Source organism: Neomonachus schauinslandi, chromosome 3 (assembly GCF_002201575.2).
Source record: "Neomonachus schauinslandi chromosome 3, ASM220157v2, whole genome shotgun sequence".
In the NCBI taxonomy this organism is placed as follows: domain Eukaryota; kingdom Metazoa; phylum Chordata; class Mammalia; order Carnivora; family Phocidae; genus Neomonachus; species Neomonachus schauinslandi.
Genome location: NC_058405.1, coordinates 132,407,424 through 132,462,176, shown reverse-complemented (window position 1 = coordinate 132,462,176; position 54,753 = coordinate 132,407,424). Strand labels below are relative to the sequence as shown.

At 43.3% G+C, this 54,753-nt stretch overlaps 2 protein-coding genes across 3 annotated transcripts in view; both read right to left on the bottom strand.

Moving 5' to 3' along the window:
• The window catches only part of GAD1 (glutamate decarboxylase 1), a 40,946-nt gene extending 24,295 nt beyond the window's left edge, over positions 1-16,651 (bottom strand). Inside the window, exons 1-5 of one of the 2 annotated variants that reach the window (XM_021702751.1) lie at positions 16,611-16,651; positions 15,044-15,188; positions 11,633-11,695; positions 5,925-6,083; positions 4,095-4,337 (exon numbers count right to left, since the gene is read on the bottom strand). In XM_021702751.1, the coding sequence (XP_021558426.1) occupies positions 4,095-4,337; positions 5,925-6,083; positions 11,633-11,695; positions 15,044-15,125 (547 nt within the window). In that variant the 5' untranslated portion in view covers positions 15,126-15,188; positions 16,611-16,651. Of the gene's footprint in view, positions 1-4,094; positions 4,338-5,924; positions 6,084-11,632; positions 11,696-15,043; positions 15,189-16,610 lie in introns of those variants that run through there. The other variant, XM_021702752.1, reaches the window with a different exon arrangement.
• Positions 16,652-32,621: 15,970 nt separating this feature from the next.
• Positions 32,622-51,338, bottom strand: ERICH2 (glutamate rich 2). Its single transcript, XM_044913325.1, has 5 exons — positions 51,311-51,338; positions 48,947-49,134; positions 39,785-39,842; positions 33,445-33,516; positions 32,622-32,789 (listed from the first exon to the last, which is right to left on the bottom strand). The coding sequence occupies exons 1-5, from the start codon at positions 51,336-51,338 to the stop codon at positions 32,668-32,670; spliced, it is 468 nt and encodes a 155-aa protein (XP_044769260.1). The 3' UTR covers positions 32,622-32,667.
• Positions 51,339-54,753: the final 3,415 nt, after the last annotated feature.

Sequence of the window (54,753 nt, the reverse complement as noted above, 5' to 3'; positions counted from 1 at the left end):
ATATATATATATATATATATATATATATATATATATATATATATATAATAAACGGAATCACACTATTGGACCATGTATCAAAGCCACTCAATATGGCAGAGACAAAAGATGAACAAAGATAGACAGACTGACACAAATGCCCTCAAATAAACATGAAACAGTATTCCTTTGTTCTTCGGATATATAAAGGAAACGAAGTTGTCTAAAACCTTACTTTTATCTTACGACTACAACATTATGTCCCCAAAATCTTATACCAGAATTTCTATCAAGTAACAAAATGACCTCTTTTAAATTTCAATTTCAAATCTCTTTATTCAATGAAATAACAGATGATAGATGTGGTACCAAGTCAGGTAGTGGGAGAAAGAGTTATTTTTTCAAAGTTAACTTTTTCAATAAATAAACTTCAAGGGAAAAAAATGGAGGGGGAAATCTATTAAGAGATATACTAAACAATTACAATGTGGAGGACTTGCTTGGATCCTGACTCAAATGAATTATAACATTCATGAGACCACTGGGAATTTGAACACTGACTGAATGCTTGATATTAAGGAACTGTGAATTTTGGATTTTTTTGATCTAACAATGATATTGTGGTTCTTTATTTATTTTAAAGATTTATTTTTTACTTTAGAGAGAGAGAGAGAGCACGCACATGCGCCAATGTGGGGGGAGGGGCAGAGGGAGAGAGAGAATCTCAAGCAGACTCCCCAATGAGTGTGGAGCCTGCCGCAGACTCGATCTCATGACCCTGAGATCATGATCTGAGCTGAAATCAAGAGTCAGCCGCTTAACTGACTGAGCTACCCAGGCACCCCGAGTGGTTATTTATTTTTTAAAGAGTTCTTTAGGGGGCATTGGGGTGGCTCAGTTGGTTAAGTGGCCGACTCTTGATTTCAGCTCAGATCATGATCTCAGTGAGCAGGGAGTCTGCTTGAGATTCTCTCTCCCTCTGCCTCTGCCCCTGCCCCCCTCTTAAAAGAAAGCAGTTATTGAGAATGAAGAATATTTATGGGGATGTCTGGGTGGCTCAGCTGGTTAAGCGTCTGCCTTCGGCTCAGGTCATGATCCCGGAGTCCTGGGATCGAACCCCGCATTGGGCTCCCTGCTCAGCGGGGAGCCTGCTTCTCCCTCTGCCTGTTGCTCCCCCTGCTTGTGCTTGTGCTCTCTCTCTCTGTCAAATAAATAAATAAAATCTTTAAAATAAATAAATAAATAATAAATAAAAAATAAATAAATAAAAAAGGGAAGGTGGCTTCCTCCTGCCCCCCCCCAAAAGAATATTTATGGATGAAATAGTATATCTGAGATTCGCTTCCATATAATAGAGAAGGGGGAGGGGACAAAGTGAAACAAAGTTGTCAGGAATTGATAAGAGTTGAAGCTGAGTGTTGGTTACATAGGGTTCATTACACTATTCTACTTCTGTATAAGTTTAAACTTTTCCATAATACATAGTTAAAAAAAGAAGAACTACGGGAGTTGGTATAGCTACTGTGGTTGAGGGCTAACAGTGTCTGTATCAGGTCATGAAAAATCTACACGTACTTGTTCCTTTTTTTTTCAGAAATATTTTGTTACTTTGTAAAGAAATTTCCAAATACCATCATCTCTTCACAAACTGCAGCCAGCTCAGTCAGAGATAAGAGACAATGTTTTCACTATTAAAGCCCAATTCATTATTTTGGCTGAATATTAATACCCTTAAAAAAAAAAAAAAAACAACTACCTTCCACTGTGTGTGGCTACCTGTGGGGTTTACCCTATGGCTCTGATCTACATCTGATTACAGCTCAGCAACCAGGAGCTGTGTTTTCATATGGCAGCAACAGTTTACTTTCCCAGGGTCAACACCCTGAGATGCAGCTGAAGGTTTCACATGGCCCGAGAGATCATGAACTCTATAAATGTAAATACCTGCTCCCAGATGCTACGCTAACGAACAGGGATGAATGGCTGCAGGCTAACTAAGTGGAGTCATACACTGCACTCGTAAGAGTCCATGCTCCTATGACCATGTGATGCTTCCGTTTTGTAGGCAGTATAAGCTGCTAGTTATGAGGAACCCATGTATTTTTCTTTGAAGGACAACACTATTCTGAGCTTTAATGATAGAAGTACATGGTTTCATCTCTCTGAGAAAGTGCATACAGAGAGGCCTGACAAAATAACAAACAGTGGCCTAAACCAAGTCCTGCTAAGACATACATGGAGAATCCAGACTCTTTTTTTATCTAGCTATATAACACTACTTGATCTCCATCAGGAATAGGTTAGCCATCAGACCAAGGTGAGCAGTAACTAAATTGATGAGTGTGCTTTTCTTTAAAAATCAAACACAGACTTTATGGCATAATTAGGCTTTGTCCATCCTGCAGTTATTCAAGGAAGCTACACTTATTTCAGTGGCATTGGCAGACCTCAAAAGCTGTTTGGGATTCCTTATTTAAAAATGCCTCTCTCAGGGCACCTGGGTGGCTCAGTTGGTTAGGCGACTGCCTTCGGCTCAGGTCATGATCCTGGAGTCCCGGGATCGAGTCCCACATCAGGCTCCCTGCTCGGCGGGGAGTCTGCTTCTCCCTCTGACCCTCCCCCCCTCATGCTCTCTCTCTAATTCTCTCTCTCTCTCTCAAATAAATAAATAAAATCTTTAAAAAATAAAAATAAAAAAAAATAAAAATGCCTCTCTGACCGGCCTCATTATTCCATTATAACACTTTGTTTTTGACACCCAATAGTCTTACTCAGCTCTATCACCACCAAGCTCCCTAGTCTTGGCCTTAAATCTCTCTTCAGGTGACTAGGAAGAGTGAGAGGGATAATAAAGGAGAGGGAGAGAGAAAGAAGAAAAAAGAACAAGGGGCTATCAGGGGATCCCCTGTGGTGACAACTATGCCAGGGATTGCCAGTTCCTGCAGAACTGCGTGCCCAAGAGCTCAGGAAAGCCAGACTGCTGTGGGGAAAGAAGCAGTGAGAAGAAACAATTGCTTTACTCCCAGGCTTAGAAACAGCCAGATAGAAACCCAAAAAATCCTTGAACCTGAGGCACCTGGGAAGTAACCACTTTGGCCAGGACCACTGATTAGAGAGGGTTCCTGCAACATGAAAAGGAGGCAAGAGGGCTTCCTCAAGGGCCCCCTGTTAGAGATAGGATTTAGTGACTCAGAGCATCTAAACTCCAGAAGTTGAAGCAGGATGCAAATGGTGTGTATGTATGTGAACTTTTTGCCTTGCCAACAGAAGGTGTTGTGGGTTGAATTGTGTCCGTCAAAAAGATATGATCAAGTCCTAACTCCTGATTACTGTGAGTGTGACCTTATTTGGAAAGAGGACCTTTGCAGATGTAATCAAGTTAGGATGAGGCCATAACTGATTGGAGTAGGCCTAATCCAAAGACTGGTGTCCTTATAAGAAGAGAAAACTTTGGACACATTCACAGGGAGAAGGCCAAGGGAAGGCGAAGGCAGGGATTAGAGTGATGCATCTACAAGCCAAGGAAAGCCCTCGACCACCAGCAGCTGGAAGAGGCGAAGACAGATCTCCCCAAGAGTCTTCAGAGACAGCATGGCCCTGCACACCGAAATTTCAAACTTCCAGCCTCCAGAACTGTGAGAGAATACATTTCTGTTGTTTTGAGTCACCCAGCCTGTGGTAATTTGTTATGGCAGCCCTAGAAAACTAATACAGAAAGGGAGGGAAATGGGCCCAATTCTCCCCAGTTTTAGGGAGAGGCAAGGGTAGGATTTATCAGAATGAAATAGGCATGAAACGGAGGAGAGAAAAGAAGTAGGAAGCAGGTCATTCTGCTCTTTTTAGCTTGTGAATAAATCCAAAGAATGAAAACTCTTTATACAGAACTTAACACGGCACCGTGTGTTTGTATTTTTAAATTTGTGTTTACAATAAATGATGAGCTTTTGCCCGGGTTGGGCCTTCCACCCCCGGCACTGCCCAAGGTTGTTCTGTGGTCACTGAACACACTGCTGCCTTCCCTCACCACCTTCCACACGGGTTTGCCATCGTCAACTGGCAGGGGTGTGAGGGAGGGCAAGGTTCCTGCCGCATGTCCATCTGGCTCTCACCCTTACCTGTACGGACCCCATACTTCAGGGTGTCTCTGCAGTCAACCAAGATCTGCTCCAGGGACTCGGGGTGGTCTGACAGCTCCAAGTTGAAGCCCTCCATGCCTTCCAGCAGCTGGTGTGGGTGATGGAAGTCCAGCACCTTGGTGGAGCGATCAAACGTCTTGCGGACATAGTTGAGCAGTATGTCTACCACTTCCAGTAGGAACTGCACAGTTTGCTCCTCCCCATTCTTTGCTGGAAGCAGATCTGAGGGGGGAAAGCCAACAAAGGATTATCGCCTGGCCCATGTCTAGGTTTCCTCAGCCCAGAAATCCCAAATACCAGCCATGATATCTTTACAGACCTAATTTACTCCAGGTTATGTATACACATGGAGAATCTGATGTACTGTCTCCCCAGAAAAATGCACATATGCCTACACACAGAGGTTCTGCATACTTTCTGAAGGTTGGCAGACTTTCTGATAGTTAGGCTGCTCATAAACGGAGAGCTCTTAGAAGCCATGAGCAGCTGGTCACTGTTGTTGTCCACTTGTAGGCTGACTGGGCACCTGTCAGGAACGTGATGGAGGAGGCCTCTGCCCTGCTTCCCTGCGACCAGGTGTGTGTGTCTCTCTACATCTGGTTCAGACACTGGCCTTCTGGTTGGCCATTATGATACACTTGATCGTTGATGGCAGAGGGTGAGGGTTCTGTGGGTAGAGGCTGAGGTCCCCCCTGCAGAGTGGAGCGGTCCTCTGTAGTGTCCTTAGAAAACAAGAGCTCGAAGGTGGGGCTCAGAAAGGTGGGAAAGGAAACTCCCACATCTCTCCCTCTCGACCTCATCCTTTGGGCTTGGGCTTTGGGATGTCTGGGGGGTGATTTTGGGTTCCAGCCTCTGGTAGGCAGAGTCAGGCTGGGTTAACCTGGCAGGAAAATTATGGGGGGCCCCAACTGAAGTGGTGAGCCATAGCTCAAGAGCAGATTGGCTTTACATAATGCTCTGTGTAGATTCCCAAGATTATCTCTGAGGTTTAGTGAAGTCTTATCGACTGTTTGGGTCTGGCCTCTATGGCCTGTGGGGAGCTAATGGAAGGGGGCACAGGGGGGGTTTACCTTCAAGCTGTTCAGGAGAGATGGGGAAAGCTCCTCCTGAGACAGAGTTGTGGGGACAGAAGTAATAATGAAAGATCTCCAAAAGGAAAATGAGTTTCAGGACAGTACTTGGTCATTACGCCCAACCACACAGCTTCCCACAGAGTGATTTTTTTTTTTATAAAGATTTTATTTATTTATTTGAGAGAGAGAATGAGAGAGAGCATGAGAGGGAAGAGGGTCAGAGGGAGAAGCAGACTCCCTGCCGAGCAGGGAGCCCGATGCGGGACTCGATCCAGGGACTCCAGGATCATGACCTGAGCCGAAGGCAGTCGCTTAACCAACTGAGCCACCCAGGCGCCCCCACAGAGTGATTTTGTCGTTGTTGCCGACCTTGGAGGATGAATGCTATTATGGGAATCACTGGATTTTCTTATATGTAAGATTCCTTTGGATTCTGAGAGTCTATGAAACTGTATTTGTCCCTGCAAGTGTCTTTGGAGTTGACTGTTTTTACTGACTGCCCTCATCCAGCTTCCAAAATGATGAAGTCCTAGGCCATAGGGAAGAAGGGAGTATATTATATTTAAATACTGGAAAAATCGTTTCATGACAGTTCAGAAGGAGTAATGATCAATTTGGTCAAAGAAGTAAAATTTTAGGAAAAGGTTAAGAAACCTAAACAAGAAACCTACTGGATAGTACTGGACAGGGCTGGGGAGGGTTGGGGGGTGTGGGGAAGGTGGGGGGTGGGGACTACCTCGAGCAAACAGGTTGGAGAAGTCGGTCTCTGTGCGCCGGAAACGGCCATCCCTGTCACTGTTTTCACAGGAAAGCAGGTTCTTGGAGGACTGTCTCTCCTTGAAGGCGCTCACAAGCCGGCTCTTCTCTTCCAGGCTGTTGGTCCTCTGCAAGAAGCCTGTAGCACAAGACGCTGGGTCAGAGGGAATGCACGAAATTCCCAGCCTCGGAGGGTCAGCTGCCAGGCCAGTTCCACTGTCCATGCGGGGTTCCTGCTTCTCCTGAGAAGAAGCTGAGTAACTGCATCTTACGTATAAGGGCTGTGGCACTGCTCGCCTTCCGGCGGGGAAGGGGCAGTGCCAAGTGTCATCACTGGTACAGACCCGGTCATGCAAGAGAGGAAAACAGTAAGCAAAGCCCATTCTCCTCTCTGAACATGACTCTGAACTCAGAATTAAGTCAATTGGACAGCTTCCACTCCAGTGACCAGCCCCAGGATGGGGCTTTAAGGGGAAGGACACTAGCGGGGAGGATGCTGCCGGCACCGGGTTTATGGGCTGTGCAGCCTGAGGAAGGAGGGGGTGAGGACCAGCACTGGGGGTTAGGGAAGGTGCTTTCCTTGGGCACCAGGTAACGCTCACAGGACTGAAGGTAGGTGCAATTTTTCTGACCCAAACCTGAAGTGCAGCTGCCTCCATACCACCCCCTCTCCTTGAACAAAGGTATTGGGGAAAGAGACAAGGAAGCATAAAACCTTATGTGTGGTGACATTTCTTCCTGTAAATACTGACTGAGCATCTGTTGTGGAAAAGCACTTTGCTAAACATCTAGAACAGGGGACAGATAAAGATAAATGAGACAGATCTCCTACCCTCCAGGAACTGACAGTTTGGCAGATGGGAACCCATGTTGTAATGAAGCCAGAAAGCCACCCCAGAACCCCACAGAGCTGAACTCGTGAGCCCGGGGTGGGATACAAAGCACCTCACATCTGCCCCTCGGAAGGAGTAGAAATCTCTCGTACCTGCGGTGAGCAGCACAAACACCACCAGTGGCAAACAGAGAAGCAGGCTGAGGCAGAAGGCCTGGGGACTCTGCCAGCTAGGAGCACACTCCTTCCCTTCGTACCCACACCCATTCCTTCTGGGGCTCAGGACCTGCTGACCCACTCCTCTCAGCATCTCCTCCCATTATGTCTCGATCTTAGCCCAAAATGCAACACACTGAAAAGAAGAAGAAAGTTCTAAGCTTCTCAGTGACCCCAAAGCTGTCTTTGTAGATACCAAGATCCTTGGGGAGTCATGCACATCACAAGACAGGCTTGGAGGAAAGTCCCAGGAGGTTCAAAGAGAGGCAAGTTAATCTGGGGGAATTCGGCTTTACTTCCCCAGGACTGCAATTCAGTGGCAAGGGGTAGAGGAAGGAGGGATGCAGGGGAAAGGCTGCAGGGATTGGAATCCTCCCACACACAGGAGCAGGGTCTATTTTTGGAGGGAAGAATAGGAAGGTAGAGGCCCCAGGCCTTTCATTGTTCCCAGCACCTTGTAAACTTATCACTAAAGCCCCAAAGGACATCAGGAGGGGGTAAGACACCATAATAGAGCTCCACACTTGGGTGTAAAGGTGGGGGTTTGTATCCTTTCCCTCACCCTTCCTCCTACTTTCTTCATTTCCCATACAAACCCCAGAGTCCAAAACCAGGAGCCAGCACTCATTTGCCAGAGGCACCTGGTTCCTGAATTCCAAGACTGCTCCCCTAGTCCTGGAAAAGTGAGCTATGGAATTTGCCAGCCTGAAAAGACCAAATCCATGTGGCCTAATGGAGGTAAGGTCCTGCCGCTGCCCAGAGGAAAGGCATTCCTAAGGGGTTTCGAGGTAGAGACTTAAGGCTTTCCCAAGGAGTGAGTCAGAGCCAACCAGAGGTCAGAGACCTAAAGAGTAGGAGTTCAGAGGGCAGGACCTATGACTTCGATTTAGGCTTTGGATATTATCTTCAAATCTGACACAGGCAGTTCCAGAGGTGTCCTGATAGGATGGAGAGATGACAATTATGACACAACTTTAAATCTGCATCTCATCCCTGGACCACACTGCGTGGAGTGCACTAGGAATCAGTATTTCCTATAAATCCTATGTTTATCTTTTGAATAGCATACTTACATTGCATTATAAATTGTGTTTAAACCCATTAATTTGCTAATATAAACACTTAATGCACATTGTTATCAGAATAACAATATCTTGGAAGGTATCTGTTTTTTAAAATATTGGAAGCCTCAAAAAAGATAAATGACCGAGGTCTCTCAAGGTCCTGAGAGGCTCTGGAAAGAAATGTATGCTTCTCCAAGGATGACCAGGTGGTGGATGACATTGAAGTCAGTGCTTTGACTACTTCCCTGGCTAGCAAGGGGTCCTGGAAGCAGGGGTCCCTGAGACTGAAGCAGATTGGATTCTCTCTTGCTCCGCATACCACCTGTGAGGACCTAGTTTAAGCAGTGAGTGACTGGTAACCCAGCTCAACATTCCCAAGAGGCAAAAAAGAAAAGCAGAGGCAAACCAAAGCTGCACTTGACTTTGGTCAGCTTGTCGCTAGCTTTAAGGGGAGAACAGGAGGCAAACCCTGTGATGACTCCTCCTTTGGGCGGAGGGGAGATCCTGAGGCTGGTTCCTCACTCCTGCCCCCAAACTCAAAGGCCTAGGGGGCCCATTGAGAGGGGAGGAGTGTAGGGAACTAGAGAGCACTTGGTTTGAGCAAGTCTATGAGCTGTGCATGGTAGAAGGGCACAGGGCCAAGGGGGTAAGGAGGGCTAAAGCCCATTCCACCCCCCGCAACCCCTGCTCTTGCTCGGCAAGCTGTGGAGTGGAATTGCATCTACCTGGAGGAAGGAACTTTTTCCCTGATTTTTATGGGCTCAAAATACCTTGCCAGATCTCCCCCGCCCCAACTTCTTATTTCAACAGAAGCCAGAAATACATAATATCTGAAGTCTTTCTCTGTTTGAAAGTTGTATGGCAACTGACACAAAATCAAACACACACACACACACACACACACACACACACACACACACACTGCATGGGCTAAATAAAAGAGCTCATAGGCTGTAGCTGGCAGCCAGTTTGGGACCTCTGCATATATAAGTGATGGAGGGCCAAGGACACACTGGGAAGTTACTAGAACCCAGAGCCCCTGCATCTCCTTCTATTTAAGTCATGCCACCATGCTTGTAGCTACCCCATTCTACCTCTTGGCAAACCCTGGGTTTCTTCTACCTGATTATTTTCCCAGGGGATTCTGCCTCTGAAGCAAAGGGTACCACTGGTGAGACCCAGAGCCTTTTTGCAGCTTTCTTCCCTGGCTTCCAGAGAAGGGAGGTAGGAGAAGGGGTGGGAGTTGCATCTTGGCAAGGCACTGAGGATGTTTATGGGGGTCACCTAGGGCAATGGATTTGGAGGTGAGAAGAGGAAAATTGATTCTACTGCTGTCTTAATGTGAAAGGTCAGACCAACCTGGAGAGTGTGGAGAAGGCATCCTCCAGGCTCACGAATGTCTGGGATGAAGGGAGTTGGGGTGTCCCTGAGTGGAGGGTGGGAGGCTGTGGATTCAGGTCCAAACCAAAGACTGCACTTCGGAAAGCCAGAGTTGGTCCAAGGTATGGGAAATAAATCCGCCTGGTGTTTTGTTTCCTTTCAGAATCAAGCCTAATGTGAAGCCTCCTAACCTGTGGCCCCCAAAGCTTGCTTTTTAGCAGAAGGCAAGTTCCCGCTCAACAGACTACCAGCCCTTTCCTCCTGTCAAACGGGTTGCAACTTTCCTGAAATTAGTGTTGGGGTGTGTGTGTGTGTTTAAAACAGGGAAGAAACTCTCCGCGGATGGTAGCCCCCAAATGCTCAAGAGCTCTCCCTCATAGTAAGTTGATGCAAACTCGGGGACCCCTATTCGCGGACCCAACGAAGCTCAACTCTTTCTTGCCCGTTTACCCTTTAGGGGCACTCAGGGCGTGTCTCCGGAAGGGGGCCACAGGGGACACGGCCTGCGGCGCGACGCCTGGCTCAGGGAGTGCAGGAGGGACGAAGGTTGCCGGCCAGGCAGGCCCAAGACCGCGGGGAAGGCAGCCCTCACCCCAAGTCTCCCCCACCCTGCCGGCGACCGCGGCGGGCGCATTGGGCTTGCTCAGTTCTGCTTGCCCGCCTGCATGACAATGACGGCTGCAGAAGCTGAGTGCCGTGGCCGCCGAAGGGACCGGGCGCGAAACGGGCCATTAAGCCGGGAATGGCGGCTGGGGGAGGGGGCTATTTATAGAACAAAGCTCTGCTGCCTCCAGCCTCCCCCGCCCGCCGACGCCGCCCGGGCCTAGCCCCGCGGCCCTCGCGGGCCGGAGAGAGGGCCAAACCTGGGGCCGCCCCGCGGCAGGGCTGGGCTTTCCCTGGGAGATGGCCGCGTCTAGGAGTTGAGCAACGCTTCCTCACCGTGGATCGAGGGGACAGAGCCCCAGAAGCGTTGGGAGGGCGTCTCGCGGCAAAGCGGGGAAGGGAGGGTGGTTCCCCGGAGCCGCTAAGTAGTCCCTGTCCTCTCCGGGCCCCGCCGCCGCCTTCCTCGGGCCCCCGGACGCAGAGAAGCTGGAAGAGCAGGCCCAAGGAACACTCAGTGGCCGGCTCCCGCTGGGGCGCTCGGGGCTGGGGCGGGCGTGCTCCGCGCCCGCTCCACCGCTATCTCCCGCGCGCAGCCGCTGACGGATGGCTCTTTAATAAGCCCCTCGTTAATCTTCCCCCGCCCCTCCACCCCCTGCCCGGGAACGTCCGTATTTTCTGGCCCGATAAGGCTAGAGATTTTAGACGGTGAAATGTAGCAAGGAAAGCAAGTCCTCATTGTTCAGCCGGAGCCATTCAGCTGTGTCCCTTCGAACAAGTCTCCTTTTTCCCTTAAAAAAAAAAAATGACGTCCCTTGGGCGTTTTCATTTCAGACCCTCACGTCTCCGGAGAACGGTTCTTTCTCCTCTCCAGCTCCCAGATCTATTTGTCTTCCTCTCTGGCAAATCGTGCCCGACACCCCCTTTCTCCTCTTGAGGCCCCACGCCCCCGCCTGCCCCCTTTTCCTTCCTTCTCCTTCAAGGGCAAGCTCCGCAAACCCTCTGGCCCGAGCCGTCCGCACCTCCCCCAGGCAGGCCACCGAGGGCTGCAGGCAAAGAATGAAAGAACGAAATCTGAATCCGTTGTGACATCTCGGGGCACATTCTCAAGCTGGGGAGGCCACGTTCAACGTACGCTGGCGGGGACTGGCGGGGGAGGGGGGACGACGTGCCAGCCTCCGCCTCGGGCGGAAACCATGCCTTAGGCCTGCTCTCCGGGAAAACCAGACCAGTTCACCTCTTCAACCAGACCTTCCTTCCCCACGCAGGTAGAGCGCACGCTTAGGATCTGCCCTGACGCCGGCAAGAAGAGCGGGGCTGCCGCGCGGGGGCGCTGTGTCCTAGACCCGGGAAGCCCCGCTGTCTCTTGGGAGTCCCGGACTCCAGCCGAAAACGTACCCCCCAGCCGGGTCAAGGGAAGGCGGAGGAGGTTTAAGACTTGTAGAGGGGCTTCTCGCCAGGCGTCGGGGCTGTAGGTACTTTAGAAAACCAAACCCAAGAGCCGGGATCTCCTTCCTCTTGCGCCCCACTCTCCCAAACCCTCAAAGCCCGAGAGCTGCGCCGCCCTGCGGGGCCCCAGCGGGCCCTTCCACTCACCGCAGATCTTGAGCCCCAGTTTTCTGGTGCATCCATGGGCCACGCCGCACCAGGTGTCATACGCTAGAAAGCAAAAGAGGTGCGATCAGTGAGGTTCGGAGCATGTGGGGGACCGGGTCGAGGGCAAAGGTATTCTGGGGAGGAGAAGGCAGGTCTTTCGCCAGTGCTCCTCAATAAAAACTCCTTCCTGAAAGGAGCAAGAGGCCAGATACGTGGGCCGAAGGGCAGACTCGTGCCCTTCGAGTGCCCATGACACTCCCTTCCTGCTCCCACTTTCAGGTATAGAATGGTGTCTCTGAGAGGCCGAGCACCCATGAGGCCCGCCAGGCCTCCAAGCAACGCCGGCAGGGGAGGGGGAGGCGGGATCCGAGTGGACCACGTACAAAAGACCGGGCTAAGCCGCACGTGTTACCCAGCACCCACCCGCCAGGCCCTGTCCCTTGGTCTCCGCCCTGCAGACTCGAAGGGCGATCACAGCAGCCCGGAAAGGGAACACAGAGGCATCTGGGACCAAAACGTCTCATAATTTCTTGGCGGGTCTCCAGCCGAGTGGCAGCTTAAAATAAACTGGCATGAAATGGGGTCGCGGAAGAGTTCAGGAATTAATTGGGTGAAAAATAGTATTTGACTAGATGATCGGGCTCGCATGGCTGCCCTTCAGTCGGACCCAGAGTCGGGAAACAATAGTGTGCCTCCGGTCCTCATCGCGGATCCCCTCTTCCCAACCTGCCCCTCATTAACCCTTCCCTCAGACGTCTCAGGTCTGGAGCAGGCGAAGGCAAAGGGAATCAGGCGCCTTTCCTCCGGGTCCGAATGGCCGACCTAGGAGCCGTTGTGTTTTCCTTCTTTACCAGGCTGTTCTCAAACTCCTCAGGGTCTCTCCTGCCCTCGGGGTTCAGCTAGCAGGAAGGAGCACGGGGGTGCCTGTGGAGCCCGCGCGCGCTGGTGCGGTGGGCCCAGCGTGAAATTCCCTTCGTATCTCTCAAAGCAAGGCGCTTCCAATCACTCCCATCCCCCACCCCACCCTGGTCCGAGCTTTCAGCTCCGCGCGAATGTCGGCGGCGATAAGGAGAGTGACATCCATTAAACCCGAGGCACAACAGAGCCCCAGCGGGGAGAAGAAATAGACCGACGTCAGTGAGACAGCGTGTCACAGATGGAGTTCCTGCCACAGACAGGAAATCGGTGCGAAAGCAAAACCCTTATAATAAATAATACCTGGCGGGTAAAGAGCTATTTCCACTCAAAAAGTGCTTTCGCTTTAAACACCATCTCAGCTAATCCTCAGAACAACTCTATGAAACAAGAAGAGTGTTTATCTAAGATTCATTTTACAAATAAAAAATAGGGATTCAGAGAGGTTAAGCGATTTTTCCAAGGTTACTCAGCTGGGGCACTGGTGTTCAGACCCAATGCACTGCCTGTCAGAGCTGGGGGTTACAGTAATAAAGGGACAGAGGGATGGGGGAGAGGAAGTGAGAGATCCCCTTTGGTGTAGCGAAGAGGCTGAGTAAGGTTGTGCGGATTGAGCAAGGCCACCTCCCAGGAGGCCTTGAAGAGAGAGAGAAGCGGAGCCCGCTGGGCGGGCGAGGGTGTGTCTGCAAGGGAGGACGAGAGCGGGCAGAGAGCCCGGCGTGCGCCTGCAGCCTAGGGTGCCCAACCCGCAGCTGGGCTGCCGGGCGGAGGGGGGCGGGGGGGGCAGGCGACGACGTTCTCAGGACAGGTGCTGCACGCTCTTCCCAGGCAGGGTCCTCGACTATCTTCCCTCTGCCTCGGTGCCTTCCGGGCGCGCCAGGCCATGTGCGAACTCAGGTCAGCGCCTCCACTGGTTCTCGGCCCTGAGGTTGGGCGTATGCGCTCCACCGCGGGCTGCCGCCGGGAGGTAAGGTTAACCCGGGTGAGGTGGGATGGGGCAGGACTCTGAGGTGGGTGAACACTGCGGTTGCCCTGCCCTGTCAGGCAGCAAAAAAGGGGCGGGAAATGTGGAGAGGTCTGGAAAAAAAATCCATCAAGGCCAGAGCAACAGACAAAGGCGGGCAGGCCTCGCGTTCCTCCCGGCCTGATCCGGCCAGCGGCCGCCAGTGCCCGGCTCACGTGCCACCAGGGCTGGCGGCTCTCCCGAGCCCCTCTTTGTTGTGTGGGTAATTGTAGCTCGCCTGGGGGGCGGGGAGAGGGAGCTGCAAAGGGAACTGAAACGCAACCTCAGGACTTAAGACAAGGCCTCCGCGCCCGGGAGCCAGCGGCTGCGCCAAGGGATTGGAGAGGGGACTCCCCGGATAACATTCCCCCATCTTCGTTGATGGGAACGATCGACATTTTCTCAAGTCTATAGAAAGCGCCATAAAAGCATAGCAATAAGCCCTCCTAACCACACTGCCATTTCTAAACCCCTCTTCTATAGAAAATCTGGGGCTGTTACTACTGGAGCTGATAGATTGGGGGAGGGGGACTCATTTCAACCCAAACTGCAAAAAAAGAAAAACAACTCTTCCATCGCCAGACTTCTACAGAAAGGTAGGAAATAAATCTGAATTAAAGACAAATTCTGGAAATGGGCTGAAGAGCACGCTGAGCTAGAGGTGGGGAAGCATAGAACTCACGTCCCCCCTTTTATCTGGTTCCCCTTTTCTTCTCTTTTGCCGACCTGTCAATTGCTGACAGATCTCCTGCCCTGGAGAAAAGAGAAGGGTGCTCTCTCCTCCCGCCCTGGCAAAGCTTCTTGCCGCTTCCTGGCTCCCCACCTCTCTCCACTCAGGTTGCTGCCCGCTGCTGTTTTTTTGTTTTTTTTGGTCTGAGATGTAATTAATTGTCTAAAATGTCGAAGCTCAGTCTCAAACCGTTTTATGCACCTTTCTCGCCCCTGGCTTCTCCCTCACTCGTCAATAGCTCGACGAAAATTTGGAGCAATTAGGGACCCCGAGTTTTCTAAAAGCTGCAATTAACGTCGAAATTTCTGCTGATTATAGACTTTGAGCACAGCGCAGGGGGAAAGGAGGAGGGGGTCAGGTCTCAGCTCAGCGAGAGGTGGAGACAGAAAACTCTCTATTCCCGCCGAGACTAGAGTCTCCTCACACCGCCCTCTGCCCCGACCCCCCGTCGTCCCACCAAGCCAAAGAAACCACACACAACAAAAACAACACTCTCGCCGCCCGTCCTTCCCTCGAAGAGAAGCCCCCAACGATCGCCGCTACTCGAACCTTGCGTGGTTCCCACTTTCCAGCGCCCCAGAATCGTCTAGCATTTCTGGCAGTCAAACGACCTCTGGCCGAGACCCAGGTCAGGGCCCCATTTCTTTCCAGCCTCCATCGTCTCCACGCTCCCCCATCCCTTTCCACCAGCGCAGCCTCCTCACGTCCCAGCGCCCCCATCTTCCCCGCAGTCCATTCGATAGGAAACTGGGGCTGAACCTACTTGTGGGGCGCAGGTTGGTAGTATTGGGGTCCGCTCCCGCATTCGAGGAGGTTGCGGACGAAGAAGGGGTCGAAGACGCCATCAGCTTGGTCGTCCCGGGGCCTCTGCTGTCCGGGGTCCTCGGCCAGTCGGGCGCAGGAACAGGCTGCAAAGAGATGCGAGAGCAGTGCGGGGAGGGCTTCCGGGGTCCTGCGCGGGAGGCGACTGAGCGGTCGGGGGCGCGGACGCTCCCCCCGAGAAGTCAGGGCTTGGGACAGAGAGGCGGGAGGAAGGGCACCTAACAGGCTGAGTCGGGGTGCGCCGAGGGGAGGAGGAGACGTGCGCGCGAGCTCTGGGACTCCGGCGCGGGCAACGTAGCCCAGGGCTGCTCTCCAGTCTGGCGGCGGAGCGGGGTGACCTGAAGTGCAGCGCAGAGACTAGGGGAGCCCAAGGCCAGTTCAGGACGCAGGGGTGGGGGGGGATAGGGCTAGGAGGGCAAGGGAGCCTCAGTGCGCGATTTTCCAGCCGAGCCACGACAAGCCCCATTGGGCTCTCAGCAGCCGGAGGGCGGGCAGGCGGGGGGGAGTGCGCACTGGGCGGGCACGTCTGGTTCGGTGTCTGGTTCCCGTTGTTGTGTCTGGTTAATTCCCTGGAAAGAAGGAGGCTAACTGCTCCGAGGACCGGGGACTTTGGTGAGACACGGTGAGAGGAAAAAAAGGGTCCATATCTTTACGTTCTCTCTCGGACTTGGCGGGGAAGAACTACAGTCACCTTGCACTCTAGACAGCCAGAAAGCAGCGGGTCGGAACCTTGTCTCCCTCTTGTCCCACCCCGTTTTGAGCCATCTGGAAGCCTAGGACGAGTTTCTGTGTTCCTTCTCCACCCAACTCTCTGAGGTCCCCAGATTTTTCGCTGAACAAAGCCGAAGAGGTTGAGTGTGGCAAGAAAGGGGAACATTACTGGGGAAACGAACTTGCCCTCTGCGCTCGGAAGGCGGCAGACTAGGATCGGTGCGCGACGCCCCTGTACTGCGCTCGGCGCTGGCGCGATGGCTACCGAAGGCCCCGGGACTGAGGTGCCGGCCAATCTGGGTAGATCTAAGACCCCGCAGAGTAGCACCTGCTCGCCACCGCCTTCACACGCACCCTGGGATCCCACACCTAGCCCTGCGCGCGCATTCATACTGTAACGCCCGCCACGGTAGACCGCAGCTTCTGGGGAAGTAACAGGTTACCGCTCGGAGTCGTGCCTTTGGCAGCTGCTGCTCAGGAGCCCTTTGGTGAGACGGGCGCTCACAGCCGGGAAGCGATGGGGAAAATCCTCTCTCCACTTCAGCGCGGGTGTCAGCCTCTGGGCATCCCTAGGCGTGAATTTCGCTGGTGGGGGTAGGATGAGTGCGAAGGTCGGGGTCGCTGCGCCGCGCACCAAGGGAGAGCCCGGAGTAGGGCAGGCGGGACGTGCTCTGCTAGGGAGGGTAGATGGCTGTCGCAGGGAGTGGGGGTTGGCCAAGAAACTGCGGGTCAAGAGGACCCAGCTGAACAGCTGAAGCCGGGCACTGGGAAGTCCGGGCGGCCGCGCGCTTACCCACCTGGGCTAGGCGACAGCAAGCAGGGCGCTCCTGCCGCTCCTCTGCGCAGCGCGCAGCGATCCGCTCGGCCCCCGCCCTGCCACAGGCGTAATCTTCCCGGCGTCACCTCCAGCTGCCGCCGGGCTCCCGCCAGCACCGTCCCGCACGCGAGCTCCGGAAGGAGAAGAGAGCGGTCGGGAGAGGCAGCTGGTAGGCTTCGGGGGAGGCGGGGGCGGGGTGGGGAGGCGGGGACGGCTCGGCGGGGGAATCACGAGGCCGCTGCTCGCGGGGGCAGCTCGTCGGCAGAGCGGTGGGGCTCCTTTGCAGGTGCCTGATCGCCTCTGGAGCTCTAAAGGGCGATTATAAATCCAGATCACGGTTTGGGGCTCGGAAAAAAAAAGGCCCTATGAGTAATCCAGAACGTACTCAACATGCTCTATTTTTGAAAGAGGGTGTCGGGTAAGACGAGGGAAAAGATAATTCCTATAAAGAGTTCTGCCTCGTTGAGTGCTTCTTCATCCCTCTCCCCCTTTTCCTTCCCCTCCCATATTTTCGGGAAGACTAGAACAGTGGCTTTGCCTCAATTTCTTTCCTCGCGGTTCCCCCAGATCTACGACCCCGCGACTCTTACCTGAGTAAAAGCGAGCTCTGGCGTTGTGTCCTCGCTGGCTCTCTACTGAGCCAGGACTGTTGTAAAAGCAAAGGAGGCAGAGATTGGAGGGGAACACTCAGACCCCGTCTCCTTTCACTTCAGTTTCTTCATCCAGCTCAGAGCCTCCCCAAAGTACTTTACCTGAGTACTGCTACCCACGGCCACCCGCAGAGAAAAGGTCCCGTTTCCCACCCACTGTGCACTTCCTGCTAGTTTTGGTCCTCTTGGTAATGGGGAAAGAAGCCCTTCTGATTGATCACATCTGAAGGTTAATAACACGCACGAGCGCGGCTTCACACAAACGGAAACCCGAGCACAGAGGTGGCCCCAGGGGGCGGGGTGGGGGTGGGCAGCGGACCATCCCTCCCTGCTCTGCCCACTCTCCTCACCACCCCCCCTACGATTTTGCGCTTTTTAAGGATTCTCCTTTTGCATTATTTAAGCGTATTTAATGAATTGCCGCGTTCGGAAAAGCACCTCACAATAAGAAGGCGTTCGCCGAAAATTTTCCGCCAGGGGGCGCCAGGCGCCCAGAGACCGCGAGGCCCTGTGCGGGCGGGGTCTTTCCTCCCCGCGGGAGCTAACTAACCCCTGGAAGGGCTGTCTGGGCTCTATTACTCTCCCGCCTCTTCAAGCCATCCCTCAGCCAGCCTCGTCGCTAATGTATGTTCTCTTCCTTCGTCTACCTCAGTGTCTTTTCCTTTAGGGCAAAAAAAAAAAAAAAGTTGATCTTTGTGTGTGGCTGGGTGATACCGTGTAACCAGTGATTCCTTTACTCGTTTCACAGTGATTTTTTTCCCCTGTTACTGTGCAGCAGGCAGGGGTTATTTATGGACACGTCTGCGGCCTTGCTGGTCCAACCGAAGCCCGTACCTTCTCTCTGAACGACAGAAAATCTTACTAATAACCGAAAATTCCCTAATAAGATCGAAGATTCCGCCCTGAGAAGATACAGTCCCATTAGTAAGAGGGATAGCGCTCTGAGGTTTGAAATAACCGCGTTGCCCTTGATACTGAAGAAAATACTGTTGTCCTCTCTCTACCTCACAATAAAAGCTCGGGCACTTTTTAAGGACCCAAAAGCATCCTGAACGGCGGCGGGAGGGCAGTCACCGCAGCTCTGGGCGCAGGAGCTCCAGGCTGGGCAAGGTGGGCGTGCCCACTCAGCGAAGGAAAGGTCCCTTCAAAACCTTGCACCGCTATGCTTGATATGTGCGGTTGACTCCGAAATGAGGCTCGGAATTCCACCCACGCCCCCTCCTCAGACCTCCCTAAATGAGATGGTTGCACCAATCAGAGAGCCCAGTGCCCGTGCTAAATCATGGAAGACGCAAGGAGCAAGGAGACTGGCGGGAGGAGGCAACAAATCCCGATGCCCCTCAGGGGCCGTTGTCCCAGAAAGATGCCTGCTCGCCCTGGCTCCTCAACCCTCTCCCAAGACCCGAGATTCCCCTGAAAGGAAGATTCATTTACTTTCACCTGTGGCTTGAGACTGAGAAATTTCCAGCCGCTCCCTCTTCTGACCCCAGTGTCCAAAACGTTCACCCCTAACGTTTTAGCCAAGAAAATGATCCCGTTGGCAAAAAAAATCTACAAAAAGCAGGTATCACAAATTAAAGTTGAGTCCGTCCAACTGCGAGGACATCCCTCCCTTTCTCCTTTATGGAGGGGGAGGGAATGAAGTCTCGTCCTTAATTTAAAAATGTTTAACTAAATATTAAAAAATTAGGTAATTAAACGAATATTTATTAATCACTTATTATGCGACAGGCGCTGTTCTCAGGGAGTTTTACACTGTTCCAGCAACTTACATTATCTCTGCACTCATGGAGTTGACATTCCAGTTAGGCAGGGAAAGTAACAGACTTGGGGACTTATGGTTTGGTTTAATTTCCAATTATCTCCCATTCCAACCTAGACTCTTGGACTCAGCGAGATGTTAAGGAGCCAAGGGCCTGGAATTACAGCCAGTGAGTTGGGAGACAGGGCGCGGCTGTTTCAGGACCACGGACAGCGCCCGCCGTTCTGTCCCTTAGGCCTCCCTTTAGTCGGCTTCAGTCACCAGCTCTCGGCCAACCGGCCCCACAGACCCTGCCCGCCTCCCCTCCCGGCTGTAACTGCGGTGTTTTCCCCTTGTTGGAGTGGGGGCTGGGGGATTAGAGTATTTCGTCCTCTCCTTGTCGGTAAGAATTTGTAGTGAGGGTTGTTGTGCTTGTCTTTTGGCTCGTTAGAACATTTGGAATCCCTATTTTTGTTTGTTTTTCACTATTCTTTTTATCTTTTATTACTCCCGGGGTGGTGGGGAGGAGACGCTGTGGACAATTGGGGTGGAAAATAGATATCCTCTACAGGGACTCGAACCGGTGGTGAGGGGGTGGTCCGGAAAGGAGTGGTGTCCGCCCAGCTGTTTCGTTTGCATTTGATGTAAGGTTTAGAGCTTTGAAGAAATGGGAACGCGGAGCGCAGAGGCGGAAGGAGTGGGCGAGCACGAGCCCTCCGGTCTCTCCTGGGTGTTAGGGGTTTCCGAGCCTGCAGCCCTGGCTACTCGATCCTGTCCACCCAGGACAACCTTCCTTTAGGTCAGCGACGGCTGGGACTTGGGAACACGACCCTCCGCCCACAATGCCCTTTCCCAGGGATGTTTAAAGATATTCCAATCGGATTTGGAGCCGAGCCTTTCAGCAAAAGAAAAAAGGGAATGGGTGGGAGGAGAGTAAGGCGTGGAAGGGGCCCCAAACAGGCTGCGGGAGAGATTTTTATGCGTAAAATATGGTCCACGTCAAGGTGAGTAAATGAGAAATGTCACTCTTTTTTTTTTTTTCTTTTAAACGCATTTAGCATTTTTAGCTTCCAGGAAAGGTAATTTGGAGCCGCGGTGTTGGTTCATTTCCGCTGGCTCTTTTTTTTTTTTTTTTTTTTAAGATTTTTTATTTATTTATTTGACAGAGCGAGACAGCGAGAGAGGGAACACAAGCAGGGGGAGTGGGAGAGGGAGAAACAGGCTTCCCACTGAGCCGGGAGCCCGATGTGGGACTCGATCCCAGGACCCTGGGATCATGACCTGAGCCGAAGGCAGTCGCTTAACCAACTGAGCCACCCAGGCGCCCCATTTCCGCTGGCTCTTTAAGATCTATTTTAAGTATCTAATTTATGACCAAAAAAGAGGGGGAAAAAATGGCAGTGCTCACCGTTTAAACGTCTGTCTCCTGAGACGAGAACTGTGGGAAGCGTTGTTAACCTTACACTCGGCTTTTCTTAAGTCGAGGCTAAAGCCTATTCGGTGTGTTTGAGTACTTTAAAGATAGTTCCCAAATTATTCTGGACTTTCTTTGGGGACCATCGCTAAATCGACACCCCTACTTGAACAGATCACACCATACTCACTCCTGAAAGGCAGGAAAGGGTTAAAAGGGTGGTGAGAAAGGCAGAATTTCAGCCAGAAGGAGGGAAAGGACTCCGGAAATTACAATCTTTTCTCCTAATGAAGAGAGCTGAGTTCCTCAGATAACCGTCAAATGGTCCCTTCCTCCTTGCTATTCAAAAGATGAAAATATTCTAATATTAAAGAAATTAATCAAGGAGGACACAGTGATTTGTATTTGGGCAAATCTTGCGTAAATCTTAAACCCAATTCCTGCTATTCCAAACACGCAGACGAGGGACCAGCAGGTGGCGATAGATTACAATTTCTGAGAGAAAACAACAGCCCCACAAGGGAGCAGTTCTTCAAGGAAAACTGCAGGCCCGTCCCCGTTCACATTCATACCCTGCCATATTTCACAAAGCAGGGCTGTTTAAAATGCTGAGAGATGCTGCCGGAAGTGGGCTGAAACACCCAGGGTCTCTGTCCCTTTGGTGAAAGAGACGGGAATGTGAATATCCATTTCTTTCCCCACAGAGCTTTACCCCAAAGGTAGCCTTAGGAAAGGAACTCTTTGATAGAGGCAAGGTATTTCACTGCAAAAGTGGAGACCAAGGAAATAACAGATCTGGACTGCAATTCTGACTGAGAGCTTTTAAGATGTATCTATATTTTCTACTCTTCTTTCAACAAAAACTAAGGCAAAATCAGTCTTTTCCCAAAAGAGTGGATGCAACAAAGTTGATTTCCCACATGAGATGCTTTGGTGAAATGGTATGGAATGGGAGAGTGGCTACAAGAATATTTTATCCATTTATTTCAGTGTAAAAGCTCTTACTGTTTAAAATAACAGGAAGTTAGCCTTTGTTTTTAGATGTAGGTGACTTGGACTATTGTTTATGAGAAGCCTCTGGAAGGTTCTGACTCAGTCATGGAAAATCTGAGAATTTAAATTTCTGTTTCAGATTGGGTTCCTTTCCTAATCCTGGCCAGTTACTCAGGGGAGAAAACTGGAAATTTAATGGGAGGGATTCATCTGAGCTGTTGTAGCTCAGTCCCTTTTATGTCAAGAACTTACATGTAAGAGCTCACTGGAATGTATTCACAGCCAAATTTCTCACCTGTATCATCTGCAAATCAGTACCAGGGGTTTCCCCAAAGCACTTAGTCACCTGGAGCTCATTCTTTCTATCTTACCCTCAGTTCCAAGACTGAGGTCCTGTTTTCTTTGCCTTTGGGTAAGTCTGGGACCCCTCAAGCAATGCCTAAATATGTGGGTTAAAGGATAATATCTTCTCACTGGGGCTATAGGCACATTATCTCAACTTCAAAGCCAGGGACAAGCCACAGACAAGCTGCTGAATAGATAATATATTCCTAAAATCTTCAGGTGGCCATCTGGAAGGCACCTAGCAACTGAGGAATGAGTGTGCAGAGTCATTTTGCACCAGTTGTTTTTCTTGTTATATCTGGATTCAGATGAGTTGAAAAGAAAATGTAGAGAAGGAAGAAATAAGTCTCAAAAAGTCAGAACCATCTACAGGACCTCAACTAGCCTACGAAGGAGCCACCAGTTACATTAGTATTTAAGCCATCGCTTTAACAGGTTGTAAAAGAGCTCAATTTACCAAGTTTTATTTTGAGACAACTTTCTCAAAGTATTCTTTTAATTCTGTTTAGTACATGATTTTTAATATTTTTCTTATTTTCTTTCATTGGTGAGTTACAAACTAAGAGAAGGAGGCTTTGGGATGCTGCTGCTGCCTGCTGATTTGTGTATTCTGCCTCACCTTTAGATGAGTTCTTCTGACGCCAATAGGAAGAAACTGAACTTGGTGCCTGTTATGATGAGGAAGAGATTTTTCTCCTAATACACTGTCCTGTGGTAGACAGGGTACTGTGAAATTTATCATCTTTACAGAGTGATCATTTTCAAATAATCCTTTTTATGGAAAGGCATTTAAAATAATTTTTATTAGAGATGAAGCTAAACTTAGGACCTGAGAACATGAAACAGAAAAAACTGCATTTCAGAGTGGAGAGGAGGCAAGTTACAGTATTAATAAAGGAGGAAAGGAGCTCATGAAAGTTAACCAACTATTTGTCGGGGAGAAATAATTTTCTCTGCTCTTCAAGGTCTTCCTAGCTGGACAAAGAATCAAATTGATATGAGACAGTTTAACAGGAGAAAATCAAATTTCATTTTGTACATAGGAAATCCACACAGACATGAAATTCCAAAGCTAGGCAGGCAAAATGAGAAATATATATCATCCTGAACTAAGGAGAAGAGATTAGGGGTCTGGGACCTCAAAGGGAAGGAATGCAATTCACAGGAAGATGAAAAAGAGTAAACACTGTTTAACCCAACAAATGTTTGCTGAGCCACTCAGGAACAATGGGACATAGAGGATTTGATCAAATAGACTTTGTTAGGTTCCTCCTTGTCTACCACACCTAGTTCATATTATACTGTAGTTATGTACGGTGATAGCTCTCTTCTTAGATTGGGTCCTCTATCTAAATTCTTTTTAGGCAGTTGATGGGGAGGTAAAGAGCTTTTTCTGCATCTGCTGGGGTTTTAAAATTTATTGTTATTATTTCTTTTTAACTCAAAAGAATCTTTCTGCCAAAGTGGCCTCTTGGGGTGGCCTGCCCTTGGCCCCTATAATTAAAAATATATTTGTACAGTTATTCAGGAATAGGAGCAATAATAAGTTCTAAGAAAATAGGGACTTTGGGGGGTGCTATTGATGTTGGATTGCAATTTTTGCTACTTAAATTATCCAATTAAATGTAAGGGTAAGCAAGTTTGTGAGTATATTAACTGTTCTATGAAGATCAGCAAGTTTCTATATCAGATGACATTTCTTTTCTGAACATAATGGCCTATTTATTTACTTATCAGTATTTATCCTCATTAGAAACTTCTAGCATACCAAAAAGAATACTAAGGCCTGCTAAAATGGCTCACATATAATAGGCACTCCACAAATATTGATCTCTCATTTCTGCTTTGCCTTGTGTTAACTTTTCTGTACCTCAGGTCAGTTTTACCTTAACTCTTTTTAAAAGTTTCATTTTAAAAAATACATAATTTTTACTTTAAGATAATATGTAATTGTTGAAGAAAGTATAAGACTCTATAATGAATTGAAATAACCTCATCACCCAAACTCAACCATAGTTAAACATTTTATTTTTTTCCCAGATTTCCACCCCCCCCACCCCACTTCATGTATAGGCTTAATTAAAAAGTTTTTCATATTGGACAGATATTTGTACACCCATGTTCAGAGCAACATTATTCATAATAGCCAAAATGTGGACCCAACCCAAGTGTCTAACAATGGATGAAAGGATAAACAAAATGTGATATATACACAGTGGAATATTATTTAGCTATAACAAGGAATGAAGTATTGATACATACTATGATGCTGATGAATCTTGAAGACATTATGCTAAGTGAAATAAACCAGTCAAAAAAGGATAAATATTTTAAGATTCCACTTATATGTGGTACCTAGAATGGTCAAATTCATACCGATAGAAAGTAGAACAATGGTTGCCTGGGGCTGGAGGGAGGGGGAATAGAAGTTATTGTTTACTGGTTATAGAGTTTCAGTCTGAGAAAATGAAGTTCTTAAGATGCATAGTGGTGATATTATCACAACAATATGAAAATACTAAATGCTACTCAACTATACACTTAAAAATGATTAAAATGGTAAAATGTATGTTATGAATATTTTACCACAATAAAAGTGATGCATGCCCATGACAAAAAAAAAAGAGAATAAAAACTATAAATTAAAAAATAAACTCTTCTTACCTACCTCCCCTCCTCAATTGCACAACCCAGGGATAACCATTCAAACCAGTTTCATGCAGGCATACCTTGGAGATATTGAGGGTTCAGTTCCAGACTACTGCAATTTAGCAAATGTCACAATAAAGCAAGTCAAATGAATTTTTTGGCTTCCCAGTACACATAAAAGTTAAGTTTACATTATACTGTAGTCTATTAAGTGTTAGCATTATGTCTAAAAAATCTAATGTACATACTTTAACTTAAAAATACTTTGTTAAAAAACACTAACCATCATCTGAGCTTTCAGTGAGTCATGATCTTTTTGCTGGTGGAGCTTCCTGCCTAGATGTTGATGGCTGCTAACTAATAAGGGCTGTGGTTGGTGAAGGTTTGCAATTTCTTAAAATAAATTTCTTTTTTATTTTTTTTAAAGATTTAATTTATTTATTTGAAAGAGAGAGACAAAGTGAGAGAAGGAACACAAGCGGGGGGGGGTGAGACAGGGAGAAGCAGGCCTCCCGCTGAGCAGGAAGCCCGATGCGAAACCAGGACCCTGGGATCATGACCCAAGACGAAGGCAGACACCCAATGACTGAGCCAACCAGGCACCCTTAAAATAAATTTCTTAAAATAAAACAACAAGGAAGTTTGCCTCATTGATTGACTCTTCCTTTCATGAATGACTTCTCTGTAGCATGCAATGTTGTTCAATAGCATTTTACCCAAAGCAGAATTTCTTTCAAAATTGGAGTCAATCTATCAAGCCCTGCCACTGCTTTATCAACTAAGTTTATGTAATATTCTAAATCCTTGTTTGTCATTTGAACAATCTTCACATCGTCTTCACCAGGAATAGATACCATCTCAAGAGTCCACTTTCGTTGCTCATCCATAAGAAGCAACTTCTCAGGGGCGCCTGGGTGGCTCAGTTGGTTAAGCGTCTGCCTTTGGCTCAGGTCATGATCCCAGGGTCCTGGGATCAAGCCCCATGTCAGGCTTCCTGCTCAGTGGGGAGTCTGCTTCTCCCTCTTCCTCTGGCCTTCCTCCCTGCTTGTGCTCTCAATCTTTTTCTCTCAAATAAATACATAAATAATCTTAAAAAAAAAGCAACTCCTTATCAGTTCAAGTTTTATCATGAAATTGCAGCAATACAGTCACATTTTTAGGCTTCACTTCTAGTCCTCTTGCTATTTCCACCACATCTGCAATTACTTCCTCCACTGAGTCTCGAAACCCTTAAAGTCATCCATGAGGCTTGGAATCAACTTCTTTCAAACTCCTGTTAATGTTGATATTTTTACTTCTTTTCATGAATCACCCACGTTCTTAATGACATCTACAATGGTGAATACTTTACAGAAGGTTTTCAATTTACTTTGCCTACATCTATCAGAGGAATCACTATCACTGGCAACTATAGTCTACAAAATGTATTTCTTATACAATAAAGACTTGAAAGTTAAAGTTCCTCTTTGATCCTTGGGCTGCAAAATAGATGTGTTATTAGGCATGAAAACAACATTAATCTCATTATACAGCTCCATCAGAGCTCTTGGGTAACCAGGTGCATTGTCAATGAACAGTAATATTTTGAAAGGATTTTTTTCTGAGCAGTGGCTCTCAACAGTAGGCTTAAAATATTCAGTATGCCATATTGTAAGCAGATGTGCTGTCATTCAGGCTTTGTTGTTCCATTTATAGAGCATATAGGCAGAGTAGATTTAGTATAATTCTTAAAGGCCCTTATTTTTTCCCCAAGTTTTTATTTAAATTCCTGTTAATTAACATACAGTGTAATATTAGTGATTCAACACTTACATACATCACCAGTGCTCATCACAAGTACACTCCTTAATCCCCAACACCTATTTGACCCATCCCCCCACCTACCTTCCTTTTGATAACCATCGGTTTGTTCTCTGTCATTAAGAGTCTATTCTTGGTTTTCCTCTCGTTATTTCCCCCTATGTTCATTTTTTTTTTTCTTAAGTTCCACATATGAGTGAAATTATATGGTGTTTGTCTTTCTCTGACTTATTTTGCATAGCATAATACTCTCTAGCTCCACCCACATCATTGCAAATGGCAAGATTTCATTCTTTTTGATGGCTGAGTAATATTCCTGTGTGTGTGTGTGTGTGTGTGTGTGTGTATACATCTTCTTTATCCACTCATCAGCCATGGACATTTGGATTCTTTCCATAATTTGACTATTGTTGATAATGCTGCCATAAACATAGGTGTACAAGTATCCCTTTATTATTTTTGTATCCTTTGGGTAAATATTTATAGTATAATTGCTGGGTTGTAGGGTAGTTCTATTTTTAACTTTCTGAGGCAACTCCATACTGTTTTCTAGAATGGCTACATCAGTTTGCATTCCCACCAACAGTGTAAGAGGGCTCCCCTTTATCTGCATCCTTGCCAACTGAGGGCCCTTAGGTTTTCAGAATGGCAAATGAGCATTGGCTTCAACTTCAAGCCACCAGCTTCATTAGCCCCTGACAAATGAGTCAGCCTGTTATTTGAAGCCAGGCATTGACTTCTCTCTGGCTATGAAAGTCCTAGATGGCATCTTCTTCTTAAAGAAGGCTGTTTTGTCTATTGAAAATCTATTGTTTAGGGTAGCCATCTTCATTCATTATCTTAGCCAGATCTTCCGGTTAACTTACTGCAGCTTCTACATCAGTACTTGCTGCTTCATTTTGCACTTCTATGCTGTGGAGAAGGCTTCTTTCCTTAAACCTCAGGAACAAACCTCTGCTAGCTTCCAACTTTTCTTCTGAAGCCTCCTCACCTCTCTCAGCCTTCAGAGAATTGAAGAAAGTTAGGGCCTTGCTCTGGATTAGGCTTTGACTCAGGGGAATGTTGTGGCTGGTTTGATTTTCTATCCAGACCACTAAAACCTTCTCCATATCAGCAGTAAGGCTGTTGCGCTTTCTTATCATTTCTATGTTCACTGGAGTAGCACTTTTAATTTCCTTAAGAACTTTTCCTTTGTATTCACAACTTGGCCTAACTGGTGCATGAGGCTTAGCTTTCAGCCTATCTCAGCTTTCAACATGCCTCCCTCAGTAAGCTTAATCATTTCTAGCTTTTGATTTAAAGTGAGAGATATGTGATTCTTCTTTTCACTTGAACACTTAGAGGCCACTGTAGGGTTATTAACTGGTTTCGTTTCAACATTATTGTGTCTCAGGGAATAGGGGGGCCTGAGGACAGGGAGAGAGAGAGAGTGAGAGAGAGAAGGGTAGGTCGGTAGAGGAGTCAGCACACACACATTTATCAATTAAGTTTGCTGTCTTCTATGGGCATAGTTCATGGCACCAGAAAATAATTACAATAGTGACACCAAATCACATGCAGATCACCATAACAGATCACCATAACAAACATAATAATAATGAAAAAGTTTTAATATTGTGAGAATTACCAAAATGGCACCAAGAGACTTGTTCAATGCAGGGTTGCCACAAACCTACAATTTGTAAAAAGATGCAGTATCTGCAGAGTGCAATAAAGCAAAGCACAATAAAATGAGGTATGCCTGTATTTCTATTTTACACATACTGTGAACTGGCACAAGGGTCCACCAATTCCCCTTCCTTGGCTTTGAGTGGCCATGACCCCTTGGAGACCTGAGGGTAACCTTAAGAGCCCAGTTTGGCTTACAGTCTTGAGAGGATGTTATCGGTCATCATGTTTGCTATGCTGTGACATGGACATTAGGAAGGGCTCTCTTGACTATAAGTAATAGAAAATCTGAAACAAATAGGCTTGAATGGTAAGAAAATATATTGTCTTACATAGGATATTCAGAGATAGGGCAGGTATGAAACCAGAATTAGCCCCATTATAACTCATAACCCATGGCAGCTGGTGAGTTTATTAGGAAAGCCAATCAGAGAGACCTTTCCCTTCTTAGTCTGGCCTTGGCGGCCTTATCCTACCCCTACTGTGAACTCTCAGTACCTCATGACATTGGACACTTGCCCAGAACCCCAAAACATTTCCAATAGATCTAGGCTTTCCTTCACATCTGGCACTATGAGTTATGATCAAGCATTCACTCTTATTGAACATCAGTATTTTAGGCAAATATCAAAATTACAGATATCTTACAGGTCAACCAGGGTAAAGTTAAAGGGAAAAACCACACTGCAATGAAAGGGAATGCAGGTTGTCACCTTGTTTAATATATAAAGAACTGTAGGATAACTGAAGGCTTTATAAAGACCAATACTGGGGAACAAAGGAGAGGCATCTCTGATTCCACGCTTGGACTGCTGGGGCAGTGGTCCAAACAGAACCAGCCAGCACAAACCAAGGTTATGTTACATGCATTTTCTGAGGTATTAGATAGGCTTTACTTGACAAATCATCTCCCTTTCTTCAATCTGTTTCTCTCTACTGACCTTTTAGGGAGGAAAGCACAGGGGTGAAGGGTAGGGCAGCATTAGATTAAAATAACCTGGATTTGGAATACCTGGCACTCTCCCTTTCCAACCCGGGCCCAGCAGAATGGCTCTCTCACAAAGAAGAGCAGTGAGTAGGGCCACTCTGTCACCAGTGAGCTAGTGACCAGACAAGAGAACACACCATCAACATTCACAAGTGCATCATCCATGGAATAGGCTTTAAGAGGTATGCTCCTCAGGCACTCACAGAGATCTGAAAATTTGCCATGAAGGAGATGGGAACTCCAGATGTGCTCATTGACACCAGGCTCAACAAAGCTGTCCGGGCCAAAGAAAATAGGGAATGCCCCATAAAGGAATATACTGTGTTTATGTGCAGTCATCCAGAAAATGGAATGAGGACGAAGATTTGCCAAATAAACTCTATATACGTTAGATACTTAGGTACCTATCACCACTTTCAAAAACCTAGTCAGTCAGTGTGGATAAGAAATGACCAGATGGTCAAATAGTTATGAAACCACCACACACACACCAAAAAAAGAGACCTAGATTTGAATCTGCTAATTCCCAGGTGTGTGATCTTTAGAAAGATACTCTCAATTTCTCTAGGCCTCAGTTACTTCAAATGTAAATGGGAGATAATAATGCCCACCCTGTACTGGTGTTATAAAGACGAAAAACATTAACATACGGCATGCTTAGTACATCCCACAATATGCACAACGCATGACAGCTAATCAGTACATATAATCATCATCCTTCCTACTAAACCTGCTCACCTTAAACACTTAAAAAAATTATATTCCTTTTCCCTATGTCTTCCAACAACACTTCATCTTCTCCTTTATATCAAACTCCTTGCTTTCCTTTTCAACTCCAGTGCACTCAAACTCACTGAAATATGGCTCTCCCCCACCCCACTCGACTGGCCCTGCTCTCCCTAATGTCACCAACCACCTCTTTGTTGCTATCCAACACCTTTTTTCATTTTTACCTTACTTGTCCTCTTTACAATGTTTGGCCAAGCAGATCTTTCCGGGCCTAGAAGCTTTCCTGCATTTCTGTAGTAGTATTCATTATTAGGTAGGATGTTTTTGGCAGCAAATAAAAAAAAAAAAAAACCTCAATCCAAACCATTTTAAATAATAAGAATGCTATCTCACATAATAATAAGCATGTCAAACAGAGGGCTGGCTTCCAGAGCAGTTAACTGCGTGGCTGAACATCACCAGAAATCTAGGTTCTTTTTGCTCTGCCATCCACAGCATTAGCTTCATCCTAAGATTCAGGCCCCTCATCATCATAAAATGGCTGCCAGCAGTAAGAAGGGCAGCATCCTTCCTGGTTCTTAACCAGAAGGATGGAGGAATCTCTCCTTCCAATCATGAAATAAAGTCCTTGGTCTGGTTGGGCCAATGTAGGTCACATGACCTCCTTTGGAACAGTAACAGTCACCAAAGAAATGCCATGTACTGATTGGCTGAGGGTACCTTTCTTGAGTCCCATGGCTATGTGTGTGCGGAGTGAATATCCTAACAGAATCAGAGCTCTCTTAGCAAAGATGCAGGGAGGGAGAGATGCTGAGTGGGCAACCAATAGCACCCACTATATTCACTTTCTTGATTTTCCTGCTGGCTGTTCTTCTGTCTCTTTGTGCACTTCTCTTTCTTAGACTACCACTTAAATGTTTATCATTTAAGATAATTTTATTTTCAGTCCTCTTCTATACAGACTATACTTTCTCTGTGAGCCATCACTTCCTTATCTTTGATTACTATCTCTAATCAAAGAGATACTTCTGTTATGTGTTATCTAATTGAGTCTAAACTGATGAGTCCTAATTAAGGCATCTATTTCCAACCAAAGTGTTTCTTCCAAGCTCCATACCATGAATTCGAAAATATGAATACTTACCCAATACTTCCTACGGTAGGAAGAATGATTTCCCCCCACTCTCAATGATGTGTATGTATGTCCTAATCCCCAGAACCCATAAGTATGTGAGGTTACATGGGCAAAGAGCAATTAAGATTACAGATTCAATTAAAGTTGCTAATCAGCTGACTCTAAAATAGGGAAGATTATAGATTATCCTGGATTATTCAGACATAAGTGTCTTTAAAAATGGAAGATGGGGCACCTGGGTGGCTCAGTCATTAAGCGTCTGCCTTCGGCTCAAGTCAGGATCCCAGGGTCCTGGGATCGAGCCCCGCATTGGGCTCCCATGCTCTGCGGGAAGCCTGCTTCTCCTTCTCCCACTCCCCTGCTTGTGTTCCCTCTCTCGCTCTCTGTCAAATAAATAAAATCTTTAAAAAAAATAAAAAACAAAATAAAAATGGAAGAAGATGGGGTGCCTGGGTGGCTCAGTTGGCCTAGCATCTCACTCATGATTTCAGCTCAGGTTATGATCTCAGGGTCATGATTTCAGGGTCATGAGATCGAGCCCCATGTTGAGCCCCTAGTCTGGCTTTCCACTTAGCAGTGAGTCTGCTTCTCTCCCTCTGCCACTCCCCATAAATCTTTTTTTTTTAAGATTTTATTTATTTATTTGAGAGAGAAACAGAGAGAGCACGAGCAGGAGGGCAGAGGGAGAGGGACAAGCAGTCTCCCCACTGAGTGTGGAGCCAGATGTGGGGTTCGATCCCAGGACCCTGAGACCATGACCTGAGCTGAAGGCAGATGCCTAACCAACCGAACCACCCAGGGGCCCCCAAATAAATCTTTAAAAGTGGAAGGAGGAGATAGGGTGTTGAGCGTTTAGCTAAACTATTCCATATTATTGCTGCCTTGGCATCCATTTTGTGTGCCTAAACACACTAGCCTCTCTCTCAAGCTCATGAGATAACCACCCATAGATAATAGCCTACAGAATCACAAGTGTAAACTGATATGACTTCCCCAATGCCCCTGGTGATAAACAATCTCTTCTGCCTCCCAACTGCTTCCCCTGTGCACCCCTTAGATAAGACCCCCACTGAGCTTACCAAAACCCTGAACTTTTTGGTTTGAACTGGCCAATCCAGCCTTAGCCTGGGAACCCCAAAAGCACCCACTCATGGCCCTAATAAAGGCATGCCCCAGGTCCTGCTTTCCACTTTCTGTCTGCGCCTTGACCTCCCTATGTTCTGCACATATTAGTTGGCTGATGCATGCCATGTACCTCCCCCAGGACCTGTAATAAACTTCTCTATTTTACTTTCCCTTGTGGTCTTTGTGGAAGCATCACTTGCCATCTGACACACCAGGGGTCTCCTTAACAAATGTTAATTTAACAAACATCACAACACAGGGGAGAGAGGATTAGAGAGATGGCAACATGAGAATGTCTCAGCCAGATGTTGCTGGTTTTGAAGATGCAGGAAGGGGCCATGAGCCAAGGACTGTGCATAAGCTCTAGAAGTTGGAAAAAGCAAGGAAAGAGATTTTCTCCTAGAGCCTCCAGAAAGAGTGCAGCCTTGCTGACACCCTGATTTTGGCTGAGTGACACTCATTTTGGTCTTCTGACCTCCAGAACTGTAAGATAATAAATTTGTGTTGTTTTAAGCTGAACCTCATGGGTTTGTTGGATTAAATAAACTAATATGTGCAGAACAGTACCTGGCACACGGTTGGTGCTATGTAAGTATTTTCCATTATTAATTTCCTCTCTGAGTAACTCACATAGAGGTAAGACCTAAATATTAAGAAGGAGCTCAAACCAATATGGATAAACTATAAGAACTGTGTGACAAATAAAGAACAATCAGATTAAAATGCAGCATTGTTCTTTATATTTCCATGGTATACAGTAATGAAAATACATGAAGATTGAAGCATAGCAGCAACTTTCATCACCCGTCTTCACATTCATCAGAGCTTTCTTCACTTAGCTCCTCACTGCTTTCTCCTTCACTCTCACCGCTACTATCTTCTTCACTATCTTCACCATCTTCCTCAAGATTTTGGGATTTCTCTGCCATGGAAAGGAAGAGAGTTGCTTAAAATGTTCTTGATATTTCTACTCTTTCAAAAATCGTAACTCTCCTTGCTTCCCCCTCCACTAAGAAATACCCATCTTTGGAACATGAGGACTGAGCCAAACTTTGCTGACTGTATGTAGGATTCAAAGTAGTAGTACAAAGAAGACTATATTCTTACTGGTATAAAGATGTTTATGGATTTAGAATAAATTTAAAACATAGGTCTTATATATAAAAATATTTATATATATTTTTTACTATTGTTACCATAATTCTTAGTTAAATAGGAGTGAGATGCAGGGTAATTTAGAGGGTACTGGTTTTCCTTGGAATTGTGGGATAGCTCCTCTAACATGTGTGGCAATGAGCATGTTCTGTGCCCTGTGAAGACTCTGTCAGTGCCCAATGCCTGGTGTCCAGGAACCTGCTTCACTTGGGCAGTTCCACAACCCCACGGAGAAAAGGGAGTCACCTTGACCACCCACAAAGCCCAAGCTGGTTTCATTAAACCATCCAAAGACAACCAGTTAGCCTTTTCTTAACCACTTCCTGAGGGTGTACTTCACCAATCTCCTGGGATAATGGGTTTTTAAATAGTGACTGCTCATAGTTCTATGAGAAAGAAGGAATTTCAATTTTTAAATTTACCCATCAGCAACATTTCTTCAAGAAGTAAGAAAAACTCCTTGGCCTCAGGATTTTCTGGTTCATAGATTAGGACTGAAAATAGACAACAGAAGGTTTGTTACTAACAAAGTGTTTCAGCAAACAGGTTCCTCAGAATGAGACTGGAGTTGTCAGAGTAAGTGAAAATGCACAAAGCAATAAATACCAACAATTATTCCACAGGAATACCCAAGTGCAAATAGAGAAAATGCTCTACTTATCATAGGTGCACTGTAAGAGAAATAATTCTCATTATATTTTCTACATCCTGTCTAAAGAATGCAATCTCCATCACTATGAGGCTTTCCCCACAGGCCTTGTAGCCAAAGTGTTTTTTGACTAAAACCAAACAAAGGACATATCCTGCAAAATGTGGAGGCTTCGCTAATGAGAAGACTGTGCACCTTGAGGAGTATTCATAATTCTGCTTTATCCGTTTAATGTTGTGACTCCCATGTAATATCTTGATGGCCCCCAGGGGGCACTGAAACATCAAGTGTGCCGTTCACCGGACTAAGAGTAAGACAAATAATTGTGGATGGTTCAACTAGGCTCCGGGGCTTATAGGACATCATCCCATATGGCTTTCCTCCTGACACACCAAACCAGTGTCTTTCTTTCCTAATCTACCTACATAACAATTTACTACCGATCTGGGTTAGCATGACTGTGCACCTGCTCGGAAGCTGCTTTTAAGGATCCTATAGGTATTTAGACACCTTTTAAGGTTTCTAATAAAAGTATCTTTTAATTCATTTTAAGTGGGACTCAAATATGCTTATCATTAGCAGTCTAAATCTTTCTCCAAGCCTCTTCTTAGAGCAGTTTCTCTAACTCGCCCCTTGAGATACTAGGTTCTTAAGATGTTAATACATATTTGGGAAACTAGGTCAAATGAGGTTAATCAGGGAAAGTTTACAATAGGAGCAACTGCAGGATTTTACAGAACCACTAATATGCTCATAACTATTATGAATCTTATAGAGTGGAGAATGTGGTTTCCCCAACTTATTATTCCCATGGAATCCTTTTTGATGTAACACTCAATAAGAAATCTTAAATACAGTTTAGAAAATTTCATGTTGGAATTAGGATTATTCCATGGGACTGGAGTATAGAATCCGCTACTCTTATGGTTTAACAAAAACCACTGGCAAATGTCAATTTTCAAAGTGAGGGAAAGGTATGTATCTGCTTTGAAACTTAGCCCAGAAATATGTATTCTAGGTGATGAATACAAAATTCTCCTTACTCTTTCACAGGCTAGTAGGGTTTGTAAAAGGGTAAGAAAAGTCTCTAGCACACTCAGTTAGGGTCTGGGAGTTGTTCCCAACCTGAGCCCATAAGCAGATCCCAGTATGGGCCCTGAAGAAAGACTCAGATGTGAATCCTGGTTCTGCCACTATCTAGTTGGGTCTCCTTGGGGAAAATATTTAATATCTCTGCATCTCAGTTTCCTTATCTGTAATAAAACTATTGGCCACATTAGGCTGTTTTGATGAATCAATGAGATCATGTAGATAAAGCACTTAATCCAGTCCTTGGTGCAAGGTGAGTTTTCCAGAAATGGTTTCGGACCTAGAGAAAGACTTGGCTCCTTCCCAAACATTCAGTGGATGTTTCCTTCTGGCTAAAGAGCTGGGGCAGGAGCCAGGGGATTCTGCTGCCCGTAGGGCTCTCAGTCCCTCATACTGGAGGCTAGTCTAGGGTAGACAGAACATTGGTCTTTTTCACTGTTGCATGCCTAGGAGAGTGCCTGACACAGAGCTGGAGCCCTCAAAACATTAAAAAATGGAATAAGTGAATAGTAGAAAGCAGTCCTTTTATGCCTAGATAAAATTATACTGTAGGTTAATAGGAAAAAGTGATTTATTTTACCCAAAAAAAGAAAGATGGGATGCCTGGGTGGCTCAGTCGGTTAAGCGTCTGCCTTCAGCTCAGGTCATGATCCCAGAGTCCTGGGATCGGTTCCCACATCGGGCTCCTTGCTCAGAGGGGAGCCTGCTTCTCCCTCCGCCTGCCACTCCCTCTGCTTGTGCGCTGACAAATAAACAAATAAAATCTTAAAAAAAAAAAAAAAAAGGAAGGAAAGAAGGAAACTTCATTGTAACTATCCTTTCTGAAGATATATCCATCTGTATTTTGTTAGACCAAAGTGATGAGAAACATTTTGGTTTTGCGACCATTATTTTTAAACACTTAAAATTATAATTGATGAAGTAGGTCTTCCAGGCCTAAATGTTTCTTTGGTGTAAAATGTTGGGCTGCCTGTGAGCAGCACTGTTGTGCTCTGAGGAGAATGAGCTGCAGGTTCCCTTCTTACAGGTAAAGAGACCAATAAACAGAAAGATTGGCACAAAATGTCATAGTCAATTATGAGCTGAACTAAGAAAAGTACTTGGAACTCTTGACTTTGTCGAATATAAAAACCACTTTTCCAAGATGCTTCCAATGCCTGGCAAGAAATGGCATACAGCTGAGATATCAGTTCTGCACAACATAGCAGGAAAACAGCTGAGGAAATACTGGGCACATATAGAAATTGTGTGTGGAAGACAGATAAAATTCAAGCCTACACTGACAAATAAAATTTCTTGGGGGAACCCAATACAAATTTTTTTTTTTAAGTCAGGACAAAGAGAAAAACCATAGGCATGTGGACTGCCAGGCAGGAAGCCCTGAAGCCCAATGGAGATATAAATGACTTTACTGTGATTGGACAGCAAGGACAGAAGGAAGGAAGGAAGGAAAGGACAGCAACCAGCAGCTTTATTCAGAAAATGAGTTTATAAAACATTTTAGAAGGGACAAGGATGCATTATTTTATATAAACTAATTGCCTTCGATATAAAGAACATACATTAGTTGACCACAGGAGCCATTTTAAGCCTGACTGACCCATAAAAGTACCCCCTTTCCAAGTCCCTGCCTCCTTGACCAGAAATATAAGTTTATGAATCAAATGAGGAAATGGAAATATAGTAGGATATCAGAGGCTTTCAAGCCAGACCTAGGATCTAATCCTAACTCTACCTCTTAGTAGTTGTGTGACTTTGGTGAATTAGTATTCCTTGCTAAGACTCAGTTTCCTCATCTGTAAAGTGGGGTTCATAATATCTGCCTCATAGAATTGTTTTAAGAATTAAACAAGGTATTCAAGAATGCTCCCATTATTAGTAGGTGGTCAATACATATATATATATATATATATAAATATATAAACATGTAAATAATCTGTTTACATACATAAATATACAAATACATATAGAGAGAAAAGGGGAAGTGTTCTGTAGAAGAGCTAGAAGATAGAAAAAAAAAGACAAAACAATATACTGTAAGCACTTACATATAAAATATTTTGGGGTCCATCCTAGATGAAAAAAATTCATTTTGTCTGTTGTTCTGAATACAGAGAGGAACTTTGGGCAGTCCTCAGCCAAGTGTTTCCTATTAGCATCAAACTAGTACTTTCTCCTCCCTGAGACAGAGCACCTCCAACTCTCTGTTCTTTCTTGAACTTGTTTGACATTGCTAATCCTGGGTCTCCCTAATTTCATACGGTTGGCTGGAATCTGCCTCAGGGGTAAGCAATCCTATTTTGCGTGCACCCAGCCTGCACTCCCATCTCTGAGCCTCTCTGCCCAAGTTTCCAGTCATTCGCCTTCCTCCTGGGAGCAGCGTTCTTTCCCAACTGGCTCCCTGGATCATGGAGCCTGTCTTAGGGCTCTCCACACGTCCTTTCCTGTAGTCTAATCCTGAGTTTGAGGCACTGCTATTTGACACTGAGAGAGAAGAGTGACTAGTATTTCTGGATGAGCCAGTAGGGGTAAAAACCAAACCAAACCATAGTTAATGTCAAACCCAAAATGGTTTAGAGCATGTGTGCTAGGATTCCTGCTTTCTCTCCAGCTCCCAGCATAATGTCTGGTACAGAGCTGGTGCTTGATATGTAGAAGGAAGGAAGGAAGGAAGGAAGGAAGGAAGGAAGGAAGGAAGGAAGGGAGGGAGGAAGGGAGGGAGGAAGGGAGGGAGGGTGGGTGGGAAATGTTTTACAGGGACATAACCCCATTAGGATAGATCAGCTTGAACTTTTTCATCCCCACTGACCTGGCACTTAATGTGTGCTCACTGGTTTGAGTCAGATCAATAAGCATTTTATTGAGCACCTACTGTTTATGTAGCATACTGCAGGGCTAACAGCCAAAACTGAATGACAGATGTGGTGATGTCAGGGCATATATTTTGTTAGCTTCAGCCAGAGGCTTTCTAAAATGACCGATGGATATGGAAATATAATATATACATTTTCCCATCACTAGGCTCCAAAGAGACTCTGAGAACTGAGAGGGAAAGCTGCGGACTCCCTCCCTTCCACAGCAGTCCGCAAAGAGGAAAGGTGCTGTGGGAGGCGGCAGCTTGAGTTCGGGTTCTGGCTGTGCCGCTAGCCCCGCGAAGAGTGCTGAACAAGCGGCTTATCCTCTCTCTGCTTCCTTATTTACAAAAATAAGACAACTGGACACGGTGTTCTGGAAGGATTCCTTCTGATCAGAAATTGTATGTTTGTGTACCACCCCCAAATAGTTTTAACCCAAATATTTATTTGATGGCTCTAAAGGTCAAAATGCTTGAAAGGATTGCACAAGGCAAATTATTTTGGATAATAAATAAGTAGTGTAAAAGCATTCAAGAAACCCCTTTTAAAAATCAGCCAACGATTTAAGAAGTACTGTATCCACAGTGGAGAGTCTGTGTGAGGCAAATGAGAGTAGGTCCTCACGAGCCCTATACTACATTTTCACTGAAGGACTTGCACTGTAAGACTTAGGTCTAACACTAGCTAATATTTTGAGTCCTATTATCAATAAAGTTTAATTGTAGAGTTGCCATTTTCTCTTTCAAAATAATTATGACTAATGTATTATATATATATATGATGTATATATATATAATGTAATATATATATTACATTTTTATTTATTTATTGGACGGGGCGGTGGGGGAAGAGGGAACACAAGCAGGGGGAACAGCAGAGGGAGAAGCAGGCTCCCCGCCGAGCAAGGAGCCCGACCCGGGGCTCGATCCCAGGGCCCTGGGTTCATGACCTGAGCCAAAGGCAGACGCTTAACCGACTGTCACTAGATAGTTTAAACAGCAGATTGAACACAGCAGAAGATAGGATAGGTTAACTCAAAAACAGGTAGGTGAATAGAAAAATTCCAAAATGAAGGATAGAAATAAAAAGAAATGGAAAAACAAGAGCTGAGTATAAGATACATCAGCCAAATCACTAAAAATCAAAGAAAAATAAGGTAGATCAGATCATTCCTCTACTCAAAAGCATCCAATGATTTCCCACCTTGCTCAGAGAAAAAGCCAAAGTCCTTAAATTGTGAAAAGGTACTATGCAATCTACAGAGCCCCCAAACCATAACCTCTCTGACCTCAACCCCTGTCACACTTCCCCTTGCATATTCTACTCTGGTTACATTGTCCTCCTTGCTGTTCCTCCTCAAGCACACTCACATCTTGGCACATTTGCTATGAACCCTGCCTTCCTGGACCATCCTATTCAAAACTGCTTTGCCTCTTTCTAGTACTTTCTCTTCCTTCTTCCCTACTTTATTTTTCTCCACAGCACCTATCATTTTTTTTTTTTTTTTTTAAAGATTTTATTTATTTATTTGACAGAGAGAGACACAGCGAGAGCAGGATCACAAGCAGGGGGAGAGGGAGAAACAGGCTTCCCGTGGAGCAGGGAGCCCGATGCGGGGCTCGATCCCAGGACCCTGGGATCACGACCTGAGCCGAAGGCAGACGCTTAACAACTGAGCCACCCAGGCGCCCCAACAGCACCTATCATTTATGACACGCTAATTATATATGAATTTGTTATCTGCTGGATACTAGATACAAACGTGGGATTATCTGTCTTATTGACTGCTGTATTTCCAGTGCCTAAACCAGTGCCTGGCACATGTAGGCACTCAAATGTTGTGAAATAAATGCATGTTAAGTAAGGTTTGCTGCACTCCCTCACACTTTGAAACTAAAGGCATAAAGTTACTAACCCATTATCTATAAGGTAAAGATTTTGACTTATTTTCCAGTGATGATTAGTTTTTGTTAGTTTATCCCACTCAAAGTTATTCTAGAAGTCTAAATTCGTCTTTATACCAATCAACTTATTAATAAGAAAATAACTGATAACTGAGATAATACCAGGGAATTCACTAGGCTATAATCATCAGACCATCTTACATACTATGGAATGCATTTAGAAACAAAGAAAAGATTAGAAAACAGAAAAGTATTTTGTACTTACTCATCTGACATAATTTTTTTGCCAAATGGTAGTCTTGGCCCATTTCTGCTCTCAGGAACTGGAAAACATTAAGAAATTCTTCAGATAAGTAATTTCCCCAGAGAGAATTTAAAGGTCAGTTATAAACTCCCTAAAAAATATTCCATTAATGTCAAACTATTTGGCTTTTAACATTTACATGTTTTTCCAGGAGTGAGTCTATAATCAATCGATCTATGATTTAAGGACTTCCCATGGCAAGGCAACAGAGAACAAGTAGGACACCTCCATGTTGCTGCAGCCAGACTACATACCTACCACTTAACAACTTGAGAATAAATAGGTTGATTCAACTGGTGGAGACAGTAAAGACATTAATCACCTTAATATCCCCTTGGTTCAGACACTTTTATTTGTAAACTTCATCCATGATTACATGACAATATTAAGTTTAAAAAAATGTAGATTTACAATGATGTATATTTAATATTTTCCAGCTCTTATACCATCCAGTTTTTGTTTTACTATTTTATTCTATTTTTGTTGTTACAAAGTAGTACATATTTTTGTATGTAGGAAATTTAAAAGCTAAATAAACACATTCTGTCCCCAATTAAAAAGCATTTATATTTCTACCATCCAGAGATGTTTATTTTTAGCATTTTTTTTTTAAAAAGATTTTATTTATTTATTTGACAGAGAGAGACACAGCGAGAGCAGGAACACAAGCGGGGGGAGTGGGAGAGGGAGAAGCAGGCTTCCCGCGGAGCAGGGAGCCCGATGCGGGGCTCGATCCCAGGACCCTGGGATCATGAGCTGAGCTGAAGGCAGACCCTTAACGACTGAGCCACCCAGGCGCCCCTATTTTTAGCATCTTCATGTGTATTGTTTTAGTGTTTTTCCATCAATGAACACATATTTCCAAAAACTAGGATTACTCAGTAACTTTTTAAAAATAAACCACATATCATGATCTTTTTCTCCCCATAGAATTAAATATTCTTGTATTTTTTACTTAGGCTACAGTTTACTAATCTCCTAACTTATTTAGACTGCTTCCATTAAAAAATAACCCTACACTTGGATGATTGTTGTTGCTTGTGTGAGATATATTCTGAACCCAGGCAGGTACACTAGGCTTACTGGGCAAGAGACAGGGGCATGGAGTATTAGAAAAGACACTTCCCACATGTTTCCAGACATGTGATACCTACCCAGGTACCATTTTAAGAAGTTCTCTACCAGTTTTCTTGGTTTCTTCCATGAATATTAGATTATTTAATTTTTCTAAAGTAAACAGAATTCTTCTGAAGATTTTTCTATAAGCCATTACTTTCACTACAATCCCCACTTATTGCCATATTAATAAATGCTACATTAAACTCATTAAATAGAATTCTCTTATAAGAGATTTTTAAAACCTCTTTTTGTCTAAGGTTAAGATCTGTCCATTTTTACTCCTATTTGTGGTTTCCTTCCATTTTAATTGTGCTATCTTGTGGTTTATCTGTGTCATTCTTTTTTCAAATATCCTGCTCTTAAACAGATATATTAATTTGGTTTTTACTTTGAATTTTATTTAATTCTTTTTCTTATTTACATTGTTTATTTTGTTCTTTTTCTGGGCTCTGGCATTAATATTTAGTTCATTTGTTGTCATTCCTCCTTTAATCATCATCATCATCATCAAAGCATTCGAAACTTTGAGCTCTTTTTGAAAGTTTCAATATTTGGTGTTGTAGTTATCACTATTTTCTAAATAGTTTGTTTAGTTTTGATTTTGATTTTTAATTCAAGTGTCATCTAGAAGAGTATCTTTTAGTTTTAAGTAGTTTTAATTTGTTATTGTAGTCATTTTTGTTTTCAATGTGTAGTTTAATTGATCAGAGTCAGAGAATGTGACCAGTATAATATACAGCTATTGTTTATGTTTTTTTTTTTTTTTAAAGATTTTATTTATTTATTTGACAGAGAGAGACACAGTGAGAGCAGGATCACAAGCAGGGGGAGTGGGAGAGGGAGAAACAGGCTTCCCACGGAGCAGGGAGCCCAATGTGGGGCTCGATCCCAGGACCCTGGGATCATGACCTGAGCCAAAGGCAGACGCTTAACGACTGAGCCACCCAGGTGCGCCTATTGTTTATGTTTTTAAATCTTTATGGAAAATTTAAATATACACAGATGTAGAAAAAATAGTAAGAAGTACATAGCCCCAATTCTCACCTTCAAAAATTAATATTTTGCCAATCTGATTTTATTAGTATCACCACACACTCTTTTCTCCACGGCCAGATTATTTATTATTATTATTTTGCCTAGATTATTTTAAAGCTTTTTACAGATATCATCTCATTTCACTTTAGATTAAAAACCCAATGACACTATGGCTAGTACACCTAACAAAATTAACAAGAATTTCTCAATATCAACTAAGATCTAGTCTATTTAACAAAGCATCACATTAATAATACTAGCCTCAGAAAATGACAAGGAACATGGAATCAGTAAGTGTCCTTTGCATTGACTTATTTGTGTGTGTGTGTTAACAAAAATATACATATTTCCTTTTAACAGTTCAAAATGCAGTGAAATTAAGAAATTCATGCAATGGATATTTGGCTAAAGACTTTCATGAGAATTGCTTAAAACTTCAAAATCAAGCTAAAGTTAAATGAGAAGAGAGGCTTCAACAAATTGGTTTTAAATTATTTGTGACATTCAAAATAAAGAGTTGGGACTTTCAGAGAAGATGGCAGAGTAGGAAGTCCTTACACTCACTTCATCCCACGAATACAACTAGGTAACACTCATCCCTGCAAACAACAGAGATAATGACCCAAAGACTGCCCAAACAAACTCCACAACTGGATGTAGAGAAGAGGCCACATCGAAGAAAATAGGAAAGGCAAGGACTCAGTGGGAACTCAAACTCCATGGATCTGAACACTGGAGGGAGGGAGCCATGGGTATGAAGAGGGGTGAGAAACAAGACTATCACATGGGGGAGCCTGCAAGGGGAAGAGGAATCCCTATAGAATTTGACTTTGAAAATCAGAGGGGCTGAAATCGGTGAGTGCATACAACCATCAGTACTTAAAGCCTGAAACTTTAAAAATCAGCAGGCTTGGCTCTGGGAGAGCCCAGAGGGCAATAGGAAGCTGAACCCCTACCATTAAAGAGACAGCACAGCAAAGAGCCTGCAGAGATAAGCTTGGAAACAGCAGTTTGAAAGGTGTCTGGGGCTTATGGGAGGGAGAGTTAGTTACCAAGCTCAGAGTTTGCTGAGGAACTTCTCCAGGAACAAAGGAGCTGGCAGGCTCCACTCCCCTCCCCTGCCCCTCATCAGAAATACACAACCACCTGTGGAAACCCCAAATAGCCAAAGCAATCTTGAAAAAGAAAAGCAAAGCTAGAGGTTATCACAATTCCAGACTTCAAATTATATTCCAAAGCTATGGTAATTAAAACAGTATGGTACTGGCACAAAAACAGACACATAGACTAACAGAACAGAATAGAAAACCGGGAACTAAACCCACAATTATATGGTCAATTAATCTTCAACAAAGCAGGAAAGACTATCCAATGGGAAAAAGACAATCTCTTCAACAAATGGCACTGGGAAAACTGGTCAGATAAATGTAAAAGAATGAAACTGGACCACTTTCTTACACCATACACAAAAATAAACTCAAAATGGATTAAAGACCTAAATATGAGGCCTGAAACCATAAAAATCCTAGAAGAGAACACAGGCAATAATGTCTCTGACATCAGCCATAGCAACATTTTTCTAGATATGCCTCCTGAGGAAAGGGAAACAAAAGCAAAAATAAACTACTGGGACTACAACAAAATACAAAGTTTTTGCACAGCAAAGGAAGCAATCAACAAAACTAAAAGGTAACCTACCGAATGGAAGAAGATATTTGCAAATGACAAATCTGATAAAGGGTTAGTATCCAAAATGTAATAAAGAACTTATACAACTCAACACCCAAAACCCAAATAATCCAATTAAAAATGGGCAGGACATGAACACACATTTCTCCCAAGAAGACATTCAGATGACCAAGAGACACATGAAAAAATGCTCAATATCACTCATCATCCCCTGATGATGCAAATTGCAAATCAAAACTACAAATATCACTTCATACGTGTTGGAATGATAAAATAAAAAACACAAGAAACAGCAAGTATATGGAGAAAAAGGAACCCTCTTGCACTGTTGGTGAGAATGCAAACTGGTGCCGCCACTGGAAAACAGTATGGAGGTTCCTCAAAAAGTTAAAAATAGAACTACCTTATGATCCAGTAATTGCACTACTGGGTATTTGCCCCCCCAATACAAAAACACTAATTCAAAGGGATACATGCACCCTTATGTTTATTGCAGCATTATTTACAATAGCCAAATTATGGATGCAGCCCAAGTGTTCACTGATAGATAAATGGATAAAGAAGATGTGGTATATATATACAATGGAATATTCTGGATTAAAGAGTATACTTATCATGATAAAAAAAGAAGAATTGCAAGATTCTAACAATGAATACATGTATACATTTTACCTAGATTCAACGCTTCTTAACATTGTGCTACATTTGCTTTATTTCTCTCTTTTGATAGATAAGATGTAGATATAGCCTACATATGTATTTTTCACACAAACATTTGAAAGTAAGTTGCAGACATTGTTAAACTTCACCCGGAAATATTCAAGCATGGGTCTCCTAAGAATAAGTTTATCCTTCAATGTAACATCATATCCTTAACACATCTAAGAAAATTAACAGAATTTTCTGTTAATAATTAATATTATTATGTTAATGTTAAATGTTAATAATTAATGTTATTAATTAATATTATTATGTTAATAATGTTAAAAATGTTAATAATTAATCTGTAATAAAATATTACATTTAAATTGAGACTTCCCAATTTGTCTTTAAAATGCTTTTATAGCTGGATTTTTTTCCAGTCAGGATTCCATGAAAATACATGTTTTGATTTTAGTTGTTAACTACCTTTATTTTTTTTTAAATTCCATTACAGATAATATACAGTGTTATATTAGTTTCAGGTGCATAATATAGCGATTCAACAATTCCATACATCACCTACTGCTCATCACAAGTGCACTCCTTAATCCCCATCCCCTCTTTCACCCATACTCCCACCCACCTCCCCTCTGGTAATCATCAGTTTATTCTCTACAGTTAAGAGTTTGTTTCTTGGTTTGTGTCTAATCTTTCAAGTTTTCTATAGGTTTGAAAATTTTCAAAATAAAAAGTTGAGGGGCACCTGCGTGGCTGAGTCAGTTAAGGGTCCATCTCTTGATTTCAGTTCAGGTCATGAACTTATGGGTCATGAAATCAAGCCCTGCACCAGGCTCCAAGATCAGCAGGGAGCCTGCTTGAGATTCTCTCTCTCTGCCTCAGCACCCCTCTCAAATAAATAAATCTTTTTTTTTTAAGATTTTATTTATTTGACAGAGCGAGACAGTGGGGGAGGGAACACAAGCGGGGGCGGGGGGTGGGAGAGGCAGAAGCAGGCTTCCCGCCAAGCAGGGAGCCCGATGTGGGGCTCGATCCCAGAACCCTGGGATCATGACCTGAGCCGAAGGCAGACATTTAACAACTAAGCCACCCAGGGGCCCCTCAAATAAATAAATCTTAAAAAAATAAAAAAATTATAAGTTGAGAAATTAAAAAGGGATGCATTCTGAAAACAGAAGAGCTTAAGCACAGGTATAGCTAAGATATGAAAATAAGCAATCTCATATTGTCTGAATATTTATCTGAAAATGAAGTCATGGATTACTTTTATAATTAAATGTCAAAAAACAAATAGAAAAGAAATAAAAGGAACAAACTCCAAAGATTTTGGTTATGGCAAATAGGGTCTTTGAATGCTCTATGATTCATGAATAATTTAGATGTTCAGTCAAAGGAAATGTGGTTAAGTAAAATCTTTCAATATTCGGCATCAATTTTTTTCTCCCTTGGTAAAAGCAACTTATAATATTAAGATAGTTTCAAAACTATATATGCTTTATTCTTGGAGGAAAATACAGTGAAATGTGTCTGATTTCTTTATATGATTCCATGGCTAGCATTTGGGTCAAATTATATAAAAAGGCAAGCACATTAGTATTTTCTTTATGCTAAAACTCTAATTGAGGCTTCTAGCCATGATGAAGTTAACAGAGACCAGATCTACTCTCCTTCCTAAAACAACCAGAAAAGTGTACAAAATATATGAAACAAGTTTTCAGTAATTCACAGCAGGTGTCATAGGAGAATGATCTGAGAGAAGGGAAACAGGTGGGTCCTATGATTGCCTCAGTTTACAGCTGTGGGCTGTCTCCAGGTACCAGCACAGAGAGGGAGCATCCAGAGACCAGTGATCTGAGTTGAAATAAGACAGTCTGAAGTTCAGAGAGGCCAATGTTATATTTTCAAGAGAGCTCCAGCAATCTGCAGAGGTGTCTTTTTGAGTCTTTGGCTGGAACTCATCTGCATCAGTATGCAGAAACTAACTGAGGCTAGAGAAAGAATTGTTGGAATGATCAGGTAGAACAATCACTGGATCTCACACAGGGTCTGAACAGAGCTCATGTTTCCTCCAGCCAGAGTGGAAGGTCCTCTTAATACACAGAGCACTGGGAAGAGTCCTCATTAGGGCATTGCCTTAGTAGTCTCCCTACAATGTAAAGGCTGCTCTGGACCCTCCCAACAAAGCTTAAAAAGCAAGACTCCAAAAGAGAAACCTCCTTCCAAGAAACTCAACTATATCCCAGATGAAAATCCAAAAATATTTAAAGGAAAACAACAAAACTTGTATCAAAGAACATAAAATTTATAATGTCTAGGATTCAGTAAAAAATTACCAGGCATGCAAAGATGCAGAAAAATATGACCCATACACTGGAGAAAACTTAATCAATAGAAACTGACCCAGAATTACAAAAATGATAGCACAGCAGACAAGCATGTTAAAATAGCTATTATAAATATGTCATATGCTCAAAAGTAAAATATGAACATGAGGAGAGGATATAAAAATATTTAAGTAAAATCTGTAGAGATGACAAAATATATGAAATTTTATATATATACACACATATGGAGAGAGAAAAAGATGGAGAGAGGAAGGGTGGGAGGATGGGATTAACAGCAGATTATAACTACAAAGAAAAGATCAGAACTTGAAGACAGAACAATAGAAATTTCTAAAATGAAATATATAGAGAAAACAAACAAAAAAGGAACATCAGTGACCTTTGGATCAACATTGGGTGGTCTAACATACATGTAACTTGTAGCCCAGAAGAAGAGAGGGAGAGCAGAGGTCAAAAAAAATTATTTGAAGACTTAATAACTGAACACTTTCCAAATCTGGTGTAAACTATAAACTCATAGATCCAAGAACCTCAATGAACAGAAGCAACATGAAGAATACCACATCAAGGTATATCATAATCAAACTGCCAAAAATAAAAATACAAAAGAAAAAAACTTTAAAGTCAGAAAAAGACATATACAGGTGGTCAAAAATAGTAACAGCAGACATCTTGTCTGAAACTATGCAAACTATTTGACAATGAAGCAACCTTTCAAAGTACAGATCTTCCTCAACTTACGATGGGGTTATATCCCAATAAACACATCAAGTTGAAATATGCATTTAATACACCTAACCTACAAAACATCATAGCTTAGCCTAGCCTACCTTAAACATGCTCAGAACACTTACATTAGGGCAAAATCATCTATTTTATAATAAAGTATTGAATATCTCATGTAATTTATTGAATACTGTACTAAAAGTGAAAAACATAATGGTTGTAAGTGTATCACTTGTTTATCCTCATGATGGCATGGCTGGCAGGGAGTTACAGCTGCCCAGCATCATGAGAGAGCAATCATACCACACATCGCTAGCCAAGGAAGAAATAAAAATTCAAAATTCAGTTTCTACTGAATGCGTATCATTTTCACATAACTGTAAAGTCAAAAAATTCTAAGTTGAACTATATAAGTCAGGGACCATCTGTACTGAAAAATACCTGGCAACCTACAAATCTCTAGCTCACGCATCCTTTAAAAATGAAGATAAAATTAGGACTTTTTCAGATAGACAAAAGCTGAGAGTATTCACTGCTGGCAGAACTGCATTATAAAAAAATGCTATAGCAAGTTTTTCAGGTAAAAGGAAATAATATCAGGTGAAAATTCGGATCTATACAAAGCTACAGAGAACACCAGAAATGTATTCCAAAAAAAGATATTTTCCAATTAAAAAAAACTTTTTAAAAGATTGACCATTAAAAATAAAAATAATAACAATATATCATAGGGCTTACAGTATATATGGAAGTAAAATGTATGACAATAATACAAAGGATAAGAAGGGGGAGGTTAAAATGTACTGTTATGAAGTTCTTACAATATACGTGAAGTTGTATAATGTTAACTGTGACACAAGTGGGGTAAAAGTGTTTTGCTCTCCACAGAATTATCAGTAAATGTTTATGTATAATTTTTGCATGTGATCTTTCAGGCTTCAGTGCCTTTGTATATATTGTTTCCTATACCAGGAATGCCTTCTCCACTTGTTTACCAGATGAATTCCTGAGCTTCCCTCTTCCTTCAAGATTCTAAGACTCCATGTCTCTTCCTCTAAAAATTCTTCCTTTATCACCTGTTTCTCCTACTTCTATTCTCAATTAGTCACTTAATCCTCCTTATTCCCAGAGAACCTCATAAATCCTTCTGCTAGCACACATTTCACCTTATTATAAATTGTACTATATACATAATATGTAACTGTTAGTTCTCAAGGGTAAGGACCTATCTTTCTTATTTACCTCTAAATATCCCCCAAAACTAGCATGGTGCCCAGCTATGTAGAAAGTATTCCTTAAAGCAGTCCTTGCAGAGTTTTATGCCAAGACTTGATTCCTGCTTCTGCCTTTACCAAAATACTGTAAGTCACTTCCAGAATCTTCTCTCACCTCTAACCTCATGAAGTAGTGAGAGAGAGGAGTAGCTAGGTAAGCATCTATATATGGGCAAGGATCTCTTTACTATTTTTTAAATCTTCAAGGCTATACACTATTTAGTAATTTTAATATTTTTAAGTTTCTTAAATTACAATGCGCAAGTTAAACTTACTTCTGTCATTAATTCTAATGGGGCATGAGTATCCTTATTAGGGTTACTATCTTCATCATTATCTTCATCATTGGTATCATCTTCACCATCATCGTCCGTTGATTCAGACAACTTATCATCAATATCCTGAAGGCAATGTTTGTTATTTTTCTCCTGCTCTGCAAGGACTGCATCTTTGCTCACTTGACCTAAAATATACATAATTTAATCAATAAATATTGAAAAGTTCAAACATTAAAAATGGTTACTCCTAAATTAAAATGTAACAAATGACATGTTTACCCTATTGTTTCCTAGAGTTTATTTTTTCATGACTAGCACCACAATAAACTTACGTGATTTCCATTTCCAAAAAAAGTAATAAAACTGCCATGACGAAAAAATCCAAACCAATAACACTGAATTAATGTTAGTGTTAATTGTTTGGTGCTTAAAATTTTAATATATGGAAAACAACTTGTTTATAAAAAAAGTAATGATTTCAAGAAAAAAGAAATTAATGCTATTCTAGCTCCAGAAATACATTTCCTAAACTGTTCTTATAGGAAAGTAAATATGAAATAAAGCCTGGAGACTAAAATAAGACTGGAGAGGCTGAACAGTAAATAATTCTTAGGCAGGTCAGGTCACTGCTTGGATACTTGAGAATAAAGTTCTTTCTTTTTCTACACACACAGACAACTTAGGAAGAGACATGTGAAGTATTCTAGATATAACCAGAGGCTACAGAACATTATTAATGATTCTTCTTAATGTCAAGACACAGGAGTTATGACCAAACGCAGATGACTGAAAAATAAAAATAAGCACTAATGACTACCCCATTCAGTGCCCAGCACTATGAGGAGTCATAGGAACACAAAAATGAACAGCTCTTGTCCTCAGGTACTCATTCACACTCTAAGTGGGGAGTCAGAAACATAATGGATAGCTATAAAACAGTATGGAAATACGGTGACAGACGTGTGCTAGGTAAGTGAGCGCACAAAGGAGGGCCTCCTGCCACTCTGGAGAGTAGTCAGGAATTGTCCAGTCTGAGTGGATCAGTTTTTCCAAGGAGAGAGGGACAACATGAGCCAATGCAGAAACAAGAATGTGTGTGGCGCGACAAAGCACTCTGATGCTGCTTGGGGGTCAAGATTGAGACTGCAATGGTGACAGATGTGTCTGGAAGGGTAAGTAGATCATGGGGTCTTATGGACGGGAAGTCTTGGAGTTAGGACCATATTCTAAGAATAAAGGGGCTACTAATAAAGGATTTTGAGTAGGAAAACAAGTATGACCAATTCTGCATTTCTGAAGGAACACTTGGCTAGCAGGGTGACAGTATAGTGGAGAGGAGACTGAAAAAAAAAAAAAGAGCAAGGAGAGAGGCTATACGTCTCTTTAAAAAGTCCAGGTGAGAGAGATGATTAATGATAGGGCACTGGTAAAACAGGGATGGAGAGGAAGGACAGATTAGAGAAATATTTAAGAAGTAAAATCTCCATGATACAATCTACTGGAACATTTTCCAATAGTTTAATTCTTACACTATCTTCATTCATTTTGCGATATATGAGTATCACCGATACTATTTACTCAGTATTTTTCCTTGCATCTACTTTAACATATAGATTTTATCAGATCATAACATTACTATCCATGAAACGGATGTATGTATGAATAAAAGTAACATACAATAATCTTAATAAACATTATATACCATTACTCTTCTGAACATTACATATGTTAACTCATTTAATTCTCTCAACATCTCAACGAGATGTATACTGTCGTCACCCTGTTCATAGATGAAACTGAGGGACAGAGACGTTAAATAACGTACCCGACTTCACACTACTAATTTAAGTGGCAGATCTGGGAGTCAGTGTGGCTCAAGTCCATATTCGTAACCATGTCTTACTTTTTTCTGACACATATGGAAATACAGTACCATTAAACTAATTTTTTTTTTTTAAAGTTTACTGTGTGTTTCCAAAAATTATCTCTTTGCGAAAGACTACTGAGTGAGCTTGTCAACTGGTCTGGCTCTACCGATGTCTTCACAGTTTCAAACTGAGCTTGCGTGACACCTCGCTTTTGTGTAAGATTTTGAGTGTTGGGAAGTCTTGTGACATGAGAGTTTGGCCATTAGCTACTCCAAATCATGTAGAAACACTTGTTAGAAAGAAAATGAGGAAATCCAGGAGAGCTCAAGAGAGGACAATGTTAAGAAAACCCAGGCCAAAAAAAAAAAAAAAAAGAAAAACTGATAAAAACTCCCCACTCTAAAGGAAACTCCTGACTAAACAAAAAAAAAATGCTACCCTGGAAAGGGATACCGGTCCTTCCTAGAATGGCTGGGCTCTTCAGGCCATCTACCTGCTTCTGTTTCATTTACAGTCTCCATTCACCTCACAGCCACCCTGATCAATCTTCCAGTGGGTACCCAGCCTGCTCAGACTCCTCACACTGATGTCATCAGGGGAAGGTCATAATAAGGAATTAAGGACTTCATGTGATGTCACAGGAACTGTCTCCTTCAATTCATAAACACTGAGCATCAAGGGAAATTTTCTGATCCCTAGAGCTAAGATAGTCCGCCCCTAGGTGCCATTTATTTCTATAATAGCACCCCCCACAACATGTCACTGCTTTATTTTTTATTATTTATTTTTAATAGTTGACTATCTCCCACTAGAATGTGAACCTCATAAAAGTAAGGACCTTGTCTATTTGCCAACTATTGTATCCATAGCTTCTAAAACAGTCCTGGCACTCAATAAACCATTGTTGAATGAATGGAACTTACTGCTTTCATAGGTATTTTAATTCATTTTAAAATTTAATACCTCATCATTATCATTTTATATAATGTATACTATGGATGCCATACCTGACTGCGTATCAGAATCATGTGGTACATGAATTTCAAAAATTACTGGTTCCTATGACCCGCTCCAGACCTATAGAGTTGTCAGTATCCCAAAGGTCACGCAGGAGGGCTCATTTAGAAGCTACATTTACTCGCACGAAACAAATGTTATCACCTGTGTTTTCCTTTAAGAAGGAAGATGACCATAGCTTAGACTGTAGATTCATTTCTGTATCTTTATTTTCAATACACTTTGAAGATACTCTATTTTCAGTATTCCTTAAAGAAGCTGTATTTTCAATATTTTTTGAAGAGACTTCCTTCCTAAATGTTAAAGTAAATAGTGAAAAAATACTTTCCTAGGTCACAGTTCTTTTTAAAGCTTCATATGCATTCATACACACACACTTAATATAAACACAGAATATATCAACAATAAACTGAATAGCTAAAATGTAGTATCTTTTTTGTGGAAAAGCATTAAAAATCATTTTTACTGATGATTAAAATTCTATTTCTACTTGGCATTTGTCATTGTGTACTGATCCTTAAAATCTTTTCAGGGTTCTTTAACATAGAGCATACAAGCAATCAATTATATGAATGTCTTTGCCATATCATTGTAATATGTTGGAATAAAACTAGGAATACTAGCCTTGAGGTTTTTTCTAGATTTATAGACCAGTTCTCACCATTGCTAAATGCTACACTTACGGAGAGAGTCCAAGACGAATATCAAACCTTGGTCATAACATAAAGTAGCCTGCTTTTTCATTAAGTAGCTGAAATAAAAATGGGTTAATTTTCTCTTTTAGCCTTTAAGCCCTGAAACTTCATGTCAATAATAATGCATTAAGACAGAGGATTCATGTGTGGTGCACTCTGTTTACAAAGACAGGTACTCATGCTGGTGAAAAAATAATCCCAAGTCTCTTTTCTGTGGTCTTAAGATTCTTTTAAAAAAATGTCTCCTTTACCAAATTAAAAAAATTCAACTTCTACTTTGCATGTCAAGATATAAAAAGATGTGAAGTATTTTCTTTCCCCAGTTATGGTGGCTCTTTTACCCACTGCCATATGAATCCAGAACATGAGTATAGTTAAGTCAGTGATCTTGTATAGCGATTTAGCAAACAGGCTGAATAGCTTGTTATATTCTTAATATTATGGGAGGGAACGGAATCTCACTTCCTCAGTATATGCTCCTAAAGCAAAACCCCTCTCTAGTAATGAAAAATGCAAAGCTGATTTACATTTGTTGTGCCTCTGCCCTCCTTGATTTTCTAATTACGAAAAAAAAAAAAAGCATCCAAGATGAAACTCTACATCTAAAAAGTTGAGAAGTCAGTTAAGTATTTAATTTCTAGTGAGATTCCTGTTATGTCAAAGCTTGCCACAAGTGATTACTAGAATTTATATGCTCTACTATCTAATCTAAATGAAAGAACTTTGCTGTCTTCCCCCCACAACGAATTAGTGTTTTGTTGAATCTAAGATACCATGTATTTACTATAAGATATACTGTTATTTAAGAAAGAAAAAGCACTGCTGAATTTAAGTGTAAGATGCCATCAATTGTAAGAGAATATGTGTGCTTTAGAATCTATGAGATATGGTACTTACATATTCACTAATTATATCCCTAAGAGAGGGAATTTATCTGGTATAGTTCTGGGTATTTAGATAATTGGAAATGCCTCTAATAACCTTAATGACACAACATGGAGGAAGCCAATGCCCAATATTAAATGGGATATTACTATTTGGAAGCAGTGAACATACCATCAAAAATACATATGAGAATTGACAAAATCATCATTTTAACAGTAAAATATGAATTCCTTTTCTGCTCACTTTCTGTAGTCTTTCTCATACATAGTTTCAAAGAATCAAAGTCCCAAAGTCCAACCTCCTCTTCAACTATAATCTTTTGACTTCCATTTGAGAAAATGACATTATTTACGGTAATGCCTCTAACCATTTAAGAAAAATAGGTAACTAGTATACTCTAAAAGATTTGTTTTCTTTAATTCAAATAGTTACAGTTGAGGGAAGATTCAAATTTTTACTTTATGTAATATTCTTTGGAAATGGAAGATATTTAATTTAGTTTCTACTTAGGTCAGAGAGTCAGTCAAGTTAGATATCCTACTGAAACATATTTATGTTAGAGCACAGATAACCTAGATTTTAGGACTGTTCCTAAAAATCTATTAAGAGCTTTAGGCATATTTATGAAGTGGCCCCAAATTTCTATTGGAATTAATAATTTTGTCAGTAAGTTTAGATTTTAAACTTTGCTTAAAAAATCATTTAAACTTGTCAAACATAGGCTTAAAACTGAAATTGATTAAAACTTACGTTTCTGAGAATGTCCTAGCTACATTTAGAGAGACTTGTGTTGGTAAGGTACAAAGTTTGCTTGCCAATCTTGCTCTACGTCCAAAGAGGCATTTACTTAAGGTATAAAAATAGAAATTAAAAAAATAGCTTGTCATTCATCTTAGAAGAGATAAAACATATGATTATGGAAAACCTAGAGGTACATTTTTTTCAATTGAATGCTGTGGATTTACTTCAGCCATTCCCCTCAATATCTTTAAGTATGCTTGAAAGCTTGACCCCAAACCCAAGAGATCAAAGGTCCGAGATCTATAAAACTTCATCTAGCATTAAAGATATATTGTACTTCTTTGCTGAAAATTGTTAATTAAGTGCAATTTGTTGGGTAGACAAAATCTTTCACACATGGGATCCATGGGGAAAAGAGGAAATAATAAATGTGGGCTTTGCATGCCCCCAATTTTGAAACTCTTTGTTTCTAAGTCCATACACTCCTTATGCCTCAGACTAAAGAAGCAATCAGAAGACTAAGGCAAATGCACTCCAACTGCTTCACCTGACAAAGGAGGAAGTGGAGTTGGGGGCGGGGGGGGGGGGGGGGGGGGGG

Coding starts and splice junctions, on each gene's coding strand:
- ERICH2 (XM_044913325.1), bottom strand. CDS start 51,338: ATGGAGACTGTAAATGAAACAGAAGCAG. Junction 49,135..51,310: donor TGTAAATGAAACAGAAGCAG/GTAGATGGCCTG, acceptor TGTATATTTTAG/GTCAAGTGAGCAAAGATGCA. Junction 33,517..39,784: donor AAAAAAATTATGTCAGATGA/GTAAGTACAAAA, acceptor GTCTATTTTCAG/TCCTAATCTATGAACCAGAA.